Consider the following 72089-nt stretch of genomic DNA (forward strand, 5'->3'; position numbering starts at 1 on the left):
GAGAACGAGTCATGAGGAAGATATCTCGTTAGAAAATTCTCGAGACCTCGTTCTCGTGATGATAATTGGAATGTCAATAAAGACAGAAAACAGGGTGAGCTTCAAAAGAATAAACAGGTTTTACATGAAAATAAAACATGTACTTTAACGAAAACGAACGTGGCTAAGCCAAGATCGGGTTCGTCAAAGTCTTCGTCTGGGTTTTTGGCTAATCATAGACGGAAAACCAAATGATCAAAACCAAAGAAAAATGTTTCAAAATCACCTATAAATGTTTCTAAACCTAACTATCAATGGGTGCCCAAACAGTTAAATGTCCAGTCATCTCAGTCTTCTATATGTGCATCTGGTAATGAATCAAACTCAAAAAGTGAAAAATAAATTTCTGTTACTAACAAGAGAAAACCCAGTGTTTCAATGACATGGGTTCCAAAAACTAATTAATCCCATGCATCGTGCAGGAATAGCTACGGAGGAATGTCGTCAGACCCTGGTATGTCGACAGTGGTTGTTCCAGGCACATGACAGGAGATATCTACCAATTGCATGACATTCAGAATTTTAATGGGGGCTATATTTCCTTCGCAGGAGGAGAAGGTGGGAAGATCACCCAGAAAGGAATTGTCACAAACGGAGTGCTTAGCTTTGAGAACATTAACGATGCTCCTGAGTTGAAGCACAATTTATTGAGTGTCTCACAGATCTGCGACAAAGGCTATTCAACACACTTCACTGACAAAGAGTGTCTTATCTTGAAGCCTGGAATCGTTATCCCTGAAGATTGGATCTTGGTGAAATCAAAGAGGGACGGAAATACATACATCATAGACATGAATCATAATACCCCGGAACAAGTTACATGTTTCTTCTCTAAAGTCTCTAAGCACAATTCCATGCTTTGGCACCGTCGTCTCAGCCATGCTAACGCCAAGAACCTGAATCGTCTTGCTAAAAACGAGATTGTGTGTGGCCTTCCTGTCAAAGACTTTATCACTTTTGAAAAATGTGTGGCGTGTGCACAAGACAAACATCATCGCAAGCCCCATTTGCCAAAGGCTATCAACTCAATAAGCAAGGTTCTTCAATTGTTGCACATGGATTTATTTGGTCCGGTTAACGTTCTCAGCATCAACAAGAGCTCTTATTGTCTGGTTGTGATAGATGACTACTCGCGATTCACATGGGTTTTCTTCTTATCCAACGAGAGTGGGATCGCTTATCTGATTAAGAAGTTGATAGTGATGATTGAGAATCAAACAAGTGAGAAAGTGAAGGCGCTCAGAACTGATAATGGCACGAAATTCAAGAACGTTGTTCTGGATCATTTCTGTGCCGAAAAGGGAATACTACGTCAGTACAGTGCTGTTCGTACACCTCAACAAAATGGTGTTGCTGAACGGCGCAATCGTACTCTGATAGACGCTGCAAGGACGATGCTCTGTGATTCTAAACTACCGGTCTTCTTTTGGGCAAAGGCGATCTACACTACCTGCTACGTCCAAAATCGTGTCCTGATCAACAATGCCCATATGAAATTCTATATAATCACAAGCCATCAGTTGCTCACTTCCGAATTTTTGGATGTCCTTGCACCCTCCTTCACTTAGAGTCCAACCCAGAGTTCAACTCGAAGGCTGATGACTTCTACTTCGTGGGATACGCCGCACGAACTGCTTACAGAGTATAGAACAAGAAAACCAAGCAGATTGTGGAATCTTTCGATGTGCGCTGGCTGGAAGAGAATGAGACAGATGTCCGACTCGGTCCTGACTGGTTATTTGATTATGCTTCTTTGTTTAAATCATTTAATGTGTTTTCAGATGATGTGTCAGGTTCTTGCTCAGGTACGAACTTTGTTATTGAAGATGAAGAGGAAGATGTTGTGTACAGATCACCTTTGGTGCCTTCTACGATTCCTTCAGTGGATGACCCTGTTCTAAGTACTTCTTCAGATTCCCTAAGTCAAAGAATCAATCCTGATGCTGAAGCCACCCCTCTTACTCTTGCTGAAAGAGAGTTCATGACCAGAGATACTTTCGCTGCTACTCAATCTTTCATGGAGCTTCTATTTCCCGAGCCAATTGCAAATGAGTACGTGGCAAGCACCTCTCACGGGTCCAGAGCGTCTGAGGCGGATGATTCAGCAGGTGACAGACTCGTCAAGAACAACAACCTTCCTATCACACACAATGACCTCATCCATGAAATTCCAACCTAGTCACACCCCCGAACCAGACGGCGGAAACGTCAAGTACATGGTTTACATTACATGGTCCAAAAATATACATGAAACATAACACATTCATCACCAGACATTACATAGTACAACTGGCATTGTTTACATCAAGTACATGGTTTACGTTACATGATCCCAAAATATAAAGTGTTTGGTGATTACATACTACAAAAGAAACTTTCAACACACTGGATGCTTCCTCGTTCTAACGATTACCTGAGAATACAAGTTATTTTGAAAACGGTCAACATATATAATGTTGGTGAGTTCATAAGTGTGTCTGATGTAAAATAGTTTATGTCGTTCGTAAAACCTAGAAAATCCGATATATTCTGTATTAAGAATTTTCATGAAAATGTTGTGATGATCCTGTAAGTATATGCGTGAATGATTTCAAAACGTGTATAAATGAGAAGTTTTGCATTATAGTTTTTGAAAGTACAAATGAGTAAGATTGGTTTCCCCGGAAAACCCGATGTTTTCCGATAAAAACTTATGATTGTTTTGCATTATTGTATCGTCACATCGAATGAATATGATTTCCCTTGATTTACTTAAATGATATCGGATTTCTACCTGAGTCGTTATAACCATGCATGATAATGACTAGTTCGTCTGTCTTGGCATTCTAATGAACACCGAAATTGATCTTAAGATTTTGTCACCCTAGACTGGCCGAGTATAACTGTAGCGAACAGCTTAGGTGTGGGGGAGTCACCCCCGTATAGATCTATACACAAACTCTCACTCTCCCTCCAGGAGACTTTGATTACAACTACAGACTACAACCGACACTTATTGGTATCACCCGTTATTACTCACTTAATCCACATGAATTTGATTAACCTTGATTAATGACCTGATTTTAGTTTACTTGAAGAGAAGGTAAGCCAAACAGACGAGGAGAAGAGGACTACTAGGCCCTACTAATTACGTATTGGTATCACCCGTTAAAAGATTTCCATTTTAATCCACAATTTTTGCAATTTTTACACTTTTTACCCAAAATCCAAAATCTTTCCATTTTTAATCCTTTTTGGCAAATATGGTCATTTTAACCCTAGAAATAGATTTATTTACTTTTCTACCCACTGTTTTGAGAAATTTACCATTTCAGCCCCTTAAACCATATTTTTCGCAAAATTTGGGCCTATGGGTCGAAAAGCCCAAAATTCTAGCCCAATAGGCTACAATTTACATTTTTAGTCCTTTGAAAAGCATAATGTTCATAAAAACTCTATTTTAACTGTTTTGACCTTTTGAGCCTTGTAAACACCATAAATGATAACTTTTTCCCCAACTTTTGTTTATTTGACAAAAATAGTCCAATAATGAGTTTTATGTTGTAACATGCTTGTTATAAACCTTATATGGTAGTTTTTCTTAACTTGTTAAGTTTAATACATCCTAGATCAGATATTTTTCCTTCTTGAACTATAGATCTCGAAATATCTTTCATTTTTGGCACATATTTACCATATAAACACAAGAAATCACACATAAGATACAAATACACATAGATCTACACATTTTACTTGTATTCTCCCCCATAAAACATGTGAAAACCGAAAATAGAGGGATATGAACTCACCTTTGCTTGTTGTTTTCGATTTGAAGAAAGAAATGGAAGAGTTTGATGCTATTTTCGGCCCTAGCAAGCTTTCTTGGGTGGATCTCGAACTTAGTATGTTTCTAGGAGTATGATCATGAATTTAAGGTGGTAAGAAGAATGAATGAGTGTAGAAAGGAAATATGTTTGCAAGATCTTACCACTAGAGTGTAGCTTGAAGTGATCTGTAACATCCAAAATTTTATGCCAAATTTAAACTTCTCAAGCATAAATAAAACCAAATAGTAATTGTTTACAAAAGTGTTTTCAATTCACTATTCAATCAGAGTGTCCCAAAAGCCAGATCATAAGGATGAGGAACGGTACGGTCACGCCTTCGCCTTGCCATGAACTCCTGAAGTACCTGAAACAATAAACTGAAAATTGTATGCCCGAGGGCTTAGTGAGCTACACCCAAAATACCAATACCACATTGATAATACCATATCCGTAATAATCAATCAATCAACATGCATACTGGGCCATCGGCCTGACTGGACCGCCCTACAGGGCCTACAGTCCAACCGAATCTATACCGAGCCTTCGGCATGACTGGACTGCCACGTGGGCCTACAGTCTTCCCGGACCGCTCATAGGGTGTGTTGGCCTTCAGCACAAAGCAGGACCGCCTCAACCCAAGCAACAAGCAAATAACCATGTACGTATAACTAACATTTACTGGCATATACAAACATCGAACATATCTATCTCACTGATTACCAAACATAGCAATCTCTCATAACTAGAGCACTGACCTAGCAGGTCACTAACATATCAATCCCTATAGATCATAAGAGCATAACATACCGTCTATCCTGATTCTAATCTAACAGATCATATCCACATGTAGCATACCATAACGATAACAACTAAAGGGCCGGCCTTGGTGCCTTAGACCCTATCGATATAGTGAGGATAACTCACCTTGCAGATGTCGACTTGTTAGATAAACTTCAACCCTCGGATCACTGCCACAAACTCCACCACCTATTACCATAGTATAATCATACCTATAAGTTCCCAACCCTTCAAGGTACCCCTTAAGCCAACTAATCAAACCCTGGTCAAAGTCAAAGTCATTAGTTAAGGTCAACAGTCCATCTTGACCTTGACTCGCCGAGTACCCCCGGCTACTCGTCGAGTTCCTTGAAGTACTAACCCACTCGCCGAGTCACCTGAGTGACTCGTCGAGTTCCTTTCGTTTATGATTGAGACCCTAAGGCCACTCGTCGATCTTCCTTCTTGCAACTCGACAGTTACCCGCACATACATAAGTTGGGGCAACCTCATCCGACTCGCCGAGTTGTTCATCCACTCGTCGAGTCTACGACAATCTTAATTGGACTCGCCGAGTTGTTCTTCCAACTCGTCGAGTTAATGCCTATCTTCATATGACTCGCCGAGTCGACCATGCGACTCGCCAATTCCCTTCAGTCCTTTTTGCCGTACATACTCATTTGAGCCATGCAGCAGCTCCAAACTACAGCTCCAAGCTTCTAAGGCATGCTTTTCACGTAAAGTTGCAAACTTTACGTGCATGCATAGCTACAAAGGCTCGTAATGTCAAATCCAAGCTTACAATGGGGGTTTCATATTCAAAGAGGTTTCATTCACGCCCAAACCAGAAACTTTATGACTCTAGGACTTAGGAAGGGTACAGATCTGAAGTTACAACTTCAGATCTAGACCATAGTCCACCTTATCAACTCAAAGATCCATAAAAGCCCCAAACTCAACCAAAAAGATATCTAAAAGGGAAAAGAAGTAAAGGTGGCGACTTGATACCTTTGGAAGATGCTAACTGAGGTAGATTCTTATTCCCACACCTTCCTTGCTCCAATTCCCTTGCCTTCCAAGTTCCTCTTCTCCAAAGATCTTCCTCCCAAGCTTAATACACACATAAAAGAGCACCACACGAATTAGGGTTTCTCAAGAGCTCTCAAGAACTGCAAAGAGGCCAAAAGAGGCTTATGCTTCCTTAAATAGGGTGCAAAACCCCGGGATTTAGGGTTTCCTCTGCCAGCTCCTACTCGTCGAGCCCCTTCATGGACTCGGCGAGTAGGTCACTAAACACGCGCATCAAACCCGTTGCTACTCGACGAGTAGGGCAACCAACTCGTCGAGTAGGCCTTGAAACCAATTAAATTCTTATTTAAAAAATACCTGGGAATCGGGGCGTTACAACTCTCCCCCACTTAAACTAGACTTCGCCCTCGAAGTCTGCTGGAATAAACAATGCTGGATAATGCTCCCGCATTTCCGCCTCCGGCTCCCACGTCCACTCGGATCCTCTCTGATGCTCCCACTGCACTTTTACCAAAGGTATCTCTTTATTCCACAAAATCTTCTTCTTCCTTTCCAAGATGGCTACAGGCCTCTCCACGTAATTCAGGTGCTCATCGACCTGAATATCATCTATCGATACTACTGCCTCCCTGTCCATAATACACTTCCGCAAGTGCGAAACATGGAATGTGCTATGAATTCGGCTGAGCTGCTCTGGTAGCTCAAGCCTATAAGCCACCTCGCCAACCCTGGCAATAATCCTGAATGACCCAATATAACGGGGACCCAATTTTCCCCTCTTCCTAAAGCGGATCACACCCTTCCAGGGCGAGACCTTCAGAAGTACCATGTCACCAACCTGAAACTCTAAATCAGATCGGCGTCTCTCATCGTAACTCTTTTTCCTACTCTGAGCGGTCTGCAGCCGCTGTCTGATCTGCTGGATCTTTTCGGTAGTCTGCAAGACTACCTCTGTTCGACCCATCACTCTGTGTCCAACTTCACCCCAACAGACCGGGGTTCTACATCTCCGACCATACAACAACTCTAAAGGCGCGGCGCCAATACTGGAATGATAGTTGTTGTTGTAGGCGAACGCTGCCAACGGTAGGTGAGAATCCCAGCTCCCACCGAAATCAATAACACACGCCCTCAACATATCCTCGAGGGTCTGAATGGTCCGCTCGCTCTGACCGTCGGTCTGCGGATGGAAAGTTGTACTAAAGTGCAGCCGCGTACCCAGTTTCTCAGGAAACTTCTGCCAAAAACGGGAAGTAAACCTGACCTCCCGATCGGAGACAATGGAGACTGGAACCCCATGGCGAGAGACAATATCGCTGACGTACATATCGGCCAATCTCTCGGCCGACGAACTCTCCCGTATGGCCAAGAAATGGGCACTCTTGGTCAATCGATCCACGATGACCCATATAGCATCAAGCCCCTTCGCCGTTCTCGGAAACTTGGTACTAAAGTCCATCGTGATATGTTCCCATTTCCACATGGGAATCTCCAGGGGATGCAGTTTACCATGCGGCCTCTGATGCTCGGCCTTGACCATCCTACAAGTCAAGCACCTCTCGACGTACCAAGCGATTTCTCGCTTCATGCACGACCACCAGTAGCTCAAACTCAAATCCCGATACATCTTGGTGGCCTCCGGGTGTATAGAAAAGTGAGACTTATGAGCCTCCCCCATCACTATCTGCCGGATCCCTCCGGACATCGGAACCTAAACCCGACCGTGTTGGGTCAATAATACGCGGCTATCTTGAACAAACCGGGCGTTCTCGCCCTTAATCCGCTCCATCTTCCAGTTCTCTGGTCTCATGCCCTCGACCTGAGCATCCCTAATCAAGCTCACAAGCAGGGAATCCACCGCTATCCTCATATACCTTGCCGGGGTAGAAGACCCAACTGACTTGCGGCTCAAAGCGTCCGCAACCACATTCGCTTTACCAGGATGGTAAAGGATCTCACAATCATAGTCCTTGACTACATCCAGCCACCTGCGCTGCCTCATATTCAGGTTCGGCTGATCCATGATGTGCCTCAAACTCTTGTGATCCGTGTATATAGTACATCGGACCCCGTACAGATAATGCCTCCAAATCTTGAGAGCGAAAACCACCGCTCCCAACTCAAGATCGGACGTAGGGTATCTTGTCTCATGCGGTTTCAGCTGCCGCAATGCATAGGCTATCACCCGTCCCCTCTGCATGAGGACCGCCCCCAGACCTGTGACGGACACATTACAAAATACTATGAAATCCTCGACTCCCTCGGGGAGCGTCAACACTGGAGCCACACACAAACATCGTCGGAGGGTCTCAAACGCCCTCTGCTGCTCTGGGCCCCACCAGAAATCCACCCCCTTCCTCGTTAGACGAGTGAGGGGTACTGCAACCTTGGAAAAATCTCGAATAATTCTCCGGAAGTACCCTGCTAATCCCAAGAAACTCCTGATGTCGGAGGGAGATTTCGGAATCTCCCGCTGCATAACCGCCTCGACTTTGGCCGGTCGACCAAAATCCCCTCCTGGTTAATGAGATTTCCGAGGAACTGGACCTCTCGTAACCAAAACTCACACTTTGAGAACTTGACATACAGCCGTTCTCGTCGCAGAACCTCCAGCAGCTCCCTGCGGTGCTCCTCGTGCTGCTCTCGGGTGTTGGAATACACCAAGATATCATCTATGAACACAATGACCGAGCGATCGAGCATCGGCCTGCAGACTCGATTCATCAACTCCATGAATACTGTTGGCGCGTTGGTGAGCCCAAACGGCATCACGACAAACTCGTAATGACCATAACGAGTCCGAAACGCGGTCTTCTCCACGTCTTCCTCCCTCACCCTGACCTGGTGATACCCGGATCTCAAGTCGATCTTGGAAAACCAAGATGCACCCTGCAGCTGATCGAAAAGATCATCTATCCTTGGGAGTGGATAACGGTTCTTCACCGTTATCTTTTTCAACTCCCTGTAGTCGATGCACATCCTGTGTGAACCGTCCTTCTTCCTGACGAAGAGGATCGGTGCTCCCAATGGGGAACTACTCGGACGAATAAACTGCTTACCCAGCAGCTCCTGCAACCGAGATGACAACTCCTACATCTCTGGCGGTGCCAGTCGGTACGGCGCCTTAGCGATAGGGGCTGCCCCCGACACCAGATCAATCCTGAACTCCACCTGCCTCTCCGGAGGCACTCCAGGTAACTCCTCCGGAAACACGTCAGCAAACTCTCTAACCACCGGGACCTATGAAACTGAAGTCTGATCCCTGAACCGCGTGTCCACCACACACGCTAAATAACCTGCACATCTGTGCTGAATATACTGCCGAGCCCTGGCGGCCGAACAAAACCCTGATCCTACTCTGGTGCCTTCACCATATACCACCAGTTCTCCCCCACTTGGGGTTCGAACTACTACTCGCTGTCCCTCACAGTCGATCATGGCGCCAAACCGGCTGAGCCAATCCATCCCTACGATCACACATACTTCCCCCATAGGAATAGAAATCAAATCTATCGGGAATGATACCCCGAAAATCTCCAGCTCGCATCCCCGGTAAACTGAAGAAGCAGAAATCCCGTGCTTGTTGGCGATCGAAACTCGCAACGGACACTCAAGCTCATCTATCGATACACTGAACTCTCTACTGAAAGTGTGAGATACAAACGACCGACTCGCCCCCGAGTCAAATAAAACAAATGCAGGCAAAGAGTTTACTAAAAACGTACCTAAACACACACACCAACGATAAGCACAACATAGATAAAATGACTTAAACTGAAAATAGAAACATACCAGCAACCACATCCGGTGCTGCCTTGGCCTCCTCGGCTGTGAGCTGGAAGGCGCGCCCCTGAGCCTTCGGAGGCTCCGCCTTGACTGTCCACCCATCCCCAATCCTCAAAGTAGCCGGTGGGGATCCGTACGCCGGCTTGGCGGCGAGCTGCGGGCAGTTGGTCTTCACGTGACCAACCTGATGACAATGATAACAAATCCTCATATCTGCTGGAGGGGCGGACTGGCGACAGTCCTTGGCATATTGCCCCTACTTGCCATATTTGTGGCAACCACCTCCTGCTCGACAAATCCCTGAATGACCCCTGCCACACTTTCCACAAGTGCGGCTCTGCTGACCCCCGTTCCGAGTATCAGCGGTCTTCCACCGCTTAGGTGCCGGCTGAGACTGTGTCGGAACCTGACGCTGCTCCTTCAACTGCATCTCTATCTCCAACTCGCGCCGCCTCGCGGCTTCCTGAAAATCAAAAAGAGTCTTACAACGTTGCGTAGCAACAAACTGTCGAATATCAGTCTTGAGCATACTCAGAGAACGAGTCATCTGAGACTGCTCTAAAGCAAACTCCGGGCAGAACATAGCCCTCTCTGTGAACATACGAGTGAACTCCATTACTGACTCCCCATCCTGTCTCAATGTCAAAAACTCCTGAGCAAGCCGCTCCCGCTCAACACGTGGAACGTAGCAGGTGCGGAACATATCCCGAAACTGCTCCCAAGTAACAGCAGCTCGCTGATCATCTGTGTACGACCCTGTCGTCAATCTCCACCAGTCCTTTGCCCCAAGCCTCAGCAGGTTCAAGGCACACCTGACCTTGTGGTCAGCAAGACATGAACACGTGAAGGAACATACCTCCACGTCAGATAACCACCTCATAGCCCTGATCGCATCTTGTGTACCATCAAACGTCGGGGGCTTCGTATTATCGAAGTCTCGGTACTGGAAAGCCCTGCTGGCTCCTCCTCCAACCCCTACCGCAGTTACAGCCGAAGTGGCTGCAGCGGTAGCTGTCTCTGCTAGAGCTGCATATCGCTCATCAAAGTACTCGACCATCGCGGTCTTAATCGACCCAAATATCTCTGTCAGCTGCGCTCGGAACGCTGCAGCAATCTCGTCGTGCATAATTTCCCGGATCCTGGCATCCAACTCCTCGGTCCCTATCTGTACCACGGGCTCAGGTGCTATCAGCACCTCTGACCCTCCGTCTCCCGATCCTGATCCTGATTCTGATCCTGATCCGGATCCAGTAGCAACATGTCTCGTCACCACCATACTGAAATATATATTCAAGTCATCAGATAAATAACATAATATCGGGAGACCAAAACCCGCAAACCCTAGGGGTTGTGACTTCCTTGCTACGCGTATAGTTCCTGTGCTTTCAGTAGTACGGGCCCATACTACCTTCCACACCTACCCATATTTGTCTCAAGTATCACCACAACACGCTAACATTATCATAAACATAATATGCGCTCAACCCTTACTCCAAGGGAAACATCGCCCATCCCACAACTGATCTCACGGCTCCTCACAACCCACACATCCATGAAACTTTCATCAACCCCTGCAGTGCTAGTGCAGGCTAGTCGCACATAACACTGGATCCAATAGACTTTCGAATACCCAATCATATCCGAAGACTGGATCAAACATTCTAAGGCTATAAGATCTTGATTACGCACAGCCGTGGCGCCTACACTAACGACTACAGTAATGATGTCAATTCCATATACAATAAACCCTAGGCTAGTAGACATCATATAATCAGGCAAGTCTATCATGCGATTCCTGAAGATCCCTAGCCTAGCACTAACATGCTGTTCTAACATATCATAATAACTGTATGGTATTTTGGGGTTTACTTACAGGCTCCGACTGATCGTACCCTCTGCATCCTCCATCCTTTATTTTGAAAACCATTTTAGAATTTATTTCGAAAATTTCCTTGATTTGAGACTGGGTTCACTGTGTTTCCCCCAATTCACTCAAACCAAGGCTTTGATACCAACTTGTAACATCCAAAATTTTACGCCAAATTTAAACTTTTCAAGCATAAATAAAACCAAATAGTAATTGTTTACGAAAGTGTTTTCAATTCATTATTCAATCAGAGTGTCCCAAAAGCCAGATCATAAGGATGAGGAGCGGTACGGTCATGCCTTCGCCTTGACATGAACTCCTGAAGTACCTGAAACAATAAACTGAAAACTGTAAGCCCGAGGGCTTAGTGAGCTACCCCCAAAATACCAATACCACACTGATAATACCATATACGTAATAATCAATCAATCAACATGCATACTGGGCCATCGGCCTGACTAGACCGCCCTACAGGGCCTACAGTCCAACTGAATCTCTACCGAGCCTTCATCATGAATGGACCGCCACGTGGGCCTACAGTCTTCCCAGACCGCTCATAGGTTGTGTTGGCCTTCAACACAAAGCAGGACCGCCTCAACCCAAGCAACAAGCAAATAACCATGTGCGCATAACTAACATTTACTGGCATATACAAACATGGAACATATCTATCTTACTGATTACCAAACATAGCAATCTCTCATAACTAGAGCACTGACCTAGCAGGTCACTGACATATCAATCCCTACGAATCATAAGAGCATAACATACCGTCTATCTTGATTCTGATCTAACAGATCATATCCACATGTAGCATACCATAACGATAACAACTAAAGGGCCGGCCTTGGTGCCTTAGACCCTATCGATATAGTGAGGATAACTCACCTTGCAAATGTCGACTCGGTAGATAAACTTCAACCCTCGGATCACTGCCACAAACTCCACCACCTATTACCATAGTATAATCATACCTATAAGTTCCCAACCCTTCAAGGTACCCCTTAAGCCAACTAATCAAACCCTGGTCAAAGTCAAAGTCATTAGTTAAGGTCAACAGTCCATCTTGACCTTGACTCGCCGAGTACCCCCGGCTACTCGTCGAGTTCCTTGAAGTACTAACCCACTCGCCGAGTCACCTGAGTGACTCGTCGAGTTCCTTTCGTTTATGATTGAGACCCTAAGGCCACTCGTCGATCTTCCTTCTTGCAACTCGACAGTTACCCGCACATACATAAGTTGGGGCAACCTCATCCGACTCGCCGAGTTGTTCATCCACTCGTCGAGTCTACGACAATCTTAATTGGACTCGCCGAGTTGTTCTTCCAACTCATCGAGTTAATGCCTATCTTCATATGACTCGCCGATTCCCTTCAGTCCTTTTTGCTGTACAGACTCATTTGAGCCATGCAGCAGCTCCAAACTACAGCTCCAAGCTTCTAAGGCATGCTTTTCACGTAAAGTTGCAAACTTTACGTGCATGCATAGCTACAAAGGCTCTTAATGTCAAATCCAAGCTTACAATGGAGGTTTCATATTCAAAGAGGTTTCATTCACGCCCAAACCAGAAACTTTATGACTCTAGGACTTAGGAAGGGTCTAGATCTGAAGTTACAACTTCAGATCTAGCCCATAGTCCACCTTATCAACTCAAAGATCCATAAAAGCCCCAAACTCAACCAAAAAGAGATCTAGAAGGGAAAAGAAGTAAAGCTGGGGACTTGATACCTCCGGAAGATGCTAACTGAGGTAGATTCTGATTCCCACACTTTCCTTGCTCCAATTCCCTTGCTTTCCAAGTTCCTCTTCTCCAAAGATCTTTCTCCCAAGCTTAATACACACACAAAAGAGCACCACACGAATTAGGGTTTATCAAGAGCTCTCTAGAACCGCAAAGAGGCCAAAGGAGGCTTATGCTTCCTTGAATAAGGTGCAAAACCCCGAGATTTAGGGTTTCCTCTGCCAGCTCCTACTCGTCGAGCCCCTTTATGGACACGGCGAGTAGGTCACTAAACACGCGCATCAAACCCATTGCTACTCGACGAGTAGGGCAACCAACTCGTTGAGTAGGCCTTGAAACCAATTAAATTCTTATTTAAACAATACTTGGGAATCAAGGCGTTACATGATCTTTGGATGAAATCCCTCTTGAAGCCCTTATAATTCTTGAAGGTTTGAATGGAGGATGAAGAGTTGATTTCTTTGAGATTTTTAGGAAGATTTTTAGTGAGATGTGTGTGTGTTTATGTGTTTGGCCGAGAAGAAGATGAGAGGAGGGGGGGGGAAGAGAGAGATGATGATTTGACATGCATGGAAGTATGGGATTTTCAAGCTTTGTTACATGCTAAATAATATGGAGGTGGCAATGCCACACAAATCCTCCATTTTCTCTTTTTTTTTTAACTTATGGGCCGAAAATGGGCTTAAGGAAAGGAGTAGTGTAATAATTTGAGCCCATTCTTGTTTTGTTCGAAACCATGTAGCCCATAAAGAAAATTCTCGGCCCATTGGGCCGTTAAGTGTATTCACGGCCCTATTTGCATAAAAGAATGGGTTTTATGGCCCATTAGGGTAATTTATTTCATTTTAGGCCCATTATGGCCCAAAATGTTAAATTTTATGCAAGTGGGTCCAATTAGAGCCCATTTAAAAGTTCTAAGCCCAAAATAGTCAAATTGGAAGCTTATTGGTCCATTAGGCCCAATAACGAAATCCTAGTCCATATTGGACTTAAACCGGGATTTCTAGGGTTTCCAATCTTTCGTTGACTATTTGAGTGTTTGTACAGGGTGTTTGATGAAATTTTGTTGTCATTGAATAAGCATCATACATGCTTTCAAGTTTTAGTTACAATGTTATCCTTGTTAAGCGTTTACAAAGCATTAGAATTCCTAGTTGTGACACACCAGACTTCAACGCGATCATTCGATCGAAAACGTTATTGGTCAACTAGGCAACAGAGCTAAAACGAGGAGTCAGAGTGGAGATGTCAATACATGTTTCTACTCTTGCTTCATTTCTAAGATAGAGCCAAAGAATGTGGAAATGGCATTGAATGAGCCTAGTTGGGTTGATGCGATGCTGGAGGAACTTAATCAATTTGAGAAACAGGGGGTTTGGAAACTGGTTGAGCTGCCAAAGGGCAAAAAGTCTTTGGACAGGCGTTGGGTGTTCCGTAATAAGCAAGACAATTATGGGGTGATTGTGAGCAGTAAAGCACATATGGTTGTTCGTGGGTATCGGCAAATTGAAGGCCTTGACTACACTGGGGTGTATGCTCCTATAGCGCGCTTTGAAGTTATTTGTATCTTCCTGGCTTATGCTTCCTACATGGGGTTCACCGTTTATCAGATGGACGTTAAGTCCGCCTTTCTATATTGAGCTGTGAAAGAAGAAATTTATGTTGATCAACCTTTTGGTTTTGTCAACTCAAAATTTCCAAATCATGTCTACAAATTAGACAAGGCTCTGTATGGGTTGCATCAGGCTCCTCGAGCTTGGTATGCTACTCTAACAGATCATTTGCTTGAAGATGGTTATACTAGAGGCACGATTGATCAGACGTTCTTCATCAAGCATGTGGATGGCGACCTAATTCTTGTAAAGATATATGTTGATGACATCATTTGCGGGTCGACGAGCTCGAAGTTGTGCAAAGAGTTCGAGGCTGTTATGAAGAAGAGATTTGAGATGAGTTCTTTGGGAGAAATGACTATGTTCTTGGGTTTGCAAGTTCGTCGAGATTCAACCGGAATCCTTTTGCATCAAGGAAAATATGTTGAAGACATGCTTGAGAGGTTTGGGTTTAAGGACTCCAAAGCTGTCTTGACGCCGATGGATGAACGACCCTTATTGTCTCCAGATCCTGATGGTGAATCCGTAGATCAAACAGAGTATAGATCGATGATCGGATCCCTGATGTATCTGACTGCAAGCAGACCCGGCATCGTGTTCGTAGTCTGTCAGTGTGCACGTTATCAGGCTAATCCTAAACTCTCTCATTTAATTGTTGTCAAAAGAATGTTTAGGTGTCTCAAAGGTAGCCCAAAACTGGGTCTTTGGTATCCTAAAAAATTTGATTTTGATTTATATGCATTTGCTAACAGCAATTATGGAGGTTGTGAACTTGATAGGAAGTCAGCAATTATGGGTCTTAGGCGACCGTCTGCTTGATAGGAAGTCAGCAATTATCTGTCAGTGTGCACGTTAGGAAGTCAGCATAATTGCTGACTTCCTATCTTCTGTGATAATGATGTTGCAATCCAAATCGGTAAAAATCCTGTCCAACACTCCAAAACCAAGCACATCGACACCAAATTTCATTTATCAGATATTGTTATGAGCGTTCGCTCATTCAGTTGGAGCAGATTCACACTGATAATAATGTGGCGGGTCTGTTCACCAAACAGTTTAACAAAGCTCGATTCGATGTGCTTGTGTGCTTTCTCAAAATGATACGCTTTGAAGACTGATTTTTGTTTTAGGTAGTTTAAATTTGCGCATTTACTTTCTTTTCTTTCCTATGCACAAATTTAGCGGGAGAAATCAAAACAAAACAAAAATTAGAAAATCAAAAATTCAAAAATAGTGTTATTTCTGTTTTATTTTTTTTCAGAAAATAAGAAAAATCCAAAAATAGTATCTCATGATAGTCTGTCTGCAGGTGATGTGCTGGGAAGTGATATCAACCAAGTGATAACAGGCAATTTTATTTTGTGTAAGGTACCAACGCTGAACTGACTAGGCTCTGTGTTCAATGCGCTGGTAGGCACGAAAGAGTTCAATGGACCAGACTAGGTATAGACGGACATTTAAAAGGACTTGACAAATATTAACTTAGATAGTTCCGTTTGGTCTGACAATACGACGCTTGGGTAGATTGAGCAGTAAGATATACATGGGAATCTGCGGGCTACACTAAAGTAATCCGTATCTAGAACTGTGGCGTAACTTTTCCTCGATGTATGGACGCATGTACTTAATTCCGGTAATGATAGGGCGACTGGGGAATTCCGATAAAGTAGGTCTGTAGAAGGTTATTTCTTGCTTTCTTTCTGTCAGTCATATGTTGCCTCCTCTGCGTGATTGGAAGAGATTCGACCTGGACTGCAACATATGCAACTGTATTTCTATGCATCTTCTTATCTATGCAATTCTCTCTGTCTGTTAGTCATATGCTGTCTCCTTTGCGTGATAAGTTCTTATCCGACCTAGAACACATCATATGCACCATTCTATTTCTCAATACCTCTATCCAGTTAGTCATATGTTAATCCCTTTGCGAGATTGGAAGATCCGGCCTGGGAGTACGACATATGCATTCTAAATCTGATTTTCCTCCTAATAATTATCTGCTTATCTAAAGTAAGGAGTATTTTGGAAGACCTTGATTACCGGGGTATATCAGGAAGCCGGAAACATGTTCTAGTACATCTAAAATTGCACATTCAATAGGTTATATGTAGATCTTGCTGCTAAATTTAGGTGGACAACCATATCCGTGGTCGCAGTCAGTCAAATGGACCTTTAGGAATATTATTTAGGAACATAGGGTCAAAAGTATTGTCACTTGTAGCATGTCCAAAATTCGTCACAATCTTTAGTGTTTAAGTGGCCCACAATATCAGCGATTGACCAGATCTATTCATGAAGGTGGAGGTACTGAAAAACAGATTAAGGCTGTTGTAAAACTTTGATCCCAAAATCACGAAAATAATAGTAGCAATGGTGAAAAGAAATTAGTGCTATTTTATTTTCTAAAAATTTTAAAAAAAAACAAAAAAATTTAGTTTGAATTTAATTTTTTAGATTTTAATTTAATTTAAATTTTTATTTTTATTTTTAAGCCTTCAAAACGTTTATTATTATTATTAATTTGGATGTATTGGGGTTCAGATTTGAAGCTATTGGGTTTGAAGCCCACGGGTCTTACGCCGGATATGGTCCCTGGTATAAAGGGTAGAGTTCACAGCTGAAAACCCTTTTCCCCTCACTTTCGCGTGTTCGGCCGCAAACCCTTTCCATTCTCTCTTAATTGTTCTTCAATCTTCGCTCCGATTCATCATTGTTTTGCTGTTATTATCTAAAATTGAATCGTGAATCTTGTAGGTACATCAAAGGCGAACCCCACATAGTTGTTTTTCATGCGAATCGATCACGTTTTGTGGGTTTATTGAAGCAAAAATGTTTTCCAGCACTGAACAACGTTTACGGCCGCAAATCCGTGTGGCCCTAAACACGTTTACGACCGTAAACCCGTTTACGGTCGTGAACCTGTTTTTGGCCATAAAATTGTTTTTCATTTAAATCATTTTTCATTTAGGCCAAATAAATTGATAATTGAGAAAAATTAATTTTAATTGATTAAATCATTAGTTTTCTCACTTGGCTTGTTTGGTGCAGATCAAATGGCAGACTTAAAATTTTCTGACAACCACAACATAGTTGCTTTCCTGTTTGATCCACCAGCTGCACACCAAGAATTCAAGTCCATGATTCATGGACTCAAGAGATGTTGTCTTGCACATGCCTTCAGGACAAATCCCATCATCTGTCAAGACTTGGTAAAGCAATTCTGGAACAAAGCCTTTATGCAGAAAAGAGAATATAGTGTAGATACAGTGGAATCAATTATTAATGGAAAGAAGATCGTGGTGTCTGAGCAAACCATTCGTGAGGTGTTGCAGATCAATGACCAGCCCGAGTTCCCAATTGATATTTCCATGGAACAAACAGAAGAAATTGTCGAGAAGATGGGCTATGAAGGAGTGCTTCCTCCTACTGTGAAGAAGTTGTTTCCTCCTTACTGGCAATTTCTTGCTCACGGCTTCAAAATCTACATCTCAGCTAGGAGAGCTGGTACTGAAGAGATCTCACTACTAAACACAGGTGGTATTGCTGCTCTTGCCTCAGGTATTGATTTCAACTTCTCAAGATACATTCTGAATGAGATGATGAGCAATCTGGAGGGAAAGAGGAAGGATGAGTTTCTGATGTTCCCGAGGTTTCTACAAATGATATTTGACAGTAAATATCCAAAGTTGGAAAGAAAAGGAGAAACTTTGGACTTGAAGTCCTTGGGAGCAAATACTTTTGGGCTGATGAAACAAAACCGCAAGGGTACAAAATTTGAATTCAAAGGAAAATATCCATAGGAAAAATTCGGCCAGTTTGCAGAGATTAATGATGCATCAGAATCAGAAAGCCCATCTGACGATGAAGATATTGAAGACGATGTCATTACAACTTCTGAACATGAAGAAGAACTTGTTCCTCTTGTTGCTATCATTGCCGAGGAAAATGTACAAATGACTGATGTGGAGGTGAATGATGATGATGATGATGAGGATGATGATGAAGATGATATGGATCTAGGTGTTGATCTATCTGGATACGATAATCATGATTTATTCTTCATCATTGAGCAGGATAATGATTTAAGGCTAAGTAATGAGGATCTCGATGCTTTCTTTGACAATTTCCATGATGTTGTTCAACCTGCAACGAAGACAGAGGGAGTTAGTAGTGTTCTCAAAGTGACGCCTCCAACTTTTGATCAGATAGCTGACACTTCAGGAATCTGGATACAACTTCAAGGATTCATCCCCTTCCAGTTGCTACTCAAGCCTCTTTGCCATATGAAAGGGATCTTATTATGACACAAGCCTCCCAACCTCCAATCAAAAGGAGAAGAGCCGATCTGAGGCCGGGAGTGCGAATCAGGGAACAAGCTCCGCCAGTCCAACAATCCACTGCTACTGCAACACCAACCCAACCGACCCATGAAGAAAGTCAAGTTTTTAAAGAAGGTCCAAGTGTTTCTCAATCTTCTTATGAGTCCGGGAGCTCTTCATCTCCTGGGGGTTCCTCCCAACCACTACATGTGCATGATGCTGCCTCTAGGAGGCTTGCCAGGTTTTTGGCCCAACAAAATTCAGACCCTTCACCCCGAGGCAAAGATATATCTATTGGTGAAGGAAGTTCAGGGGGAGCGGGCCCATCAATTTCTGAGATTAAAGAGGAAATTGGTTTTCTGAATCAAAAACTCATTGAAAAAGACGTTTTGATTGGAAATCTCGACATTCGAGTTTCCGAGCTTGAGGAAGAAAATTTATTAAAATCAAAACAAATTTCTGCTCTACAACTCAACATTGGAGCCTTGTCAGCTGGTTACTTCGACCTGAAGAACAAACTGATAGCAGAATTTGGCGACAAATTCAAAACAACTTTCGAAGAACCAACTGCAATCGAGACCTCTCAAAGTACCCCTGCCAGTACATCTTAACCAGATCTGCTTGATAATTCTCCACCAGTCAGAATCACAAGGATTGTTGACCGGTTTGAGACCGAACCAACTCAAGCTCATCCAAGGATAACTCTGAACCAAGGTCCAAGACAAGTTACTAATCAACGAAAGGGAGGTTTTCTCTTCATGAAAAACTTTGACAAAAATGTTCGTGGAGATCAACCTCAACTGACGGTGACTGAGATCGGAAAGAAGCGATTCAGAGATAAATATGGTGACCGGTCAGGAATTCTGATGTGGGGTTTTCATTAAAAATTAAATTGTTGGTTGGTGAAGCGAAAGAGCGGAAATGTGGAATATTACAAGCACAAGAATGATTTTTCTTCTTAGGCAAAGGTGGACCTCACTGAGCTTTCTGAAGCTCTATTCTCCAACCGAGCCAACGATCCTCGCATAACTGATTTCAAACTTTTCTTGGAGAATCAAGTTAAGAGGAAATTTGATGGGATGAAAACTTCTGAATCCTTCGTGAAAAGTGTCAATGGTCTTCTTGACCCTAAGACCAACAAGACCCTCAAGTATGTAATGTGGGCTACTACAAAACAGATGACACATATTCCTATTGTTAAGAACTTTTGTGATGGATCACTGAACAATATGGAATACTGGGTTTATCATGAAGCCACAACCTCCGCTGTCATCAAATTTATAGATGGTGTCTTTCGCATCGTTGATAAGAAGGATTTGCTATAGTTTGGTGACCGGGATAGTCACACATTGGCTCGCCATCAAATTGTAAGCAAGCATGAGATCTTTGAGGTTGTTGCGAAAGAATTTACAAGAATAATTGCGGAGATTACTGAGAAGAAGATGTGGCTGGGTGCGGTGGGAAGGTCTGATGTGCTGGTCGTAGAAAAATACTGTACTTATGCTCGCCTCAAACCAAGGGGAGACTGTTAGGTCATATTTTGTTGGTTTGGGCTAGGCATCCATCTGTATAGGTGTTGTTAGTTTTTGTATGGGTTGTTTGGGGTGTTTAAGGTTAGGTGAACCGAAAACATGGTGTTTTCGGTTCATATGGGGTTTGTGGCTGCAAGGCTGTTTGCGGCCGTGAGCTGTTTACGGTTCACTGTTCCCTGTAAATATGTGTCAGTCTTGTCAGAGTAGTTATCGGTTGTATGTGTGTGTTCCATTGTACCTTACGTTTACGGCTCAGTACAAACATGTGCAATTTGAATCACTCTTGCTTCTACTCCTTCTTGTTCTTATTGATTATAGCTTGTTCTGGGGTTTGATCACTAGTTGGTTCCAGATTTTGGGACTTACAATGCATGTTTTAATAGTAGCGAGATTGTGTCATATACCCACAAGCTATTAGATGAAGATAGACGTTGGATGTATGATTATGTGTAAATGGTATTATATAAAATATAATCTTATGAATAAATAAGTTTTCATGGTTAGATATTAGTGGTATGGTGTTAAATACCCATAACATATTAGATGAAGATAGAGTATGGAAGTGTGACTAGATGCTAAGGTTTTTGCATGTAATAACTATGTAATAGTAGATGAAGATTTTGATTAATACATAATGAATTAAGTAATAGATTTATAGTAGCAGATTTCTTAAGGAAATGATGAGATATAATTTTATGTGACAAGTGATATGTATAATCATGGGTATACCATAACATTCACATGAAACATTATGGGAAGGTATAAATACGATTCCTTCAGGAATAAGATTATGATTCCTGCAGGAATAATATTATGATTCCTATTGGAATGAGATTATGATAATTATGAGAATGAGATTAGGATTCATTTGGGAATGTAGATAGATGATTTTTGCGGGAAAAATATTTTGTGTTCTTAGAGAAGGTTGAGATAATGGTTCCATGAATGGAACAAAGTAAGAGAGTTATTCTAAAGAATCTTGATATATAATGCATGAGTTATTAACTGTAGAGGATCCACAAGGTATCATTGCAATCCATGACAGATGCATGAAAAGAGATGTTGCCAAAGGATCCGCGAGGGATCAAAGTGTAAAGACCCAAATTTCCCTACTATAAATGAGAATAGTACTCCTACAAGTTTATTTATTACACTAACAATTTACTTTGCTTAAAGTTTAGTTATCGGGGTCAAAGTGTAACAAAATGATACTTGATCCTATATATGGGTCATAGGGTCATTTTCTCACAATTTAGGGGCCCAGAATGAAAGTTATCAAGTATTTAAGAAGGCTAAACCCAAAAATCCGGGAATCATATCACTTTCCATCTAAGAAATCCTAGGTAACAGGCTCCAATTCTCTTCAAAGTGAGTTTTTAAGTGTGGTTTCCATAGTTGAAGATTTAACGAAGATGCAAGAAGTTGGCGTGGAAATTTTGGTGCTTTCGAGTGGGGATAATTCCTTGTAGAGGTCAAGACTTATTCCTTGATTCTTCTCCTGGAAACTCACCACTTTTTTATGGTATAAATGAATTTATTACCATCCATCTATATTTTTTGAGACCTTGTCATAATCCTTGAACTATTTGGTGATGTTTGTCAAAGTTAGAAATCTGGACAGAATTGTTGATCTGTTTTGTGAAGGCTTTAGAGCTTGATCTGTTCCAAATTCGATGATTCCCTAGAGAGATGAAATTATAGTAAATGAAGTCTAGTTTCAATAAATTCTGATAACACCCTTCTTGGAGTTGTATATTTTGTTTTAAGCTCAAAACACTGAAGATGGGTCATGTTGGGAAATAATATGCAATTACCAATTTGTCACTATTGTGTAAAATAATATAGAAATATCATCGGAAGTCGGATTTAGGATCTGTAAAGTTTAAAAGTTCATATTTTGAGTCTAGTATGTCCCTGATTTTTCCCAGTACTTGATGTTATCTATAACGAAGGTGAAAATCATTATTTTCTCTGACTGATCAGAAACTAGCTGCACGGATATGTAGTTTTGGAAAATTCATAGAAAATTGTAGAAAAATCGTATGGACCTGTACAAGCACTTTATAAAAAGATAAGAGTAAAAAATATTGGAATATTAAATAAAAGTTTAATTTGTATAGGTTTTGGTGGTGCTAAAGTAGCCTTCAACATGTTGTTTCAGATTGAAATCTAAGAATTTGTCATAGTAACTAGTTTGCATGTTTTGGGTATAGAATTGATATTTTTGATCTTGTAGACTTATAGTAATATAGTGGTTTGTGTTATACTAGGGGAAGGTTTTCTACCTCAGTTCCTACAAGATTTGAAGTGTAGGGGGACACGTTTTGACAAAGGTAAGTTAATCTTGTGCATTATTAAAGTACTTTGTTAGGGAATTTTGTATCTTAAATGGATTGGAATGAACCTAGATTTTTAGGTTGCATATACCCCAATTGTATGTTATGATAAAAAGAGTGCCTTGTGTTGATTTTGTGTGTTGTGTGCATGTTATGATTTGTTGGAAATACTTGCATGTGATGTTTTAGGACAAAGCATGCTAAAGGGTTGATATCCATATAAATGAAATATGCATGGAAATTAGATGTGATGTAAAATGTTATAGCTTGTAATTAATAGTTGTATGTTTCCATAAGAAGAACTTGTGAAGTAATATGCTACAGAAGATGATAATAAATATAGATGATTACTTATGGAGCTCATATGTGTAATTGCTTAAAAGATGAATAATTAATTAATTAAATAAAAAGGGAATACATTATTGGGGGCGAATAGTAGCAACCGAGACATAGATTCGTGCCCTATCCAAATTATTTGATGGCCTAGTGGTTTGAAAGATACATATACGGTAAGAGATTTATCCAAAAGATATGTCGAGTGATTTTTGTAGACAATCACTTGGGACATGGTCCTAGCGGTGGGTGGACTGGAGTGATGTTGTCCATGCGGTGGGGCCAGCGCAAACATTACGTGGGATTTGGTAGGTATAACGCGGTAGAATAAACACCGCTTAAAAGGAACCTTAACTTCTTCATACGAAGTCAGATTGAAGCTCTGTTCCATATTGGGTGAAACGCAAAACTTTGAAGAATCATAACTTCTTCATTCGAAGTTAGATTCAAGCGTTTTATATATCTACGGAAATCGTATTGACATCTTCTACATGTTTATGATGATTATTTTGGTTCAGAATTAAAATATTTTAACTTCGTATTTTGTAATAATTGCTTAATATTACAATCTACGGAAGTAGTAAAAATGGGGTTTTCACAAACTTTTCAAGAAAGCATAAACCTGCTATCTACCCAAGTAGTACATGTGACCTAATAAATACTTGGATTCTTACCGATACATGAAGGAAAAATTCGACTGACACTGAAGAAACAGGACAATAGAAAATCGTATCCCCGAGCATTCCAGTAATAACCTGCTACCCTTCACTTCATACAACAAAAGACTGAACCCATAATCCACATGCTCGAGTCGGAGATTCTTCTTATGCAACTCACAAAATTCGAACTTATTCCATGAACCTCTAATTAGTATACTCAGCCCAACCGCATTTAGGGTTTGAACTAACACCAAATATTGTCCATAATTATCTAAATCTTGATCCTATCCAACTGATACATTTCTTACTTGATTTCAAGAGTGTATAAAAAATAGAAGAGATAAACCCTTTGATAACAACCAGCTAACCCTAGGGAAACTCTGAATCTTAGATGGAGGCCTTAGAACCTCCCACTACACCATTGCCCCGATCTTAGCAGAGCTGACCAAGATGCCATTTTGGTTGACGGGGTATCCAAAGAATTGAATTTTCGCACAACCAAAACTTGTATCTAAAGAATTTGGCATACAATCCCTCCTCACAACTTCAAGAATCTCTTGCTGATGTTCGAGCAATAACTCAGACAGACCCAACCTAGAGTTAATTCTTTAGATAGAAATAGACGGTTTACCCATACAATTCTCCCATGAGTCCCCATCAAACAATCCAACATAAGAATAAAAAAAAATACAAAATGCATCATTATTATAACTGAAACACACTAGTGACAATGGAGGTTTCTGGTCCTAAAATTACCCCTTCCAGATCCCCTGGAGGAATGAACTTGGTCATGACCCAATTTATTCCAAAGAAAGGAGACCCTTACTCGTCTATTTATATTCTCGATTGAAATGACTCTTTTGCATACATTTAGAATATTTTGATGCAATAAAACTACAAGCACCATCTTGCTATTTCCCACACTTATGGATACAACCCAACTACCTGGATCATCCAAACAGAAACCCAAAGCCTTGAATTTCTCATTTCTGATGGTGCCTGCACGTACACACGTTCTAAGGTACCGTTTTAGGTCTCCAACCCAGATCTGAAATCATATGTTTGATCTACATCGAAGATAGCTCTTCATTTCTAAACTAAGTAAAAAACTCAACTCATGACAAGTTATTCACCCTTACTAGGAAAAACAAAAGAATCATGACTCTAACATCCCCTTGCTATAAGACGGAAGCCAATCACATCAAGCCGAACCTTGCGTGTAAGGGTGGAAATGGTGTTGGAAACACCTTCACTTAATCTTTCGATTGAATAATGAAAGTCTGATCTCCCCTCCCCTAAATCATAGGAGACTGAATTATATCTTCTTTGTAGAAACGATAATTCAGGTCATCGGTTGACCAGCCATGGCAAGGTATGCATTCCTCATGCCGATCATCATTAACACCTCAAAATAAGTTATCAAGACATCAAAATCAACCGACATGCATAAGTCGACAACATTCATATCCAAACCTTCATGGCCATCAGGGGCGAAGAAAAATCGAGATCATCCTCATCCCTTTTAACCATACCTATATTACCAAAATAGATGGAAATAGACTAAAATAAAACATGGTGCCAAACCACAATGTCTACTCTTAACTAGCTCCTTTGTAACCTTTCTAACTCTTCCTGATCCGTATATGGATCATGTGCTTCCGGTAGTATGGGAACATACTACCTTTCAAACCTATATATACTTGTCCCAAGAAATATATAAGGTTCCCAAGCTACTATACATGAGCACTACCAAACATTCAATTCACTAATATACGTGTTCAACAAACATACGCCACTATTCTTCAAAGATTCTACTTTTAAGATTCCTCTTACACGAATTCCTGAAAGATCCTTAGCCTATACACTAGCATGTATCTCAAATAGTTCAAATCACAAGTAAAAAGTCATTTCTCCTAAGCAGGCATTTTGGCGTGCAATATTTAGCAAATCCTTAGTCTCACTTCTATGATGAATATTATAGTATAACATATATAACATATCAACATCTATGGGTATTATGCGAAAAACTTACTTGAGCTCCGATGGATTTCACATATGATATACAACGTCCTACTTTTCAAACCAAATTTTAATTTTTAAATCAATTAAATCATACCATTTTCATTCACAAAAAATAATCAACTAATTGTGTTGAGAACATAAATCAAAGTATTGATAAAATTAATACTCCCGAACATCTCAAAATCATACATAGCAGATGCAAAGCAATAGCATCATGCCCCTCCTCCTGCAATTATAAGTACCTCAAACATTTTAAATTAAAACCATAAGCAAAAAAACTTACTAAGTTCCCCAATATACCACATATCGTAGAATAATAGACCTAGCCAAATAGTTATGTTTCAATCAAGCAGGCCAAACCCAACACACATACATTTGGGCCCATCCCATTATCATATTGATGGGCCTATCCCAACGGGGTCAACATAACAAGAATACAAACGAACATTCAAGAACAAAAAGATAACTAACACAGTATGACACCCTGTGTCCTACAGTGTAGTGAGAAGACTCGCTTGAATAAAGAGTTCAATTTTATTACCTGAAGGCCAGAGGAATTAGCTATGTGAACTACCTATACCAAACCTGAGCTAAACCTTAGTTTATACCTCAAACATCTAAGTTTTACCAAAAGCCAAACAAGTAAAAAATTCAACGGTAACGGTCAAAGTCAACGATCAACCACCACTTCCCACCACGACACATCAAACCCTTTGATCGCGTTGTGATCATAAAGGACAAAATTGTCGTTACTGGCTATCGCGACCTGCACCACAACCAACCATTCACCACATTGTGTTTAACATTCCCAACAACTGATTCCATTAAGCACTTCACCATTAACATCCAGAGCTCTCGAGTTCGGATCTAAAGCTTCTAGGGGACTTATAGGATAAAGTTCCTGTCTTTATCCATTACACAACCAATCCAAGTCTCAAACTCTAGCCTTAAGTCCATTAGATACTTATAATGACCAAGACTTATGCATGATTCCAAGGAAACCAAGGCATACTACGTTTTCCATTAAAACATGTCCAGAAATAAACACCAACCAAGCCTAAGGTTCTGAATTTGCTTCATACACCAAGAACATTCCTCTAAAGGACTCAAAGGGAGCTCAAAACAAGAAATGAGAACTATAGACAATAAAGGTAGGAGCTTTACACCTTCAAAATCTCCATAAGGTGAAAAGAATTTGCTTAATACTCCAAGAACATTCCTCTAAAGGACTCCAAGAGCATTCCTCTAAAGGACTCAAAGGGACCTCAAAACAAGACATGAGAAACATATACAATAAGGAGGGGAGCTTTATACCTTCAAGGATCAAATGCTTATAAATAATATATTTGCATCAAGTTGTTGTTAGTGTGACACTTTAGGATCACATATTATCTAGCAAAATCATTCTATAATGACTCTTGGGTATATAGACCTTTATTCGACCATCTGCAGCTACATGATATCCGACTCATGTAATGCTTGAGAATGGCCATTATCATATACATTTTTTCGACAATATTCTTATTTGACGCATCGGTAAACCACATATGCATAACACTTAAAGAAAATATACTACAAGGTGAAGTTTCCATTCGAAGCATAAGATTCATATTTTAATATAAAACGGAATTTTGTTTTTATACTTATAATGTTAATACTTTTAACAAGCCAGGTGTCTTTTCAAAAAGCTAGTTGGTGGTGAGGGTGGCAAGCTCTAAATGCCACTTAAAATCCGACCTCGTTAGAAATCGAAGAGACCTCCTTAAACCTTAGAATTTAGAGTAGGTAAGCCTAATCGTGGTAAGACTGACAATGCCTTTTGAACATCCGAGGACACAATTTTCATACTTAGATGTCATTAACATATATATATATATATATATATATATATATATATATATATATATATATATATATATATATATATATATATATATATATATATATTGTAATTTAAACCGTTTAAATTTTTATTTCTATTAAATCTAAATGGTCACATGTGGACGCAAGGCCATTAATTAATACATCCAGTCAAGATTTAATTCCTTGACTTTTACTTAATTAATTAAACAATTAATTAACTAATTAAATCAATGATCTGAATATTTTGCAACTTTTTGTAAAATTGCCAAATTTTCATGTTGAACTACATCGAGGCAAATAACTTAATGGGCAAGCAACAAAATTATTTCCAAAAAAAAAATTGCGAACACTATCACCACGTTGTGGTACATCACGGAAACATGTTCTTTTATTTAGACTCACCATGGTGTGGAGGAGTACCCACCACATCGTAGCGACAAAGCAAATTCAAGTAGCATCGATTTTTCAATAGGTTTGGTTTCTAGCACCATCAAAACATTTTATCATTTATAAGCAAGATCAAATCTATGCATGCAAACTCAACTGAACACACAAGAACAAAAAATGTAAAGTGTAAATGGCGTGTATAGACTGCTCTGATACTGCTGGTGGATTTTGAGGCTTAGTAAACAACATTAAAGGGATAGCAGACGCAACAATTTTAATCGTCAATAGACCCATAAATTGAATCCATGAACGAAGCTCCAAAATCCAAAACTGTTGGTGTACAGTGGCCACATCCTGGCAATGTGGGCACTACGATGTGGTGTTGAGGTATTTGGTGGTTACAGGAAATATATAGAGACATCCGAATTTCTTCAGGGTTTTGAGAAAACTTATCATTATATTTCGTCCATATACCTATCTATTTATAGGGAAGGATATAAAATCCTAGAAGATAAGAATATAGTCACCTAATAATTATCTATATAAATGGTAATTATCTGACTACTTAATTATCTTATTTTATCCTCCAAAACATTCCAAAACTTCTATATTTCATTCAATTAGTTAAATAGTATTAACTAATAGACAAATCAAGTACTTATAATTTTCCAATGTCATTTATTGCTTATTTATGTCCCTGCGTGTAACCCAAAAGGACCCTACTATTAATAATATTATTACAAAAGGTTGTGATTGTGTTGTAACGATGGAAACCATTCTCCATCAAGTTTTTCCTAGACTACGTAGCTACCGAGAGGATGGAAATGTATCGGTATTTAAGGAATTTTAGCTTAGACATTAGAGAGTTGATAGTGACGACTATGTGCTAGTTGCTGTCAAAGTTAATTTTATGACCAACTAATGGGAGCTGGAGCATGATACCTAATAGATGCAAAAGAGAAAAGTTCAGGTTCAGGAACAACCAGAAACAAAACAGTTTAAGGACTCTGATTTAAGATCAGGAGAACAACAAGGTGACACTTGCAATAAGGATTATAACCAAGGTATGTTACAACTACAACCAGATGGTCCATATTCGGGTTTATTATTCCTTACTCGTAACAGGTGCAGTGCAGGCAAAGCGGACATCCCGAGGGTCACAAGTAGAGTTGTTCAGCTCATAGTTGAGGAGGCTAGAGCAGCGCTTGACGTTGTCACTAGTATGTATTTTTTCTTTATGTTATGAAACATTCTCCTTTTATGCTTATTGTTACATATGTGACTAGGTACATTCCTAGTCAACTCTATTACTCCTTTTTTATTTGAGAGTTATTCGTTCTTTCTTATCATTTTTATTTAGCAATAACTTTGATGATGATCCGGATCATTGGCCCACCCTTTTGTGGTTGAGATACCTGCCATTCGGATGGTTAGAGACTAAAGACTCTACCATGATTCTGTTTGGGAGATCTACAGTTTGAGGTTCTTGATAGATCTCATTCTCATTGCTATGGGTGAGATGAGCAAAATGGTAGGTATAGATAGATTTGGCTTACAATGATCGATAGTCGGTGTGAGTTGAAAAACCAGTTAGGGGTGAACTATCCATTTACAGAGAAGGCGTGTGGGGCAGCCTGACCTTTTGTTCATCCATGAGGGCTAGGAGGTATTTCTAACATGGTTGTATGGGGTTCTTGGAATATGTGGTTGATACTCAAATTGAGAAGAAGACCAATGTTGAGGTACCACTGGTTGGGGAGTTACCATATGTTTTTCCTAAGGATTTTTTGGTTGTGCCTTTATAGAGGCAGTTTGAGTTCAAGTTGCTTCCGAGTGCGGATCAGATAGCCAAATCACCATATCATCTTGCATCATAAGAGATGTACTAGTTATCCATGCAGCTTTAGGAGCTTTTGTCCATGGAGTTCTTTCGAATGAGTAGCTCACCATGGGAGCATCGATTTTTTCATCAAGAAGAAGGTCGGTTGGTGCAAGATATGCATTGATTATAGGGAGCTTAATAAGCTCACTGTGAAAAATTGTTATTCATTACCTAGGATCGGCGATCTCTTAGACTAGTTGCAGGGAGCATCGTGGTTCTCCAAAATTGATCTTCATCAGGGTATCATTAGATAAGGTTCGTAGTGGATGATGTATGGAAGACGAGCTTTCAGACAAGGTATGACAACTATGAGTTAATAGTGATACCTTTTAGGCTCACTAATTAACCCATCAGATAAACCACATTTGTAAACCTATGCTTAACCGGTAGCTGATCGTGTTTGCTGACGATATTTTGGTTTTCTATAAGACCAAAGTGCAACACGAGGAGCACTTGAGAAAGGTAGTGGAGGTTTTTTTGATGATGGAGAAACTTTATGCAAAATTCTCCTAGCGAGAGGTCCAGTTATTAGGGCGCCTCATCAACCAAAAGGGTATTTTGGTCGATCCAACCAATATTGAGGAAGTGATGCAGTGAGAGGTCCCAAAGACCCCCTCCAAGATTCAGAGTTTTCTTAGTATATCAGGGTATTATTAGAGGTTTTTTCAATATTTATCCAAGATTGAGTGTCATTGACCTGTTTAACAAAGAAGAGTGCTCGTTTTCGTTAGGCTTGTGAGCAGTAGACAACATGCGAGGCATCCATTTCGAACCTACCTGAGGGTGTTGAGGACATAGTTATTTTGATGTGAGTTAGAGATTGATTAAGAACACGAATAAATCAATCAAAGCAGTAAATAGACACAAAGATCTAAACATGATTTGTTTCGATCTATTACATCTGAAGAGTACAATAGACTATGAGAGTGCAATATGAAAAATGACACTCATTTCGTTAGATTTAACCGTTACTCTCTACTCTATATACTTACCCTATTTATAGGGTACAACAGACTCACAAAAAGTTACAAGGACTAGATATTCTGATTCTAAACTAATATTCCTTGTAAAATAGATAGAGTGTCCAAACCTAAAAACTTTCAACACTTTATTCAAGCAAACGAAGTTCAACTTCTCACTTTTCACATTCGACCCAACATTCTCCCCTTGGTGAGAATATTTGAAAATTAAGCAATCAGCTTCACCATCAGTAAATGCTCTCTTCTGAATTAAGTAGTAGATTTATAGTAGCAGATTTCTTAAGGAAATGATGACATATAATTTTATGTGACAAGTGATATGTAAGATCATGGGTAGACCGACAAGGTATCATTGCAATCCATGACAGATGCATGAAAAGAGATGTTGCCAAAGGACCGCGAGGGATCAAAGTGTAAAGACCCAAATTTCCCTACTATAAATGAGAATAGTACTCCTACAAGTTTATTTATTAAACTAACAATTTATTTTGCTTAAAGTTAAATTATCGGGGTCAAAGTGTAACCAAATGATACTTGATCATATATATGGGTCATAGGGTCATTTTCTCACAATTTAGGGGCCTAGAATGAAAGTTGTCAAGTATTTAAGAAGGCTAAACCCAAAAATCCGGGAATCATATCACTTTGCAGCCACCAAATCCTAGGTAACAGGCTCCAATTGTCTTCGAAGTGAGTTTTTAAGTGTGGTTTCCATACTTGAAGATTTAGCAAAGATGCAAGAAGTTGGCGTGGAGATGTTGGTGCTTTCGAGTGGGGATAATTCCTTGTATAGATGAAGACTTATTCCTTGATTCTTCTCCTGGAAACTCACCACTTTTTTATGGTATAAATGAATTTATTACCATCCATCTATATTTTTTGAGACCTTGTCATAATCCTTGAAATATTTGGTGATGTTTGTCAAAGTTAGAAATCTGGACAAAATTGTTGATCTGTTTTGTGAAGGCTTTAGAGCTTGATCTGTTCCAAATTAGATGATTCCCTAGAGAGATGAAATTATAGTAAATCAAGTCTAGTTTCAATAAATTCTGATAACACCCTTCTTGGAGTTGTAGATTTTGTTTTATGCTCAAAACACTGAAGATGGGTCAAGTTGGGAAATAATATGCAATTATCAATTTGTCACTATTGTGTAAAATAATATAGAAAAATCATCGGAAGTCGGATTTAGGATCTGTAAAGTTTAAAAGTTCATATTTTGAGTCTAGTATGTCCTTGATTTTTCCCAGTACTTGATGTTTTGTAATGCCCGTGTTTCTAGGCTACGCATTAATATTGATGTGATATTCTAGGTTAACCTTTGTAACTCATTTTAAACAAATGAAAAGGAATTATGTGAATACTATGTGTTTTATGTGTTTTATGCTTAATTACTAGGATTTAATTAATTAAGAATAAAAATGAGCGTCGAAAATAATATTAGATAAAGCCGATATCTATTAAGTAAGTTGTATTGGTCGTGACAAGGATTACAGATATATAAAGAATACCAAAATCCGAGTTATAACGAAGAAGTTACGACCTGTCGAAGTTTCACGACAAAACCGGCACGGTGTCGAATGACGTAAAAAGTGAGTTTTTTTTAAACTACTTTTTAGCCTTAGTTATCTAAACGAAATTCATAGTGTTCGTTAAACCGAGAGTATGTATTAAAAGAACGCCCAACTCTGACTTCGTATGAGGAAGTTATGATTTTTCGAAGTTTCAGCTTAGCAATAGACAGCTAAAAAATCGAATTTTAGATCGAGTGATTTTTAGCCGACATGACCTAAACGAGAATCGAAGGTCTCGTCAATAGTAGCACAACGGTAAAAAGACAGATGAAAACGGACATCGGATGAAGAAGTTATGAATTTTTAACGGATTTCCTGTCCCGGTCTGTTAAAAATAATAATATAAAAATTAAATTCAAAATTAGCCGACGAAGTCTAAACGAAAGTTGTAGAGCGTAATTTTACCTATGCGTGCATATAAAGAACGTCAAAAACGGAGCTCGTATGTGAAAGTTATGGATTTTAGAAGTTTTGACACAAAAATCGAGAAAATTTGCTAAAACCGAGAAATTTCGCAAGGTGGACTTCGGCCACCTCACCCTTGCTCAAATCGTGCCACGTGTCTGAAATCTGCTGAGTCATCCGAAGACGTGTCGCCTGCCCTCGCATCTGAAGCCGCGGTCCAATGGAGGTCCGACGCGTGCCTTCTAATGATGCATCCGAGCTTCGCAGGAAGTGCCACGAACCCCTCCTCCTCGGACTAGACCTCGGTCCAATCAGGAGCCTCCAGCGAGACCCTCGCATGCACAACCCACATGCTGCCTCTTCGGATCTGCTGCCACCTGGAAGCGTCTCAGCCGTCCGATCAGCAGCCTCGCCCCTATAAATAGGAGGGTGCGAGACCTCCCAGGGTATATTTGAAAATTTGTCACTTTTAGCCCCTGTTTCCATATTTCTTTCATTCTAACTTCCCCCATAGCCCCGGTATCAATTATAACACCCGAAACACGTTCCGAAGTGCCCGAGAAGCCCGAGAAATATATATTTTCGGTTTTGAAGCACGACCATCGCAGAGCCCGGTTTCTCAATAAAACTCCCGGTTTTATTAGAAACGATCATTTTAGGGAACGAAGTGTTGCCCGATTATCGTCAAATCAAGTGAGTGTGTAGTCACTTTCATCTTACACCTAGATATGAAGTATTTCCTATAAAATACGTGCTGTGTGTAATTATATTAAGTGTTTATTTGAGGTGACTGTTGAACAGATGTTTTATACAAGTTTTAAACTATATATGAATTTTATCTACAAATATGTTGGGTAGAACATGGGTAGACGAAATAGTCGATGTGTGTTAAAACGGTGAGAGGCCTCGATATTGTTGTTGTTGTTGTTGTTGTAGTCGTCTAGCAGACTATAGATGATGACCACCGACCTTTCTAGACAGTCTAGCGGCACACTAGCAGGTTCGCAACTTGTAGGTGTTGATGAACTAAATGTTCATTGGCGTACTCCATCCCCCTCATGGTTGCCTTTAGGACATGTATGGCCGAGGAGACCCCTTAGCAGTAGTGTCCATCCTGATGATATTGCTTAGGTTAGGTCCCTTGTGATAGGTGTTTAGGGACGTAAAGTGAGGACAACGGGAATGGGTAATCAGGGTTATTGTTGATTGGTGAACTTAATAAGTTTATTATTATTGTGGGTTGAAAACCCTATATGCTCACCACGCTCCCAAGCCTGACCCACTCAACTTTTTATGTTACAGGTAGTGGACCTCGAGCATAGTCGGAGGACGAGGAGAGATTTTTGATTATAGGCCAGTAGTTGTAAATAACTGTTGTAAGGCTTATAATGTCTTGTTTATGCTTTTGATCTGTATCGGAACATGACATCTCGAGGTTTTGATATGAAATGAAGTTATACATTTCTTAAAGAAAGTTTTTGATAAAATTTTATCATGTTTTGTTTTGGGGATCAATTCCGTAAAATCTTTTAAAAAGATTTCTCAGATTTTATTTTAAAAAGCATAAATTAAATCGGTCTTTTCTGGCCGAGAAATTAGGGGATGTCACAGTTGGTATCAGAGCATTAGTTTAAGCGAACTAAGAAATTGTAGGATTTCTAGACTTAAACTTAGAATGCTAAGTGATGATTGTGAGATGAGTCTCTACCATATTTTAGACACGAGCACTAGTTTATTTTAGGAAAGGTGTCTAAAATTGCTTTGATGTGCTAAATGCTATATGTTTGCCATATATGCCATTATTTGTTCGGCGTATGGTCTGTTGTCGACCAAATCTGGAAACCTTATGTATGTAGGATTCTAAGCGTATGATTACGAGATTAGAGCTAACATGTAAACGTTTCAGAGTGATCAGGGAATTGAAATATCTATCAAGGATAAAGTCCTAAATTTGCCTTATTCGGTATATAGATAATAATGGCAAGAACTCGAAGTGGAGCGGGAAATGCAAACAGAAACCAACAACCTCAACCTCAAGTGGTGGAACAGATGCCTATAGTAGGAGTTGCACCCGAACCCATCACCATGGCTGGAGTACGAACTATGATCCAGACCATGATGGCTTAACAGAGGGAGGATTTGAGGCAAATGTTGCTGAACAACAGGGATGAACCTTCAGTTCCTGTTGAACAACGTGAATTGATTGACGATCGATATGAAGAAGGAAACAACAGTAGATCGGTTGGTCATAGTGAACCGCTTGTGGTTGGGAGAAATAACCATGAGGATAGAGTGGAGAGAAATGGGTGCAAGTATAAGGACTTTATGACTTGCAAGCCATCGACCTTCACTGGAAAAGAAGATCCTGTCGGAGTAATGGATTGGATCTCGGAAATGGAATTGTCTTTCATGACTTGTGGTTTCCAAGGCAAGTTACAAACCACATTTTCAGTGCATCAGTTCAGGGGTAGTGCTACTCGTTGGGCAGAGTTCTTGGTGCAATTCAAGCGCAAGTACTGCTCGACCCAAAACGTGCTTGAGTTAGAAAACCAATTTCTAACATTGAAGAAGGGGAGTATGACCGTTGACGAATATACGAATAACTTCACAGACAAAATGGAGTTTGCTTTGCGTATTGTCCCAGATGAGCTGGCAAAAATTGACAGGTACGCAATGGGACTTCCATGGGAGTATGCGGTGCCAGTACGTCAGGCACTTACTTTGGAGGCAGCTATCTGGGCTACCAAGTCTGTTGAAGATATGATTAAGGGGAGAGCCGCCAACAAGTTTAAAGTTGGCGAAAAGAGAAAGTTTGAAGGAACTTCAGGTTCCAATAAAAAGAACAAGTTCTCGAAGACTGGTTCGAGAAAATTCGAAGGAGGAGCCGAAGCCAATTGGTGTGACAAGTGCAAGAAGAAACATGCTGGGAAGTGCAGTGTAGAAGTCACTTGTTACAAGTGTGGAAAGCCAGGGCATTATGCCAATAAATGCACCTTCGATAAGAACGTTTGTTTTGGGTGCCATGAAGAAGGGCATATTTTGAGGGATTGCCCGAAGAAGAAAGATGCAGCAAAACCCAATCTTCCACCAAAGCAGAAGGCGAGAGCCTTTCAGATGACACTTGAAGCTGTGAAAGAAGAAGCCGATGTCGCTTCAGGTACCTTTCTCGTAAACGAATTGCCTGCCCAAATTTTGTTTGATTCTGGAGCCAATTACTCCTTTATTTCGCATGAATTTGGTAGAAAACTAGCTTTGCCTGTAGATAGACTAGTTAATGCTATAATGATTGCTAGTGGCAAGTTTGTACCTGTTAGCCATCGTATGTAAAACTTCCTCATTGACTTGGATGGGAATAAGTTCCACGAGGAATTATTGCCTATCGAGTTAAATGGATTCGACATAGTTTTAGGAATGGATTGGCTTAGCGCCAATTGTCATACCCCAAAACCGAAGGCGGAAACGTTCCGGGGCGGAGGACGTCATGCGTAGTACCACAACAGTTGTGTTATAGTAAGCATAGTAAACACAACCATTACATTATAATAAGAATATTTACATTGTTCAAAAAACATGGTTTATACATATCAGTATATATAGCAAAGGTAAAAGATGTGACTTCTGGATGTTCCATCTTCTCAAAAACTTGGCAAAAGTACCTGCCTATTGATGCCCTGAGAATACAAGCCGTTTTAAAATATCAACATAAAGCTGGTGAGTTCATAAGCAGTTAATTCTGGTGAAAGAAAGGTTTCCTTGATTCTTTAAAAAGTTATTTCCCCAAGAAAATCCCATATTTTCTTATGAAAGAGGTTTGATTATCCATTAGTTACACATTAAACAGACTATTTATGAAAGATTAAGTTATCCCAGAAAATACCATGTTTTCTTAAAGATTGATAGTTGTTGCTCCATACGCGAGTATCTACCATACCCGAACAGCAGTTTTCTTTTCGAAGCTCTGGTTACAACCAGAGGAGTACATTAGTTGTATTTTCGAAGCTCTGGTTACACCCAGAGGAGTACATTAGCCGTATTTTCGAAGCTCTGGTTACACCCAGAGGAGTACATTAGCCGTATTTTCGAAGCTCTGGTTACACCCAGAGGAGTACATTGGCCGTATTTTCGAAGCTCTGGTTACACCTAGAGGAGTACATTAGCCGTATTTTTGAAGCTCTGGTTACACCCAGAGGAGTACATTGGCCGTATTTTCGAAGCTCTGGTTACACCCAGAGGAGTATATTAGAAAAGTAAATTCTCGTTACCTAAGTTGTGAGTGCCATAACCGTACTGAGACTGGATAAGGCGCGTAAATGGGCCAGTATCTTTTATGACTTTGTCACCCCTGAACCAAATGGTTCCGCTGTAGCTAGCAGCGAGTGTATGGGATAGTCAGTCCCATATAGATCTATACACAATAGTCACGCTCTCCCTCCAATAGATTCTGGTTATAATTCGTAGTCCTCCACTCACGAATCCGAGGGAATGTTACCGAGGACATGTCTCAAACTTAGCCTAACGAACTTACAAATAACAATGTTGAAAATCCTGTTTATAATTTACGTGAATCCTTTATGAAATAATACATATTATGATAAGGTTCACAAGTTCCTTGCTTTAGATTTGAAAACTGTTTCTACGGGTTGATTTCTAAATCGACTGGTAAAACGGTTTTCTGTGTTTGAAAGCATACTGAACATGAAATTATTTTAAACAAAATAATATATTTGAGCACAAGTTTCCTTGTACTTTTTCTTGTATTCCCCCCCTGAAAACATGAAAAACTCGGAAAAGTATAGGGGTATGAACTCACAGTTTATCGTAGGATCCGAAAGCACAATTGGTTACGAGTGTTGAGCGTCAACCGATGTTTCGTACACGCGTGGATCCTATTACCATATGATAACACATATGTGTGTTAGAATTAGGGTTTTTCATGGATAAACATGACGGGAAATCACCCTAAAGACTTGGAAATGCTTGTCGGGACCCGATATGATCAATTAAGGGAGGTGTACGACCATTTGAGTGGGTGTGCGGCCAGGGTGTGCGGCCAGGCTGCGTGTGCGGTTGCACACAGGAGTGTGCGGCCGTACAGAGGGTGTGTGCGGCCGTACATATGAGTGTGCGGCCGTACACTCCTCATTTGTGCCAAAAATGTCGATTTTGAGGTGTTCTTGTGCAAATACTAAGTCCTGCAAGTAAATGAAGGCCAAACTCTTCACTTTGGAGAGTTTTAATGTGTGTGCGGCCACCTTATGAAGGTGTGTGGTCGTACACCTTCAGACGATGAAGAACACGAAGAACAGTATGAGTTTTAGGCTTAGATTCAGGTGTCTTACCACTATAACAAGCTGAATGATTGAGTAGTTCACGTTTTTGAGGCCTTTAGAGTGTTCTTGGATGATGTTTCTAGAGAGAGAAAGTAGACAGAGAGTAGGGTGCAGCCAAAAGAAGAAAAGAGTGAATGAAGGGGGTCTCTTTGAATATATAGGGTCGGGTGTGAGGCTGAAGGGTGTGTGCGGCTGGCTGGCTGCGTGTGCGGCCGCACACACCTTCTTTGGTGTGTTTGTCCCAATTTTGGGATGCTACACACTTTCTAATCCTTCTTAAGACTCATATCTAGGTTATACTAAGCGTAGAGCACTCATATGGACCCACAATTTCGTTAAAAGATGAAAAATTCGAGTTTAATATTGATATACAGATCAATTGTACAGGATAAAAGTTTCGGGTTGTCACATCATCCCCCTGTTAGAGGGAATTTCGTCCCGAAATTCGAAAATAGAATACAAATCATGAATTAGGAAAGAGATGAGGATATTTCTGGTTCATCTGATCTTCGCGCTCCCAAGTGAATTCAGGTCCCCACTTGGCATTCCAGCGAACCTTCACTATCGGGATGCGATTTTGTTTCGTTCGTTTGATCTCTCTATCCATGATTTCGACTGGTTCTTCCACAAAGTATAGATTCTCGTTGATTTTGAATCTCATCGAGAGGGATTGTAAGGGTTTCATCGGATAAGCACTTCTTAAGGTTTGAGACGTGGAAGACGGGATGAATGTTACTAAGCTCTTGAGGTAATCAGAGTTTGTAGGCTACATGACCGATCCTGGCGAGGATCTCGAACGGTCCTATGTACCTCGGGTTTAGTTTTCCACGCTTTCCGAAGCGTATCATGCCTTTCCAGGGCGAGACCTTCAACAAAACGCGGTCTCCAACGTGGAACTCCAAGGGTTTTCGTCGTATGTCGGCGTAGCTCTTTTGTCTATCTCGAGAGGCTTTCAGTCGTTCTCGGATTTGGACGATCTTTTCTGTGGTTTCTCGAATGATTTCTGGACCAGTGAGAGTGCTGTCGGGGACTTGCCCCTTAGCTAGCTGCGTGTTTCCCACCTCGACCCAGCACAGAGGGGATCTGCACTTGCAGCCATAGAGGGTTTCGAAAGGCGCAACCTTGATGCTGGTATGATAGCTGTTGTTGTAGGAGAACTCAACCAAGGGTAAATGGATGTCCCATGACTTACCGAAATCGATGACACATGCTCTCAACATGTCTTTCAAGGTTTGTATGGTTCTCTCACTCTGCCCATCAGTTTGAGGATGATAAGCTGTACTCATGTCCAGCTTAGTTCCGAGGGCCTTCTGCAGGGACTGCCAGAATCTCGAAGTGAACCTGCTATCTCGATCGGAGATAATGGACACAGGTACACCGTGCAGTCGGACTATCTCTTGGATGTAGATTCGTGTCAGTCTCTCCATTTTGAAGGTTTCTTTGATTGGCAGGAAGTGAGCGGATTTAGTCAGTCGATCGACTATCACCCAAATGGCGTCGTACCGACTCGGAGATTTGCGTAGTTTGGTGATGAAATCCATAGTAATCCTCTCCCACTTCCATTCGGGAATTTCTGGCTATTGGAGTAGACCTGAGGGTTTCTGATATTCGTTCTTTACTTTGGCGCAAGTCAGACACTTGCTCACGAATGTAGCGATCTCCGCTTTCATGTTTGACCACCAATATAACTTCTTGAGATCGAGGTACATCTTGTCCGAACCTGGGTGAACGGAGTATCTAGTATTGTGAGATTCGTTCATTACAACCTCTCTGTAACCACCGAACTTTGGGGTCCAGATCCGGTCCACGAAATATTGGACTCCGTCTCCCTTGATCTCTAGGTTCTTTTCCATTCCCCTCAAGGCTTCACCCGGCATGTTCTCTGGTTTTAAGGCTTCCAGCTGAGCCTCCTTGATTTGCGTGGATAAATGGGAATGGATAGTCATTGTTAGTGCCTTCACTTTACGACCTGAGTACTCCTTTCGGCTGAGGGCATCTGCTACCACATTTGCCTTGCCTGGATGGTAGCGGATTTCGCACTCGTAATCGCTGAGTAGTTCGACCCATCGCCGTTGTCTCATGTTTAACTCCTTCTGGTCGAAGATATGCTGCAGACTTTTATGGTCAGTGAAGATGGTGCACTTGGTTCCGTAGAGATAATGTCTCCATATCTTCAATGCGAAGACTACTGCTCCCAATTCTAGGTCATGCGTTGTATAGTTTAGTTCGTGTACTTTCAGCTGTCTCGAGGCGTAAGCAATAAGTTTTCCCAGTTGCATGAGCACACAGCCTAGGCCCTGATTGGATGCATCACAGTAGACAACGAAGTCCTTCGTCCCTTCGGGCAGGGACAAAATAGGTGCGCTGCATAGGGCCCGCTTCAATGTTTGGAACGCAGTGTCTTGCTTCTCACTCCAACAAAAGGGTATGCCTTTCTGAGTCAGAGTGGTTAAGGGTTTGGCAATTCTGGAGAAATTCTGGATAAATCTACGATAGTAGCCAGCGAGACCCAAGAATTGACGGATATCCGTGGGCGTCTTCGGTGCTGACCAGTTTTCTATCGCTTTGATTTTGGAGGGGTCCACGTGTATGCCTTCCTCGCTTACCACGTGACCTAGGAAGGTTACTTTTCGAATCCAGAATTCGCACTTGGAGAACTTCGCGAACAGCTTCTCCGTCCTTAAAGTTTCTAGCACTGATCTCAAGTGTTGTCTGTGATCTTCCTCGCTTCTTGAGTAGACAAGTATATCGTCGATAAATACGATGACGAACTAGTCCAAGAAAGGACGACACACCCGGTTCATCAGGTCCATGAACATAGTCGGTGCGTTGGTTAGACCAAAGGGTATTACTACGAACTCGTAGTGACCATATCGAGTCCGAAATGTTGTCTTAGGAACATCACTCTCATGGACTCGCAGCTGATGGTACCCTGATCTTAGATCTATTTTCGAGAAGTAGCTGGCTCCTTGAAGTTGGTCGAAGAGATCGTCGATTCGAGGAAGAGGGTAAGGATTTTTGACTGTGAGCTTGTTCAGCTCCCGATAATCGATACACATCCGAAAGGATCCATCCTTCTTTTTCACGAACAAGATCGAGGCTCCGCAGGGTGAGGAACTCGGTCTGATGAATCCTTTGCCGAGCAGCTCATTGAGCTGACTAGATAGCTCCTGCATTTCTGCTGGTGCTAGGTGATATGGAGATTTAGCTACGGGGGTAGCTCCGGGGACTAAATCGATACGAAACTCAACTTGGCGTTCAGGAGGGATTCCCGAAAGATCTTCGGGAAAAACATCGGGAAAGTTGCAGACTTCGGGGATGCTCTCGAGGTCTTTAACTTCCTGCTTCTCGTTAATGACGTGGGCCAGGAATGCATAACACTCCTTCCGCAGGAGTGTCTGGGCTTTGATGCACGAAATGATGCGAAGGTTTGTGCTAAGTTAATCGCCGTATATTACAAGAGTTTCATCCGAGGAAAGATTGAGACGGATAGCTTTTTCGAAACAAAGGATATCAGCACGATTGGGGCTCAACCAATCCATGCCGATGATAACATCAAAGCTCTTTATGGAAACTGGCATAAGATCGATGGGAAATGAATGGTCGTTCAGAATAAGGGTACAACCCACGAATATGTTATTAGTGCTCTCTTTCTCACCGTTAGCCATTTCGACGGTAAACGTTTCGGTTAAAGGTCGGGATTTATGTTTAAGAAAATGCTTGAATGCATGACTAACAAAACTTCTTTCAGCACCAGAGTCGAAAAGAATGCATGCATAAGAGTTATCGAGGAGGAACGTAGCCGTCACAATGGTAGGGTCAGCCACGGCTTCCTCTGGACCCATCGTTAGCACTCTCCCTGTACCACCTGCTGTTGTTGCCTTGGGGTAGTTTTTCTTGAAATGCCTGACTTCCCTACAGCCATAACAGGCTTTACTGACACCTACTCCAGAGGCCTGGTCGGTTGGTTGGACTGGTGTCTTGCAGCTTCGAGCCATGTGACGCTTCTTGCCACAGTTGATGCAGAGCGTTTCACGGCAAGGGTCGGGGATGCGGTGATGATAGTTGCATTTGCTGCACCAAGGGAGGGTACCAATATATCCACTGGTAGGTGCTTGAGTGGCAGGAGCAGCGGCAGGAGTAGTAGCAGTGTGGACTGCTACCGTGTGTTACTTCTTTGAGGGTTCCTGCGAAGATTAGCCCCTTTTCTATCTCCAGAACTTTCTTTTCTCACCACTCCCTTTGGTTCGGGAGTGGCTGTCATTTCATCAAGATCGACTCCATGATCTATGAGTGTTTGCGCCAGACACTTAGCGCTGTCAAAGGTGTTTAGCCTGGCAGCCAAGACATTTCCTTTGGTCGGCTGGGTCAGCCGCCAAATGTATCTTTCAACCTTTTTGCTTTCCGGGGTGACCATCCCCGGGCAGAGAAGCGCTAGGTCTTCAAAGCTAGATGTGTAGGCGGCAATATTAGAACTCTTCATCGTTAGGTTCCAGAGTTCGTGCTCCAGTTTCTGCATTTCGCCCCGAGGGCAGTACTCAGCAAGCATGAGCTCTTTCAAGCTCTCCCAACCCATAGCATTTGCCACTGGTAGGGTTAGGGATTTGACCCGGCCATTCCACCAGGTCAGTGCCCTGTTGGCGAAGGTGCATGCGGTGGATTTTACTTTATTGACCTCCGAACAGGAACAGATTTCGAAGATGGACTCAATTTTTTCGATCCATTGAGTCAGTGCAATAACTCCTCCTTTGCCGTCGAAAGATGTGGGTTTTGCGTTCATGAAGTCTTTATAGGAGCACTCCTTCTGGTGTCCCTGATCACCTTCATGATTTTGGGGATGCGTACCACCTCCCAGTCCACCAGATCTGCCAGGATTCATCTGTGACATCACGGAAGCCATAGCAGCAGTAACAGCTGCTTGAAACATAGCGGGATCAAACGAAGGGGGTGGTGGTGGTGGAGAAGTGTCGTCATTTCTTCTGATGGGTCTTCTTCGGGGAGGCATCTTGTTTTAGAATCAATCAGGAAGAAGAGGATGGTAAATCCTCTGGAATGGAATCAAGAGATATAAAGCAAGATGTATCTCAATATGATGGTTAGAGTGTTCTACTAAGCGATAAACAAAGAAAGGTTACTATGCAAGTAAGTTATCGCTGAGAAACGAATAGGTAGCAACACTAGGAATGAATTTCTACAAGGTATCCGGCTCTGACTAAAATACTCCTATAGTATTTTAAATTATATGGATACCGGGTAAGTTTTAGGCTTCTTGCAACACCAAAGTCACTCCCAAGCACATGTTGGTCATGTCTCAAATGAATATAGTTGATCAGGCTATATTGACCCTAGACATGATTACATAACTGCCCAGGTTTAACCGCAGTGTTCAACATCCAAAATACTTTTGTTTTATTCTACTTAAGACACAGATTCTGGTACTCGGGTATACTTGTATACTTTTTGTAAAAATACTTATATTTTAGAAGTATACTTTTAGTTCAGAGCACTATAGCCCCTTAGTGTTTATAGTTGTATAACATGTAAGGTTCGGTATACTTAGTTCACTATAAACAATAGCTCTGATACCAATCTGTCACACCCCGAAACCGAAGGCGGAAACGTTCCGGGGCGGAGGACGTCATGCGTAGTACCACAACAGTTGTATTATAGTAAGCATAGTAAACACAATCATTACATTATAATAAGAATATTGACATTGTTCTAAAAACATGGTTTATATATATCACTATATATAGCAAAGGTAAAAGATGTGACTTCAGGATGTTCCATCTTCTCCAAAAGTTGGCAAAAGTACCTGCCTATTGATCCCTGAGAATACAAGCAGTTTTAAAATATCAGCATAAAGCTGGTGAGTTCATAAGCAGTTAATTCTGGTGAAAGAAAGGTTTCCTTGATTCTTTGAAAAGTTATTTCCCCAAGAAAATCCCATATTTTCTTATGAAAGAGGTTTGATTATCCATTAGTTACACATTAAACAGACTGTTTATGAAAGATTAAGTTATCCCAGAAAATACCATGTTTTATTAAAGATTGATAGTTGTTTATCCATACGCGAGTATCTACTATACTCGGACATCAGTTTTCTTTTCGAAGCTCTGGTTACACCTAGAGGAGTACATTAGCCGTATTTTCGAAGCTCTGGTTACACCCAGAGGAGTACATTAGCCATATTTTCGAAGCTCTGGTTACACCCAGAGGAGTACATTAGCCGTATTTTCGAAGCTCTGGTTACACCCAGAGGAGTACATTGGCCGTATTTTCGAAGCTCTGGTTACACCCAGAGGAGTATATTAGAAAAGTAAATTCTCGTTACCTAAGTTGTGAGTGCCATAACCGTACTGAGACTGGATAAGGCGCGTAAATGGGCCAGTATCTTTTATGACTTTGTTACCCCTGAACCAAATGGTTCCGCTGTAGCTAGCAGCGAGGGTGTAGGATAGTCAGTCCCATATAGATCTATACACAATAGTCACGCTCTCCCTCCAAGAGATTCTGGTTATAAGTCGTAGTCCTCCACTCACGAATCCGGGGGAGTGTTACCGAGGATATGTCTCAAACTTAGCCTAACATACTTACAAATAACAATGTTGAAAATCCTGTTTATAATTTACGTGAATCCTTTATGAAATAATACATATTATGATAAGGTTCACAAGTTCCTTGCTTTAGATTTGAAAACTGTTTCTAAGGGTTGATTTCTAAATCGAGTGGTAAAACCGTTTTCTGTGTTTGAGAGCATACTGAACATGAAATTATTTTAAACAAAATAATATATTTGAGCACAAGTTTCCTTGTACTTTTGCTTGTATTCCCCCCTTGAAAACATGAAAAACTCATAAAAGTATAGGGGTATGAACTCACAGTTTATCGTAGGATCCGAAAGCACAATTGGTTACGAGTGTTTAGTGTCAACCGATGTTTCGTACACGAGTGGATCCTATTACCATATGATAAGACATATGTGTGTTAGAATTAGGGTGTTTCATGGCTAAACATGACGGGAAATCACCCTAAAGACTTGGAAATGCTTTTCGGGACCCTATATGATCAATTAAGGGAGGTGTACGGCCATTTGAGTGGGTGTGCGGCCAGGCTGCGTGTGCGATTGCACACAGGAGTGTGCAGCCGTACAGAGGGTGTGTGCGGCCGTACACTCTTCATTTGTGCCCGAAATGTCGATTTTGAGGTGTTCTTGTGCAAATACTAAGTCATCCTAGTAAATGAAGGCCAAACTCTTCACTTTGGAGAGTTTTAATGTGTGTGCGGCCACCTTATGAAGGTGTGTGGCCGTACACCTTCAAAGGATGAAGAACACGAAGAACACTATGAGTTTTAGGCTTAGATTCAGGTGTCTTTCCACTATAACAAGCTGAATGATGGAGTAGTTGACGTTTTTGAGGCCTTTAGAGTGTTCTTGGATGATGTTTCTAGAGAGAGAAAGTAGAGAGAGAGAGAGAGTAGGGTGCAGCCAAAAGAAGAAAAGAGTGAATGAAGGGGGTCTCTTTCAATATATAGGGTCGGGTGTGAGGCTGGAGGGTGTGTGCGGCTGGCTGGCCGCACACACCTTCTTTGGTGTGTTTGGCCCGATTTTACGATGCTACACACTTTCTAATCCTTCTTAAGACTCATATCTAGGTTATACTAAGCGTAGAGCACTCATATGGACCCACAATTTCGTTAAAAGATGAAAATTTCGAGTTTAATATTGATATACAGATCAATTGTACATGATAAAAGTTTCGGGTTGTCATACCAATGATGCCGAAATATTGTGTAGGAAGAAGATAGTAAAAGTAAACCCGCCAGGGAAAGAGTCGTTTAGGCTGTATGGAGACAAACACAGAGTAAACTCTGGAAGCATTTCCCTAATGAAAGCCAGAAAGTGTTTGCCCAAGGGATGTACATCATACCTAGCGTTCGTGATCGATGCTAAGAAGGAAAAGAAGGAGGTGCATAATATCCCAGTGGTGTGTGATTATCCAGAAGTCTTTCCCGAAGATCTTCCCGGATTGCCCCCTGATAGACAAGTAGAATTTCGTATCGACTTGTTACCAGGAACGACGCCGATAGCAAAAGCACCGTATCGATTAGCACCAACAGAGATGAAAGAACTTATGACACAACTTCATGAGTTATTGGACAAAGGTTTCATTTGACCTAGTTCATCACCCTGGGGAGCCCCTGTGTTATTTGTAAAGAAAAAAGACGGGACCATGAGAATGTGCATCGATTTCAGAGAGCTGAATAAAGCAACAATAAAGAACAAGTACCCGTTGCCGATGATCGATGACCTGTTCGACCAGTTGCAAGGTTCGAGCTATTTCTCGAAGATCGATCTTAGGTCAGGATACCATCAACTAAAGGTGAGAGAGCAGGATATCGAAAAGACTGCGTTCAGAACAAGATATGGACACCATGAATTTTTGGTTATGTCGTTCGGACTAACCCATGCCCCAGCAGCTTTCATGGATTTGATGAACAACGTTTGTAAACCATACCTTGATAAATCCGTGATAGTATTCATAGACGATATCTTGATTTATTCGAAAAGCAAGCAGGAGCATGAAAAGCATCTGCCGGAAGTGCTAGAAGTTCTGAAAAAGGAGAAGTTGTATGCAAAGTTCTCCAAATGTGAATTTTGGATTCAAGAAATTCAATTTTTTGGTCATGTGGTTAACAGAGAAGGAATAATGGTTGACCCAGCAAAGATTGAAGCTGTAATGAAGTGGGAACAACCAAAAAGTCCTACGGAGATTCAAAGCTTTTTAGGATTAGCCGGATATTATTGCCGATTTATCCAAGGCTTTTCTTCGATCGCTACTCCATTAACAACTTTAACCCACAAAGGAGGTAATTAGGCTTGGAATGAGAAGCATAAGGAAGCCTTTGAAAAGTTAAAGAAGAGATTGTGTGAAGTACAGATTCTTTCGTTACCTGAAGTAGTTGATGACTTCGCAGTTTATAGTGATGTCTCTGGAGTTGGGTTGGGTTGTGTTCTAACCCAAAGGGATAAGGTGATAGCGTATGCATCGAGGCAATTGAAAGAGCATGAAAAGAACTACCCCACTCATGATCTGGAGTTGGCAGCGGTAGTATTCGCCTTAAAGATATGGAGGCACTATCTTTATGGTACTAAATGTAAACTTTTCACTGATCATAAGAATCTTCAATATCTCTTTAATCAGAAGGAATTGAACATGAGGCAACAGCACTGGCTGTAATTACTCAAGGACTACGACTGTGAGATACTTTACCACCCTGGTAAAGCAAACGTTGTTGCTGATGCTCTCAGTCAAAAGGTAAATCTTGAAAAGAAAAGGCCAAGAGCGTTGAGGATTGAAGTTGTCTCTACAATTGTGGAAAGTATAAAGAAAGCTCAAGAGGAAGATTTAGAGAAAAATGACCGGAAGGAGGAACATTTGGGTAAAACGTTGGTGTTTGATAAAAACGGTCAAGGACTGAAGGTATTCAAAGATAGGATTTGGGTACCTAAGACGGGAGGAGTAAGAGATCTTCTGATGGAAGAAGCTCACAAGACCATGTACTCGATTCATCCCGGCAGTACAAAAATGTATAGGGATCTAAAACCCTATTACTGGTGGCTGACGATGAAGCTCGATGTTGCTAAGTATGTGGCCGAGTGTGTAACTTGTGCTAGGGTTAAGGCACAACATCAGAAACCGTATGGGCGTTTAGAACCTTTACCTGTACCCATGGGTAAATGGGAAGACATCACCATGGATTTTGTGACTAAACTGCCCAGAACAAGGAACGGTCACGACATGATTTGGGTGGTCGTTGATCGCTTCACTAAGAGTGCGCATTTCAAAGCAGCCAACGACAAATGGTCTATGGATAAACTTGCGAATTCTTACGTAAAGGAAATTGTGAGGCTTCACGGTGTTCCGTTAACGATCGTATCCGACCGTGACAGCCGTTTTACCTCAAGGTTTTGGAGGAGTCTACAAGAGGAAATGGGTACCAAGTTATATTTGAGTACATCTTACCATCCACAAACTGATGGTTAGAGCGAACGAACAATGCAAACATTGGAGGATATGCTGAGAGCATGTACCCTAGAATTCCAAGGTAACTGGGATGAACACTTACCTCTAGTAGAATTTTCCTATAATAATAGTTTCCACTCAAGCATCAAGATGGCACCTTATCACGCTTTGTATGGAGAAAAGTGTCGAACGCCGTCATGTTGGCTGGAAGCTGGGGAAAAGCAGTTTATGGGACCTGAAATAGTCCATCAGACTGCTGAAAAGTTGAAAGTGATTAGGGAAAGGATGTTAGCAGCTCAAGATCGAAAAAAGAGTTATACTGACAAGAAAAGACAACCGATATCCTTCGAAGTTGGAGATTTGGTTTTACTTAAAGTCTCACCATGGAAGGGACTTATAAAATTTGGTAAAAGGGGAAAATTGAGTCCAAGGTTTATTGGACCATTTAAAGTTCTTCAGAGGACAGGGAATCAAGCTTACAAGCTAGAATTACCGGAGGAACTGGAGGGTATTCATAACACCTTTCATGTGTGTTATTTGAGAAAGTTCACGGGAGATGTGCCCGACATAATACCCATTTCTGAATTAAGGTTGGATGAAAACAAGAGTTGATTGAAGAGCCTGAGGCAATCGTTGACCGTAAGACTAAGAAGTTGCGACGCAAGATGGTCGATTTAGTGCTTCTGCGTTGGAAAAATACAAATGGGCCAAATCTCACCTGGGAAACGGAGAGTGACATGATGAGTCACTACCCCCAGTTGTTTGTTGATGTGTGATTCCGGGGATGGAATCATCCTAACGGGGAGAGAATTGTAATGCCCGTGTTTCTAGGCTAGGCATTAATATTGATGTGATAGTCTAGGTTAACCTTTTTAACTCATTTTGAAGAAATGAAAAGGAATTATTTGAATACTATGTGTTTTATGTGTTTTATGCTTAATTACTAGGATTTTATTAATTAAAAAAAAATGAGCGTCGAAAATAAATATTAGATAAAGCCTATATCTATTAAGAAAGTTGTAGTGGTCGTGACAAGGATTACAGATATATAAAGAATACCAAAATCCGAGTTATAACGAAGAAGTTATGACCTGTCGAAGTTTCACGACAAAACCGACACGGTGCCGAATGACGTAAAAAATGAGTTTTTGATAAACTACTTTTTAGCCTTAGTGATCTAAACGAAAGTCGTAGTGTTCGTTAAACCGAGAGTATGTATAAAAAGAACACTCAAATCTGACTTCGTACGAGGAAGTTATGATTTTTCGAAGTTTCAGCTTAGCAGTAGACAACTAAAAACTCGAATTTTAGATCGAGTGATTTTTAGCCGAAACAACCTAAACGAGATAGACGAAAACGGACGTCGGATGAAGAAGTTATGAATTTTTAACGGATTTCCTATCCCGGTTTGTTAAAAATAATAGTATAAAAATTAAATTCAAAATTAGCCGACGAAGTCTAAATGAAAGTTGTAGAGTGTAATTTTACCTACACGTGCGAAAGTTATGGATTTTAGAAGTTTTGGCACGAACATCTAGAAAATTTGCCAAAACCGAGAAATTTCGCAAGGTGGATTTCGGCCACCTCACCCTCGCTCAAATAGTACCACGTGTCCGAAATCTGCTGAGTCATCCGAAGACGTGTCGCCTGCCCTCGCATCCGCCGCGTGTCTTCTAATGACGCATCCGAGCTTCGCAGGAAGTGCCACGAACCCCTCCTCCTCGGACTAGACCTCGGTCCAATCAGGAGCCTCCAGCGAGACCCTCGCATGCGCAACCCACGTGCTGCCTCTTTGGATCTGCTGCCACCTGGAAGCCTCTCAGCCATCCGATCAGCAGCCTCACCCCTATAAATAGGAGGGTGCGAGACCTCCCCGGGAATATTTGAAAATTTTTCACTTTTAGCGCCTCTTTCCATATTTCTTTCGTTCTAACTTCCCCCAAAGCCCCGATATCAATTATAACACCCGAAACACGTCCCGAAGTGCCTGAGAAGCCCGAGAAATTTATCTTTTCGGTTTTGAAGCCCGACCCTCGCAGAGCCCGGTTTCTCAATAAAACTCCCGGCTTTATTAGAAACGATCGTTTTAGGGAACGAAGTGCTGCCCGATTATCATCAAATCAAGTGAGTGTGTAGTCACTTTCATCTTACACCTAGATATGAAGTATTTTCTATAAAATACGTTCTATGTGTAATTATATTAAGTGTTTATTTGAGGTGACTGTTGAACAGATGTTTTATACAAGTTTTAAATTGTATATGTATTTTATCTACAAATATGTTGGGTAGAACATGGGTAGACGAAATAGTCGATGTGTGTTAAAATGGTGACAGGCCTCGATGTTGTTGTTGTTGTTGTTGTTGTTGTAGTTATCTAGCGGAGTATAGATGACAACCACAGACCTTTCTAGACAGTCTAGTGGCACACTAGTAGGTTCGCAACTTGTAGGTGTTGATGAAGTAAATGTTCATTGGCGTACTCCATCCCCCTCATGGTTGCCTTTAGGACATGTATGGCTGAGGAGACCCCTTAGCAGTAGTGTCCATCCCGATGATATTCCTTAGGTTAGGTCCCTTGTGATAGGTGTTTAGGGACGTAAAGTGAGGACAACGGGAAATGGGTAATCAGGGTAATTGTCGATTGGTGAACTTAATAAGTTTATTATTATTGTGGGTTGAAAACCCTATATGCTCACCAGGCTCCCAAGCCTGACCCACTCAGCTTTTTATGTTACAGGTAGTGGACCTCGAGCATAGGCGGAGGACGATGAGAGATTTTTGATTATAGGCCAGTAGTTGTAAATAACTGTTGTAAGGCTTATAATGTCTTGTTTATGATTTTGATCTGTATCGGAACACGACATCCTAAGGTTTTGATATGAAATTAAGCTATACATTTCTTAAAGAAAGGTTTTGATAAACTTTTATCATGTTTTGTTTTGGGGACCAATTCCGCAACATCTTTTAAAAAGATTTCTCTGATTTTTTTTTTAAAAGTCATAAATTAAATCGGTCTTTTCTAGGCGAGAAATTAGAGGGTGTCACAATGTTATCTATAACGAAGGTGAAAATCATTATTTTCTCTGACTGATCAGAAACTAGCTGCACGGATATGTAGTTTTGGAAAATTCATAGAAAATTCTAGAAAAATCGTATGGACCTATGCAAGCACTTTATAAAAATCTAAGAGTAAAAAATATTGGAATATTAAATAAAAGTTTAATTTTTATAGGTTTTGGTGGTGCTAAAGTAGCCTTCAACATGTTGTTATTTCCGATCAAAATCTAAGAATTTGTCATAGTAACTAGTTTGCATGTTTTTGGTATAGAATTGATATTTTTGATCTTGTAGACTTATAGTAATATAGATGTTTGTGTTTTACTAGGGGAAGGTTTTCTACCTCAGTTCCTACAAGATTTGAAGTATAGGGGGACACATTTTGACAAAGGTAAGTTAATCTTGTGCGTTATTAAAGTACTTTGTTAGGGAATTTTGTATCTTAAATGGATTGGAATGAACTTAGGTTTTTAGGTTGCATATACCCCAATTGTAGGTGATGATAAAAAGAGTGCCTTGTGTTGATTTTGGGTGTTGTGTGCATGTTATGATTTCTTGGAAATACTTGCATGTGATGTTTTAGGACAAACAATGCTAGAGGGTTGATGTCCATATAGATGAAATATGCATGGAAATTGGATGTGATGTAAAATGTTATAGCTTGTAATTAATAGTTTGTATGTTTACATAAGAAGAACTTGTGAAGTAATATGCTACAGAAGATGATAATAAATATGCATGATTACTTATGGAGGTCATATATGTAATTGCTTAAAAGATGAATAATTAGTTAATTAACTAAAAAGGGAATACATTATTGGGGGCGAATAGTAGCAACCGAGACATAGATTCGTGCCCTATCCGAATTATTTGATGGCCTACTAGTTTGAAAGATACATATACGGTAAGAGATTTAGCCAAAAGATACGTCGACTGATTTTTCTAGACAATCACTTGGGACATGGTCCTAGCGGTGGGTGGACTGGAGTGATGTTGTCCATGCGGTGGGGCCAGCACAAACATTATGTGGGATTCGGTAGGTGTAACGCGGTAGAATAAACACCGCTTGAACCGAACCTTAAATTCTTCATACGAAGTCAGATATAAGCTCTGTTCCATATTGGGTTAAACGCAAAACTTTGAAGAATCATAACTTCTTCATTCGAAGTTAGATTCAAGCGTTTTATATATCTACAGAAATCGTATTGACATCTTCTACATGTTTATGATGATTATTTTGGTTCAAAATTAAAATATTTTAACTTCGTATTTTGTAATAATTGCTTAATATTACAATCTACGGAAGTAGTAAAAATGGGGTTTTCACAAACTTTTGAAGAAACCATAAACTTGCTATCTACCCAAGTAGTACATGTGACCTAATAAATACTTGGATTCTTACTGATACATGAAGGAAAAATTCGACTGACACTGAAGAAACAGAACAATAGAAAATCGTATCCCCGAGCATTCCAGTAATAACCTGCTACCCTTCACTTCATACAACAAAAGACTGAACCCATAATCTACATGCTCGAGTCGTAGATTCTTCTTATGCAACTCACAAAATTCGAACTTATTCCATGAACCTCTAATCAGTATAATCAGCCCACCCGCATTTAGGGTTTGAACTAACACCAAATATTGTCCATAATTATCTAAATCTTGAACCTATCCAACTGATACATTTCTTACTTGATTTCAAGAGTGTATAAAATATAGAAGACATAAACCTTTTGATAACAACCAGCTAACCCTACGGAAACTCTGAATCTTAGATGGAGGCCTCAGAACCTCCCGTTACACCATTGCCCCGATCTTAGCAGAGCTGACCAATATGCCATTTTAGTTGATGGGGTATCCAAAGAATTGAATTTTCGCACAACCAAAACATGTATCTAAAGAATTTGGCATACAATCCCTCCTCACAACTTCAAGAATCTCTTGCTGATGTTCGAGCAATAACTCGGAAAGACCCAACCTAGAGTTACTTCTTTAGATAGAAATAGACGGTCTACCCATACAATTCTCCCATGAGTTCCCATCAAAGAATCCAACAAAAGAATAAAAAAAATACAAAATGCATCATTATTATAACAGAAACACACTAGTGACAATGGTGGTTGCTGGTCCTAAAATTACCCCTTCCAGATCCCCTGGAGGAATGAACTTGGTCATGACCCAATTTATTCCAAAGAAAGGAGACCCTTACTACTCTATTTATATTCTCGATTGAAATAACTCTCTTGCATACATTTAGAATATTTTGATGCAATCGAACTACAAGAACCATCTTGTTATTTCCCACACTTATGGCTACAACCCAACTACCTGGATCATCCAAACAGAAACCCAAAGCCTTGAATTTCTCACTTCTGATGGTGCCTGCACCTGCACACGTTCTATCGTACCGTTTTCGGTCTCTAACCCAGATCTAAAATCATATGTTTGATCTACATCGAAGAGAGCTATTCATTTCTAAACTAAGTAAAAAACTCAACTGATGACATGGTATTCACCCTTACTAGGAAAAACAAAAGAATCATGTCTCTAACATCCCGTTGCTATAAGACGGAAGCCAATCACATCAAGTCGAACCTTGCTTGTAAGGGTGGAAATGGTGTTGGAAACACCTTCACTTAATCTTTCAATTGAATAATGAAAGTCTGATCTCCCCTCCCCTAAATCATAGGAGACTGAATTATATCTTCTTTGTAGAAACGATAATTCAGGTCATCGGCTGACCATCCATGCCAAGGTATGCATTCCCCATGTCAATCATCATTAACACCTCGAAATAAGCTATCAAGGCATCAAAGTCAACCGACATGCGTAAGTCGACAACATTTATACCCAAACTTTCATGGCCATCTGGGGCGAAGAAAAATCGAGATCATCCTCATCCGTTTTAACCATACCTATATTACCAAAATAGATGGAAATAGACTAAAATAAAACATGGTGCCAAACCACAATGTCTACTCTTAACTAGCTCCTTTGTAACCTTTCTAATTCTTCCTGATCCCTATATGGATCATGTGCTTCGGGTAGTATGGGAACATACTACCTTCCAAACCTATACATACTTGTCCCAAGAAATATATAAGGTTCCCAAGCTATTATTCATGAGCACTACCAAACATTCAATTCACTTATATACGTGTTCAACAAACATACGCCACTATTCTTCAAAGATTTTACTTTTAAGATTCCTCTTACACGAATTCCTGAAAGATCCTTAGCCTATACACTAGCATGTATCTCAAATAGTTCAAATCACAAGTAAAAAGTCATTTCTCCTAAGCAGGCATTTTGGCGTGCAATATTTAGCAAATCCTTAGTCTCACTTCTATGATGAATATTATAGTATAACATATATAACATATCAACATCTATGGGTATTATGCGAAAAACTTACTTGAGCTCCGATGGATTTCACATATGATATACAACGTCCTACTTTTCAAACCAAATTTTAATTTTTAAATCAATTAAATCATACCATTTTCATTCACAAAAAATAATCAACTAATTGTGTTGAGAACATAAATCAAAGTCTTGATAAAATTAATACCCCCGAACATCTCAAAATCATACATAGCAGATGCAAAGCAATAGCGTCATGCCCCTCCTCCTGCAATTATAAGTACCTCAAACATTTTAAATTAAAACCATAAACAAAAAAACTTACTAAGTTCCCCAATATACCACATATCGTAGAATAACAGACCTAGCCAAATAGTTATGTTTCAATCAAGCAGGCCCAACGCAACACACATACATTTGGGCCCATACTATTGTCATATTGATGGGCCTATCCTAACAGGGTCAACATAACAAGAATACAAACGAACATTCAAGAATAAAACGATAACTAACATAGTATGACACCCCGTGTCCAACAGTGTAGTGAGAAGACTTGCTTGAATAAAGAGTTGAATTTGATTACCTGACGGCCAAAGGAATTAGCCACGTGAACTACCTATACCAAACCCGAGCTAAACCTTAGTTTATACCTCAAAACATCTAAGTTTTACCAAAAGCCAAACAAGTAAAAATTTCAATGGTTAACGGTCAAAGTCAACGATCAACCACCACTTCCCACCGCGACACATCAAACCCGTTGATCACGTTGTGATCATAAATGACAAAATAGTCGTTACTAGCTATCGCGACCTGCACCACAACCAGCCATTCACAACGATGTGTTTAACATTCCCAACAACTGATTCCATTAAGCACTTAACCATTAACATCCAGAGCTCTAGAGTTCGGATCTAAAGCTTCTAAGGGACTTATACGATAAAGTTACTGTCTTTATCCATTACATAACCAATCCAAGTCTCAAACTCTAGCCTTAAGTCCATTAGATACTTATAATGGCCAAGACTTATGCATGATTCCAAGGAAACCAAGGCATACTACGTTTTCCATTAAAACATGTCCAGAAATAAACACCAACCAAGCCTATGGTTCTGAATTTGCTTCATACTCCAAGAACATTCCTCTAAAGGACTCAAAGGGAGCTCAAAACAAGAAATGAGAACTATATACAATAAAGGTGGGAGCTTTATACCTTCAAAATCTCCAGAAGGTGAAAAGAATTTGCTTAATACTCCAAGAACATTCCTCTAAAGGACTCCAAGAGCATTCCTCTAAAGGACTCAAAGGGACCTCAAAACAAGAAATGAGAAACATATACAATAAAGAGGGGAGCTTTATACCTTCAAGGATCAAATGCTTATAAATAATATATTTGCATCAAGTTGTTGTTAATGTGACCCTTTAGGATCGCATATTATCTAGCAAAATCATTCTGTAACGACTCTTGGGCATATAGACCTTTATTCGACCATCTAAAGCTACATGATATCCGACTCATGTAATGCTTGAGAATGGCCATTATCATATACCTTTTTTCGACAATATTCATATTTGACGCATCGGTAAACCACACATGCATAACACTTAAAGAAAATATACTACAAGGTGAAGTTTCCATTGGAAGCATAAGATTCATATTTTAATATAAAACGGGATTTTGTTTTAATACTTATAATCTTAATACTTTTAACAAGCCAGGTGTCTTTTCAAAACGCTAGTTGGCGGTTAGGGTGACAAGCCAGGAGCTTTTGTACATGGAGGTCTTTCGAATGAGTAGCTCACCATGGGAACATCGATTTTTTCATCAAGAAGATGGTCGGTTGGCGCAAGATATGCATTGATTATAGGGAGCTTAATAAGGTCACTGTGAAAAATTGTTATTCATTACCTAGGATCGACGACCTCTTAGACTAGTTGCAGGGAGCATCATGGTTCTCCAAAATTGATCTTCATCAGGGTATCATTAGATAAGGTTTGTAGTGGATGATGTATGGAAGACGACCTTTCAGACAAGGTATGACAGCTATGAGTTAATAGTGATACCATTTAGTCTCACTAATTCACCCATCGGATAAACCACATTTGTAAACCTATGCTTAATCGGTAGCTGATCGTGTTTGCTGACGATATTTTGGTTTTCTATACGACCACAGTGCAACACGAGCAGCACTTGAGAAAGGTACTGGAGATTTTGATGATGGAGAAACTTTATGCAAAATTCTCCTAGTGTAATTTTTGGTTATAAGAGGTCCAGTTATTAGGGCACCTCATCAATCAAAAGGGTATTTTGGTCTATCCAACCAATATTGAGGAAGTGATGCAGTGAGAAGTCCCAAAGACCCCCTCCGAGATTCAGAGTTTTTGTAGTATATCAGGGTATTATTAGAGGTTTTTTCAGTATTTATCCAAGATTGAGTGTCATTGACCCGTTTAACAAAGAAGAGTGCTAGTTTTCGTTAGGCTTGTGAGCAGTAGACAACATTCGAGACTATAAAATAGAGGTTATACGAGGCACACATTATGAACCTACCTGAGGGTGTTGAGGACATAGTTATTTTGATGTGAGTTAGAGATTGATTAAGAACACGAATAAATCAATCAAAGTAGTAAATGGACACAAAGATCTAAACATGATTTGTTTCGATCTATTACATCTGAAGAGTACAATAGACTATGAGAGTGCAATATGAATAATGACACTCATTTCGTGAGCTTTAAACGTTACTCTCTACTCTATATACTTACCCTATTTATAGGGTACAACAGACTCACAAAAAGTTACAAGGACTAGATATTCTGATTCTAAACTAATATTCCTTGTAAAATAGATAGAGTGTCGAAACCTGAAAACTTTCGACACTTTATTCAAGCAAACGAAATTCAACTTCTCACTTTTCACATTCGACCCAACATTCTCCCCTTGGTAAGAATATTTGAAAATTAAGCAATCAACTTCACCATCAGTAAAAGCTCTCTTCTGATCACCATATACCATAAGAGAGTCTTCCTTGTCTCTGCCTTGTCTACATCATCTTTCTTCTTGTAGTTGATGATTTGAATTAGGATGTTTGTGAAATGAGAATTTTTATATCTTTCCAAGTCAGACAACACCATAAGGCGGATGAATTATTTCACCGTCTTCAAATTCATTGATGTTTAATTTCGCCTTAACTAGAGTTTGAGGCAGTTTCACAATCTTGTTGAAAGCAATGGCAAGATCAATATCTATGATTGCCAAATAATCATAGTAGCTATCCAAAAAAGCTTTAATATGGCCAAATCCGATTATGAAGTCATTTCGATTCGCCTCAGGGATCTTCGGCACATCAACATTGCTCAATATCTTTGTTACAAAGATAAGATCATTGAGATTCATCAAAGGGAAATCAACAATTGTGAAATCGAATTCGACGTTGTTTGCTCTCACAACCGGTTAACGAAAGTTATGAAGGAAACCCTCGAACATAGTATCCCTTTTGATATTCAATACCTTCACAATCTTCACCAAAGACAATACTTCATCTTCATTCTTTACCAAGATAGCCTAAAAACAAATCTTTAGGTTTTTGTATTCATTTTTGTTTTTGAAGTTATCAGCGAGTTTGAACTGTGGAGATGTGAAGAGCATGTGATTGATTGGAAAGTCAAGTTGACCGAAGTCTGAGTTTTCACTTTCAAATCTCTTCTTTGGTATTTTGAGAAATTCATCATTCTTCCCGAAAACTTCAGTTGCAATCGTTTTCATAACACCAGTGCTTGTTTGGGTCACCTTTGTTGAAGCCTGGAGGATCATTTCTCTCTGTCGAGGGATGATATTGATTTGTCTTTGACGTTCCAGTTCTACAGCTTATTGCTTCATCTTTTCTTCATCCAATTGTTTAATTAGGATGACCTTCCCTTTGTCTTTCCGATCAATTGTTGAAGTTGTTTTAACAAGAGCTTTACTCGAACCTCCTTCTCCTTCTATAATAGAAATGACTTTTATTTGCACTCTCGGCTCATTTGTTGTTGTAGATGTTGTAGTTGAAGACACCATTATAGGATTCAGAGGAATTGAAGTTTAAATTTGGGTCGAAATAACCTTCCAATCCACTGCTCCAATATGACCACCAGAATCTTTTGAGGATCTAGCTCCTCCAACTCCTCTATCTCCCCATTGCGACACTTGCACAGCACAAGGAGCATTGGTTGGTAAACGAAGTACCAATTTTAAGGATTGGAGTGAGCTCAGTCTTTATGTTCGACTCAATATTCGAAAACATCTGTAAAAGTGATTATTAAGAGATGGTTGATTGATTCAAAAGATCCTCTTTTGACAAAGTTTCTTTAATTCCAAACAGGAATTCCTCCATTTCTAATTTTTTTTATCTTTATCACATTGGCTTCAAACAGTTTGGTGTATTCGTTGTTGAACTCAACCAATCGAGTGATGACACCAGTAATGACATCGACTTTTCAACCCAACAATTTATAGTTTTTCTCCATCTTCTTTACTTCTCCCGATAGTAAGGATTTGAGTTCAACAAATTTGAGATCAAGAGACTCCTTTGACGCATTCACCTTTTCGATTAAGAGTTCATGACGTTCTTTGGCATCATCACCAAGCTTTTTAATTTCATAATTGTAGCTATTTGAATGAAAAGCCAATCTTTCTGGTTGTTTTCGTTCAATACTCTCTATTAGATCACACAATCATGATTCTTGATCTTTCATCAAGTTGTCCATTTCGACTCCAGTTACATAAGATTTTCCTCCAGTAGTTGCTGATATTTGATGAAGAGCATTGAGCTTTGAGTTTAGGATCTTGAATTCCTTACTTGACATGATGAGTTCATCAGGATTATTTTCTTCTTCTGGGTTGAATTGAAGATCAACAAACGACACCATGATATTGTTGGGTTTTGAGCATTCTAACACTCCTATGGTGTACATGTGACCCTATATACCTTGGATCTATGTTTTCTCTATTACACATGCAAATATCAATTTTCCAAGGTATCATCCTAACTAACATATTATGGAGTATATACTATATGAAATATAGTTGAATGACATACCTTTTGTTGTAGCTTAATTCCTTGTACCTTTAAAGAACTTAGTTCCCCAAGTGTTGCACCTCAAATGGTTCACACAACACCACCAACAGTTAGAATAACTTGAGAGAATGATACTTCCACTCACAAATTGGCTAGCCGTCATGTGTCTATCACTAGTGCCATTTCATGAGCTATAAGGCTTCTTATATAGTGTGCACATTAGGGTTACACCATATAACTCATGACTTTCCAAATTCCTCATGATCCATGGGTTTTAACCTCCATGGAGTATCCATGGGTCACCACATGGTTTTAGCCTAACATGAAGAACTATAGATCGTAAGCCCACTTTGTAAGAATGAATGATTTACCAAATCAATCCCCATTTATTTAATTAGTCTCTTTTGATCACAAAATTAAATCCAAACTAATTCTTGATCAATACTAATTAAATAATATTAATATATTAGAACTTATAATATATTAATAAATCATAAATATCCTCTTCTCACAAAAGTCTATCCAAATTGTTCCGATGCCATGCAACCCAAATGGACCATGCTACTCTCGGGTCAAGTACATACCAATAATATTTATGGGATTAGACACCTAATCCAATAGTCTCCCACTTGGATAAGTCTAATAACTATTATTGCAAGGATGACTCCAACCCGACTATCAATCGTAGCTCTTAAAAGCTGCTGTCGAACTCTGATCTAGTCAATGACGTGTCCATTAGATAAGGGATCATATATTCCTCCATTCTGGATATCATATGCACTGAGACATGGATTATAATCATTCTCTCTGTCCATCAGTTGTTTCCCGATTTCCGATTTATGATGACCGACTAACTGAACAAATCAAATCAGTCAGGCTTAGCTAAGCACTTAGGAATGTCATCACTTAGTCATCGAGGGGCCCACAGATATCGCTTTTATCCACATGGGGTAAAAGGAATGGATAAACTTCGACCCAAATGCTCGCTTGTACTTACTCATCAAATTACACACAACAATATGTTTTATAACAACCAAGTTACTGGTGTGTTTACATATGTCAATGTGCAACCGACTTGCAACTACAATTCACATGTCTCTGTTTGAAGAATATAAGATATTATATTCTCATGATCACTCGTGATAATATCCATGAAGTGATTCAAATAAGCGTGGGTTGAATCCAATACTCGAATCTTATTCCAGGAGTACTCATGGACACTGTAGCAAACTTGTGCTATGACTAAAACACGCTTCTACAGACCTATTCAAGACAGTCTTGTCTCAATACCTACTTCCAATGCATGATCGACTGTGGATGGTTTGAATAACCTAGTTATTTGGGAAGTCAAAACATGCAAAGTGAAACACAAGAATAATACTAATCCTATATGGTCCCAAAACTTTTGAGTCCCATATTGATTAGTCATTATTTATTGTATAATGTTTCGAATAATCACCTTAATACTTGACTTAAAACCATAGTCATGCCATGCTCCAAGCATGCACACTATGTTTGTCTAAACAATAGTTATGCCATGCTCGAAGCGTGCACACTATGTTTGTCTATGGTCCTTACTTTGTGAAATAGATCAATTGAAAAACATTTCAATGATGCTCATTTCATAATTTCAAATCCTTATTGCAAGTGTAAGAATTCCAAATTCTTGTCACTGCTAGAAAGTGTTACATTCTTAACTATCATGGAATGATTCTTTTGTAATGTCTAGGTACCAAAAGTCAAAGAGACTTGAGCAATGATATTACAAGATATTCCTTTGGAGATTGTTACAGGACAATTCCATCGAAATGAAGTCTCAAATTCAAAGTACACTCTTTTGAACATCCTTCTTGCATAAAAGTTTCTAACTTTATCATCTATTCTTCAACTCCAAATATGGAAACATTCCATATTTTCCATACGGCAATTCATTTTTAATAGACTCATGCCTATTCATAATAATGTCAATGTGGTCCTTCCATTACTATACTTCCAACTGTTGTTAAGCAACCAATCTTTGGCGAACCTTAGATTGTCGGTAACAGTTGTTTAACCGCTTTAGTGAAATCCGGTTCTATTCCTTTTTCCCTCTTAATGCCCTAGGCATTTGGAAAATTAGAACACGAGAATATTATAGCATATGCAATCGATCCTATACCTGAAGCATATGGGACACGATTCACAATGTCTAACGTAAAGTCACGATACTTAATTAGTCTTTTGCTATAAATTTTTTATATTTTCCATGTTCTCACAATTCGGTCTATGAAAAGGGATCCCGTAAACATAATCAAATTTTGAGAATGCAATTAACATTTCCACATATAGAATTTCCTTATGTTGAACCATTCCAACATAATATTCATATATATTTGACCAAAATTGATTAAAAACTCAATCTAAGGTTTTAGATTTAAAATGTTATATGAATTTATCTCCCTTAATTATAGCAAAACAACTTTTCAAACCCTGCAACTTGTGATTTGAAACTTTTGTTTTCTATAATTAACATTGCTAACTTGCAACACTTTCCATAATAATTATGATCCGACTTGCATTATAATTATTATCTTACCAGCATAATACTTATGCTCCCACTAGCTTTGACATGTACCCAGAAATCAACTGGACTTCTAGAAATCAATACTTATTGACTTTCTTACCAAAGTTTAGATTTATGATATGAGATGCTTCAATAAGACTTTATCTAGGCTTCTCAAAATCATACACCTTTCCTTAGACATCTCACATGTGTGTCTAAAGAATTTTAGAACTTACAACCATAAGTCTGAAATGCTTAGACCTTTTCCATTTCTCACAATTCGAATTATGAAAGGGATGTCATAATCATAATCGAATTTGAAAATGCAAATATCACAATTCTATCTCCTTAAAATCTACTTAGTAAAATCATTTCCTCACCATCATTCTCATGAATCGGAGAGAAACCTTATGACACTTAGATTTTATGGTGTAGTTGTTCCTATCCATGTGAATTCGTCAAAACCATAATCACAAGAGAAGGTTAGTGACAAATCCAAACTCCTATGGACTGAACTTATTCATTCTTAATTTCTTGCCACCTGGCAGCACAAGGGCCTACCATTGCTTCCAGGTTGTTATTCAACCAATTGAGAACTCTCAGAACTCATATGCATAGTCAACTTTAACTGGAATGGGCATATAAACAAGAATATGTCAACACGATAGGTCACAAACCTCAAGTCGTGTGCTAGTGTTTGACAATATGTTTTATTCTTGATTATTTCTTGAAACTTGCCAACACCTTTAAGACTCCCAGTAGCCTCTTGACATGTAGGATTCCCTTTGTCAAGGAACATTACTTGACAAACCAATATTAAAGAGTTAGTGCAGATTCTAATCAAGACACACACTTCACACAATTGGCCTTAGTTGGTCTTTGTTTTATCCAAAACATCACAACTTACCAATTTCAAATGTACAAGAGTGGAAAACTTTTACTCTACATTTGATAAGTGCTTTAAAACTTTCTTAAGATTATGTCAGTCATAGTTACAATCTTGTAGTATTACTCTAAGACTTGTTTTGGGAACGAAGCATGACTCATCTTCTTGATTTAACCATTTCAACAATTCACGACTCCTCTTCTTAGCCATACAAATGCACTAAGATATCCTTAGAGGATCAATTATGACATGGTTTTTTCATAAACATTAAGATGATCATAAAACATGATATTAGATTACTCTCCTATATTTTCAGATTGGAGAAACTTTTATCTTTCTGCCGAATTTGATTCTTCTCATTCGTTCTGCCATACATTGAAACTTTTCCAATGTTTCAGTCTTACACGTAAACTTGTAAGCATAACCATATTTACTAAACTTTAATAAATCATAACAAATAGTCTTACTGATCTTTGTGGTGGATCTTGACCAGCGCACACCTAGTGTACCTGATCATCTAGTCCTTCACTTGACTCACATATACATGTGAACAAGGAATTAGTCTTAATTTACCAAAGATGAAAATTCTCATTCATCATACAATACAACTTGCATGATTCCAAGTTTATGTTCAATTGAAGCTTGGGTGATGAGAATGTTTCCTTATTTGGAAAATACCTGACACTATCACAAACGAAAGAATCAAATTCATATTGCTAACAATAGAAACACACAAACATCAATTTTCATAAATGCCATTGTAAGGTGATATAAGATAAGATAAAATCAACAAAACTTTTATTTATTTATAAAATGTGGAAAAAACTTTTCCTTACAATGCAATTACAAATGAAAAGTATGTTATTACACATTTCCTAGCAATCTATCGTAACTCCTAAGCAGCAGCTCAAAAATCTGATCTTCGAACCATGCGATTGAAATCCATCTTCGCGATCAGATTCAACATACTCTTCCCTTAAGCTTCCTTCCATTTGCATGATCCTACAAACATCAAAATGCAACCTTGTCACATCATGTATTAAGAATAAACAATTAGGAACTTAATAGGGCTAGACAGGGGACTTACCTGAAGCAGAGTCAAACTTTTTGAATCTATATTTTCTCAGATCTTTGAGGTAGTCAGGGCAGCTTCGCAACCAATGCCCCTTCTCTTGGCAATAGAAATATATAGACTCTTTGGGAATGGTACACGGGACAATCTCAGACCTAGCATTTCTCTTTCCCTTGGAAAGAGAAATCTTTTCTGGACTTCCAATGTTTCCATTGTCAATGTCCATGGAAGTTTGGGGAGTAGATCTTCCAATCAAATTTGCTTTTCCAGTGCGCCAAATCATTGCTGATTCAACAGCAACAAGCAAATAAGTAAGATCAACAAAGGTCATGTCATGGTCTGTCACATAGTAGTCCTTAATGAACTCACTATATGACTCAGGAAGTGATTGAAGAACCCAGTCAACCGCCAACTTCCTTGAGACTTCGACACCCAATACTCTCATCCTGTCAATATGTAACTTAATCCCCAAGATGTGAGTACACATAGGCCTTCCATCTTCATGTTTCACTGCAAGTAGGGTTTGAGTAACCTTGAATTTTTCAAGTCTTTGAATTTGTGGGTTAGGGAGAATTATTGGAGGAGGTGGAGGAAATGAAGTATGATTTCCACTCCCATTAATGTACGACAAAGGAATTAATCTTTCACCTTGATCGCCATGTGGGATATCATCTTCATTAAGTAAGCTTGTTCCTAAAGATTTGGGAAGACCATAGTTGTCTGAACTAGACATGTACAAGGGAGAAATTCAGGTTAGTTGATTTAATTCCTTAATGTAACACCCAATTTGAGATATTAAGGCTAGTACCCAACACAATATTTTATTACTTGGTAGAGGGATGTCGTAATCCAAGCTACAAAATATTTGAAGGTAGGTAAATGACGATTTACAAATTTCCACCACGAAAAACAAAAAGAATTTTAGGTAAATGACATGTTTAAATCTTTATTGTGCCCTTCAAGTTTGTGACTGGGATGCCGAGGATCACAAACAAGGTGTGAATAACCATCCAAATGAACTTGGTACACCCAATATTACAACCACCTAATCAATGTGTCGGTTAACCACACACGCTCCATTGATCTATGATTAACATCAAGCTACCCTTTTCTATACATTGTCAGTCCCAGATTAGTGTGCCGCTTAACCACACACGCTCCACTAACGACTTAACAAGGTGAAAAGTGCAATTTCATGGGTTAGCACCATATTCACATTGTTCCTAAAGTAACTAAGATTGGGAATTTTAATAAAAGTTTAATTACTTTATATTTATCATTATAATTTTAATGAAAGGAAAATTTAAACGTCCTGTCAAACCCGTTTGGCTAACGACCCTCCACCAGTCAAGGAAGCGGTGGGTGAGAGTGGACACCCATTAAACTACCATTTTATAGGCAGTAACCTTATACCCCCTTATAGACCGACTTCGTGAATGAGGCCTACTAACGGTAAAACTGACTTTGTTCTTATACATATATATAAATATTAAACCTATAATATTATAATAGTATAAGGGTAGAATTTTAAACTTTAAAATTCTAGGGTTTGGAACTAAAGTATACATGAGGGGTAACTTTACAAATTCCAAAACTTGAGAGCAAGTTTTGAACAATTCAAAAAACTTTTGGAATCCATAACATATGAGTTTAATATAGCTTTAATGGAGAGAATCTTGAGAATCCATAACTTGAGGACAAGTTATGGAGTTCATAAAACTATTTATGGGAAAAGACTCTTCAAGTTTATCACCTATGGCTTTAATAACTTTTTAAAGGAAAAAATTTTGGTTTTCCATAACTTGAGGACAAGTTATGGAATCCATTAAAGGCCACTTAAATCACCAAATAAACTAAGAAACATATCTACCAATATTCATGATCTAGATTAAACTCATATGAACAAGACAATTCAAATCAACCAATTTTCATGTAATTAACCTAACCATTAAACTAATACAAAACATGAAACTTTGACAATTGTATTTTGAATTGGATTAGCATGATCATTACCACATCAAAAACAGGTCTATAAGTTCAAATGCAACATAGGGTAATGATCCTAGACCAATTTCAGCCTTAAACTCGACAATATGCTGTTAGGGGCTCCAACTCGTCGAGTGCATGAACAAACTCGACGAGTTGGATGAATTTGTGAGTGGACTCGGCGAGTCCATCAGTGGACTCGGCGAGTTCACTATACAAAATGCACAAAAACTAGTTTTTTTCAGCCTTTTCAAGCAAGTAGCATCAAGTATAATTGAAAACAACCCTAGGCTTTGATACCACTGTTAGGTTTTGAGCATTCTAACACTCCTATGGTGTACATGCAACCCTATATACCTTATATCTATGTTTTCTCTATTATTCATGCAAATATCAATTTTCCAGGGCATCATCCTAACTAACATATTATGGAGTATATACAATATGAAATATAGTTGAATGACATACCTTTTGTTGTAGGTTGATTCCTTGTACCTTTAAAGAGCTTAGTACCCTAAGTGTTGCACCTCAAATGGTTCACACAAAACCAACAACAATTGGAATAACTTGATAGAATGACACTTCCCCTCACAAATCGGCTAGCCCTCATGTGTCTATCACTAGTGCCATTTCATGAGCTATGAGGCTTCTTATATAGTGTGCACATTATGGTTACAACATGTAACTCATGACTTTCCAAATTCCTCATGATCCGTGGGTTTTAACCTCCATGGAGTATCCATGGGTAACCACATGGGTTTAGCCCAACATGAAGAACTATGGATCATAAGCCCACTTTATAAGAATGAATGATTTAACAAATCAATCCCCATTTACTTAATTAGTCTCTTTTTATCACAAAATAATTCCAAACTAATTCTTGATCAATACTAATTAAATAATATTAATATATTAGAACTTGTAATATATTAATAAATCATAAATATGCTCTTCTCAAAAAAGTGTATCCAAATTGTTCCGATGTCATGCAATCAAAATGGACCATGCTACTCTCGGGTCAAGTACATACTAATAATAGTTATGGGCTTCGACACCTAATCCAACAGATATCGTCATCTTCAGCTTCATCTCCTTGAAGTGAATTCTATGTGGATTGTGAGGACTAAAGATCAGTGATAGGTTCTTCTTTAATACAGAAGAATGTTGGTGAGACAGTCGAAACTGGAACTGAAGTAGGAATGGGTGATGATGGTGGTGGTAAAACTGTTGAGGATGCAACAGTGGATTCGACATTGACCATGCCTTCATCCTTGTTGACATTTGTGTCCTTATTAGATAAGTTCACAGTATGTCTGAAATTTCGACCTCCTCCCTAACGGACTCGATATGAAAAACCCCAGATGTTATGACAAACGCTTTCTCATGTATGGTGGTTTGTTTTGAACAACTGAATTGATGTTTGTATCCGTATCATATATGTTTACTGTGACACCAAGAATCCTTGTATCTTTGAGACTCGACTTGACAGGGGTATCCCTTCATGGTGAACTAATATAAGAATCCTCGATTCGAATATCTGACCGGTAGCTATCACAATCATTCTCGGCCTCTATAGTGGCGTACTCATTTGGTACTAGAACTTGATCATGATTTCTCTTCTTTAACTATTGTGCAATATCCAAATCTCGATATTTCTTTAAGGAAGGAGATCCAAGACACGGGACTTCACGAAGAAGAATTTCCTTCTTTGTGAATTGTAACTTTCTAACCTTCTTTGGACCACCCTTAGAAGAAACAAGATTTAAGGGTTCGAAAATAGCAGGCTCAACACTTTCAACCGCTGGCTCAAGAGTGGATGTCTTGGTTGGAGAATCAGAAAGTTTCTTAGCGGGTTTCTTAGTTCGTTTAAGAACCCCAATTTTTGTTGGTATGCTTTCTTTAACAATCTCCTCCCCCAGAACTTGTGGTTGTTCTACTTGTTTCTTCTTCTTTGGAGCCTTTGAGCCTTTCTTCCTTCAACCCCTTTGCCAGAAACGTTTTGTTGAATAACCCTATTTGGATTAGAAGAATCAATAGAATCCAAATATTGCACCAACAAGTTATTTTTAGGATCCATCAGTTTGAGGATCGCATCCGGAATTTGAGCAACATTAGGAAAGATATTAGCATCATCCACAAAAAGCTTGGAGCGGCCATCGTTGGAAATTCTGCAGTATTGACAATGGATGGAACCATAATATTCTCCTGACTATAAATCTCATGTAAAATTAATCCTCAAAATCGAGCACTCGACACACCAGTTGCTAGCTTCGTGTGAGAGATCGAAATTCCAAATTCTTCCCATAGGAGTGAAGCATAATCAACATTCAAACCATAGTATAATCCTGCCATGATAGAGTATACTTCAAGCTTGGCTTTTTGAAGCCCGGAGCTTCTTCATGTCAAACACCTTAGAACGGTCCCAAACAAGAAACTCCAAACACATGGAAGACTGGACTTATTAAAGTGACTAATTGTAGTGAAGGTAGGTTGATTTCCCACTTCGTTGAACATATGAATAACTTGATCATTCGTAACTTCATAGAAAGTACCTGAAGTTGGTAGGTGTAGGATTTGTGCATATTGTTTCCGAGTGAGCTTCCTTGACTTTGAATTCGAGAGCTGGAACGTAACCACCTTGGTTGTTTTGTTGAACACTACAGTTGAAACAGCAAGGGACAAGCATTCCATGGGGATTGCAAATGAAGAATAAAGAGCATAAGATAAGATAGAGTTGTTCAGTGTTTGAACAAGCATCCATAACTCCTCTGATATTAATCAAGAGTGGGAACACGTTGAAGATTTGTGTGTTGGATCTTTACCATAGGTTGTGAAACCTCTTCTTCCATTGTTGTTATGGGATCAATATTGCGTTGAGAGCAACCATCGTAGAAAATTTTGAAGAATTTTAGAATGATGAACAGTTAGGGTTCTTGAGGTTCAATCAGAGATCAGATAGTTGAAAATGAAATCATCATCTTCCCTTTATAACTTGTGTCTTGGTCACTTAACCATTACCGTAAAAATCGCCATGTAATAAAAGTTATCACACGTTGCTCCTTGTTTCCCGTGAAAATCCTGAACAGTCACATGCATCAGATCTTTCGTTGTTCCCAATTGGAAAAGAACAGTTGCAAGTTCTGTTCCCCAAACGATTACACCATGGGTTTCATCACAAAGCAAAGATAAGTCCATCAGCATGGAGGTTGGGCTCATTCGCTTATGGGATTGTAAAGCGAAATCATATGCCAAACTTTGCAAAATCTAAGTTTCGAGTTGGTAATACCCAAAACCTCAAGAATTTCAGTTCATTCGTGTATAAGAGAATGAGATAGAAGCAATAATAAAAATAGTGAGAATCATGATATCAAAAATCCTTTTGATATAAAAACAGTCGGATCCCGGGCAAACATCTCTTCATTCAACATCAAGAGAGATGAAGAATTGCTTGTGTAGTGTCGTGTGAATTATAATCGAATAATCATTGATGGGTATCGAAGGGCTTCTTTTTCTTTTGGTTTCGAAGGTGGCTTCAATTTTACACAATATCGCAACTTAACATAAGTGTGAGTCAGTTGTGCAAAATTACTTGGATGACCAATGTAGTCAAGAACAAGCATGGTAGATGATGATTATAAGTAAAAAAAAGTTCAGAAAAGATATTCAAATGGAAATCTCATACTAAAAATGAAATAATGGATCTCTTTGTGAAAAAATGTCTTGGCATTAGAACATTTTATCAAGATCACGCAATACGAATGGTAATTAGATTTTGAATATCAAAATGGTACAAAGAAACAAATGTTTTGTCAAAATCTTGAACAAAATCGTTCGCCTTCAATTCATTGATGTTTGGGTTTGTTGGGTTTCACCATCATCACGGAAAAATGACTCAGGATCATAAACACAGATGTGTGACATATCCACATTATGGTGGGTTTCGACCAAAGATGTCGAGGATATGTAGTGTAGTGTGTGATCTTGAAATAAATGTTGGATGAAAAAGATTTGTTGAAAGAACTCATTGTACCTCTACTAAAAATTTGGACCAAGCAGATAACTCTTGACTCATCATGAGAAGATTAAGATAGCTCGTCGGCTAAAAATTTGGACCAAGCAGATAACTCCTGATTGGGAAGAAACTTTCATATGAAAGGTTTCATTAAGGCTTAGAACACAAGTAGTCTTTGAGTCTTTGACGACTAATACATGTTCCCTTGATGAATATTTTCATGTGGCATGCGAACGAGCATCATGTTGTCACAATGAGATTTCAACGAAAATATTTTTGTGTTTTTGTTTTGTATTTATCAAAGAATGAACAAAAATAAGAAAATATTTTTGGCTTTTTGATTTTTCAAAAAGCAAGAACAAAAAAAATAAGAAAATATTTTTGGATTTTTGATTTTTGAAAAAGAAAGAACAAAAAATAAGAAAATCTTTTTGTATTTTTGATATTTGAAAAAGAAAAAACAAAAATAAAAGCAATCTAAACATTACCTAGATACTTTCGACCCATAAGCTAACCGTATTCAAGAGTAGGTTGTGCGTGGAAAGTCTTCCATCAGAAGTGAATTGAAATCCTGTATTGAGCGATTAAGAAGAAAGTTGAATGCAAAGCCGGTCGAAAACTTAACATGAACACTAACCTCTGAACGGAACACACACAGTTGAAAGTGAATAAAACACACAAAAGGTATACCCACTAATTGAAAGTAATAAAAGCAACTGAAAGTAAGGTAAAACAAATGTTCGAGTCAGATTCAACAAGAATGTGCAATAGAAGATGCTTCCATCATTCCCATACCATTGAAAATCCAAAAGAATGATTTTTCATCTAAAGGTTTTGTGAAATTGTCAGCAAGTTGATCTGTTGTTTTGACAAAATGGACTTCATTGTTCCCATCTTCAACGTCCTCTTTGATAACATGATAACGAAGAGCAATATGTTTTGTTTTCCAATGTTGAACCTGATTGTGACGAATGCTAATTGTGATTTTAGAGTCTCAATACAAAGGTATTTACCCTTCATGTTGATTGCATAATCGTGCAATTGGCTTTGAATCCAAATCACTGTTGGAACCTGAAAGTGAACCTCTAGCAATCCTAAGTCTTAATTACGAAGTACATGTGTTCCGAAGTAAATGGTCTGGAGTCAATGGTGAAGAGTAGTCCGGAATTTGTCCGGACCAGAAGAGAAAAAGATGTGAAGCTGAAGTCATTCTGGAATGATTCTCATGTCCGTAATGGATGCTGATCCGGAGCAACACTATTTTGTCTTTTGTTGTATTAGGCAATCAGAATGTCAAAAACATATCTATTGTCCAGTCCTATGTAAGTATTCTAGTTAATTCATTGTAACCTTCACTCCTATTTATATGAGCATTCAATACAAGTCAACTACGGATCTTTCACTAAAATTTTGGCATTCACTAAGTTATTTCAAACATTCTTCTTGTTCCTCATTTATTAGCTTTACCTTGATCATTCATTCTCATTCTTCATTTATGACTTGATCATTTGTTGAATACATTAACTTAGACTTGACTGATCTTTGCAGGCTTGACTAGAACATTTATTAGTAAGCAGACATTGATCTTAAGCATTCACTCAAGGTTTGAGTTCTCAAACCTTGTCCCTGCGCATTAGATATATCTTGTTCTCACAATTGGTATCAGAGCTTGAGTGGTTGTCCTTTGAATCCATAAGATCATATTGTAGTTAGTTTGAAATTACCTTGGTATTTCAACCGTTTCTGTGATAAGGATAAAAGTTCTTCTATATACCACTTTAGCTTGAAGATACCTTAACTTCAATG

The sequence above is a fragment of the Lactuca virosa genome, chromosome 9, assembly GCF_052849685.1.
Source record: "Lactuca virosa cultivar CGN04683 chromosome 9, Lactuca_virosa_CGN04683_v6, whole genome shotgun sequence".
Taxonomy (NCBI): Eukaryota; Viridiplantae; Streptophyta; class Magnoliopsida; order Asterales; family Asteraceae; genus Lactuca; species Lactuca virosa.